The 71,012-nt window shown below is 46.4% G+C and overlaps 2 protein-coding genes across 2 annotated transcripts; both read right to left on the bottom strand.

Annotated features, from left to right (window-relative positions):
- Positions 1 to 19,007: 19,007 nt before the first annotated feature.
- On the bottom strand, positions 19,008 to 51,522 carry LOC139322429 (maestro heat-like repeat family member 5). The gene is made up of 28 exons (XM_070951528.1): positions 51,389 to 51,522; positions 50,638 to 51,256; positions 44,163 to 44,604; positions 43,306 to 43,442; positions 41,811 to 41,906; positions 40,650 to 40,766; positions 39,694 to 39,816; positions 38,991 to 39,140; positions 38,241 to 38,360; positions 37,601 to 37,680; positions 36,961 to 37,096; positions 36,507 to 36,602; positions 34,923 to 35,027; positions 34,249 to 34,384; positions 29,672 to 29,790; positions 29,187 to 29,336; positions 28,833 to 28,987; positions 27,105 to 27,243; positions 25,566 to 25,717; positions 25,068 to 25,205; positions 24,491 to 24,605; positions 23,420 to 23,563; positions 22,328 to 22,504; positions 21,940 to 22,089; positions 21,563 to 21,688; positions 20,300 to 20,402; positions 19,291 to 19,356; positions 19,008 to 19,171 (listed from the first exon to the last, which is right to left on the bottom strand). The coding sequence occupies exons 1-28, from the start codon at positions 51,520 to 51,522 to the stop codon at positions 19,008 to 19,010; spliced, it is 4,389 nt and encodes a 1,462-aa protein (XP_070807629.1).
- Positions 51,523 to 57,988: 6,466 nt separating this feature from the next.
- LOC139322427 (SLAM family member 5-like) lies at positions 57,989 to 63,152 on the bottom strand. Its single transcript, XM_070951527.1, has 4 exons — positions 62,702 to 63,152; positions 61,512 to 61,775; positions 58,298 to 58,414; positions 57,989 to 58,101 (listed from the first exon to the last, which is right to left on the bottom strand). Exons 1-4 carry the CDS (start codon positions 63,150 to 63,152, stop codon positions 57,989 to 57,991), a joined length of 945 nt encoding a protein of 314 aa, XP_070807628.1.
- Positions 63,153 to 71,012: the final 7,860 nt, after the last annotated feature.

Here is a 71,012-nt window from a genome sequence, read left to right as displayed (position 1 = left end):
GTAACCCCGTGAGAAAGAAGGAATGGTTAGGTGCAAAACTGACGGTAGGGAGATCTGATGCTATGAAGGTTGTTCAAAGCTGAAGAGGCCAAGAAACTCGAAATTTAAAGAGCTGCCGGTGTTTAAAGCAACTGAAGCAAACTCAGCTCTGAAACCAGAAGCTGCATTGAATCACCAAAATCGCCCCCTTCAAAACAAACTTTCTTTCTTTCTTCATCTAAGTGAAAGGATTGTCCATCTCACAAAGGAAGAGATTCTGGATGGTCTGCAAGGAAACTGAAACGCAGGCAACCCTTGACTTGCCATCACAATCTAGGCCAAAATTGAGGTTGCTAAGCGAGACGGTCCTTAAGTGAGTTTTGCCCCATTTTACAACCTTTCTTGCCACCGTTGTTAAGTGAATCCCTAGAGTGGAAACTAGACAGCCACTTATCTGAAATCTATAGGTTCTCCTGCTTGAACAGGGGGCTGGAATAGAAGACCTCCAAGATCCCTTCCAGCTCATTCTATTCTATTCTATTCTATTCTATTCTATTCTATTCTATTCTATTCTATTCTATTCTATTCTATTCTACTCTACTCTACTCTACTCCAGTTCCAACACTCACTCTTCACAACAGGATGGATCATAGGCTGAAAAAGCTTCCCTTCCTGAAGAAGGACAGCAAGGAGTCAGAGTCACAAATCAGCAACAATGACCTGCGTCAGTGGGACAATCAGGAAGTCCTCTTCTCTGGCTCCCACCCATCCGGTTCTTTAGCCAGTCAAAGAACCATGGAGGCCTTGCCTCTGATTGTGACGTCTTCCCCAGTTCAATTGGACATCCGGAAGAAGGTGCAGCCTCCAGTGCTGGTGCTCCCTGATTTGGTGCGCAGGACATCTGCCAGGACCCCTCTGAAGGCTTCTCAGGGGGAGATGAAGCCTGGCCTGAAAGAATCCCCTCCCTTTCCAAGGAGGCCCAAGAGGGAAAGGCCTCGGGGGAGTAAACCCACTCCAGACGCCGTCCTGCCTTCATATCCAGGTATAGACGCTACAGGGCTGGGCTACCTATGGAACCACCTTGTCCCATCACATCAGCCCACCCCACACTACCAATCAATCTATCTATCAGAACACAGCCAGAAGGGACCTTGAAGGTCTTCTAGTCCAACCTCCTGCTCAAGAAGGAGATGCTATACAATCCCAGACAAATGCCTATCCAGTCTCTTCTTAAAAGCCTCCAGTGATGAAGCACTCACAACTTCTGGTGGCAAGAAGTTCCACTGGTTGATTGTCCTCACTGTTAGGAAGTTTCTCCTTAATTCCAGGCTGCTTCTCTCCATGAGTAGCTTCCATCCGTTGCTTCTCTTCCTGCCTTCTGCTGCTTTGGAAAATAAGTTGACCCCCTCCTCCATATATGGAATTGGAAAAAATTCCAATTCCATATATGGAGTTCAAAGTTCCTCCTCAAGACGGTTGTCTAAGAACATGAAGATCAGGGACTCGAGAGTTATGACACGTTTGACCCTTCCCTCAGGATCAGTCTAGTCTAAGCAAATTTTTTCTCTCTTCGCTTTGAGAAGACTTGTCCCATCAAATTGCCCATCAATCTCTGTCTGTCTCTTCTTAGAACTCTCTGACGAATGCTTCCAAAATTTGTGGGAGAGCAAGAAGCCGCTAAAAGGCAGACCCGTCAAGGAAGTCCTCATGAACCTCATGTTCATGAGGACATGAAAACCTCAGGTTTTCCCCAAGTTGATGTAAGACTACAACGGAGCACCAAATTTCTGCTGCTGAGGGAAACAGTCGTAAAGTGAACTTTGTCCCATTCTTGGTGATGCAGGCCAAGGAAACGTGGAATTGACCAAACCAGCGTGAGCTCTAATAATCCACTCTATTATTTGAGGGGGAAGAGAAAATGGGAGGCCGATTTGTTGCTGTTGCTTGTTTGTTTTGCATTGTGTTTTGTGGTTGCTGCACAAGCCGCCGAGTGCTCTCCTGAACAGCAGCGGGAGGCCGATCGGTGTCAGCGCAAGCCTGGGCTTTGCAGGGGGCCTCGGCTGAATGATTGGCCCCAACTCTTCCTCCTTTCTTGGATTTAGCAATGCAGTGCAAGCCATCAAAACTTTAATATTATGTGCCGGCTATCAGGAGGAGTTCAGTCAGTTGGAGAAGGTTAGATGCTGGGACATGACGGTGACTCCTGATGGATTGTTCGAAGCCATTTTCTTCCTGGTCCTGTAAGAAATTAAAAGACAAAAGAGGTTGGCTACAAGTGGCAGCGGGTGGGAGAGGGAGGGGAGGGGAGAGGGAGAGGGAGAAGAAAAGGCAGAGAGAGAGAGAAAGCTAGAGAGAGTGGGGAGAGGGAGGGGAGGGGAGAGGGAGAGGAAGAAGAAAAGGCAGAGAGAGAGAGAAAGCTAGAGAGAGTGGGGAGAGGGAGCGGAGGGGAGAGGGAGAGGAAGAAGAAAAGGCAGAGAGAGAGAGAAAGCTAGAGAGAGTGGGGAGAGGGAGGGGAGGGGAGAGGGAGAGGAAGAAGAAAAGGCAGAGAGAGAGAGAAAGCTAGAGAGAGTGGGGAGAGGGAGGGGAGGGGAGAGGGAGAGGAAGAAGAAAAGGCAGAGAGAGAGAGAAAGCTAGAGAGAGTGGGGAGAGGGAGGGGAGGGGAGAGGGAGAGAGAAAGAGAGGAACTGGGAGGGGGAGAGAGAGGAAGAGGAGAGAGGGAGGGAGAAAGAGAAAGAGGGAAAGAGAGAGGGAGGGGGAGAGAGAGGGAAAGGGAGGGGGAGAGAGAGAGGGAGGGAGAGAAAGAGAGAGAAAGAAAGGGGGGGTGAGAAATTCTCTAAATGGAGTAATTCATTGAGTAATTGAATTCAGATCATGATTTCTCTAGCTTGGTGATTTTCTTCTCCCTAACCAGCAGATCTCGTCTGAGCTCTCCATATTTGCTCTTTTGGGAATTTAGTCAGCTTCTCTAAACTGGAGCTGAAGGTGATGTTCAGAGAGGCCAACACCTACCTGCCCCGTCCCGATCTAAGAGAGAAGACCATCGGGAAGGTTTTCTTCTCGGGGGTGAGGAGACCTTGGGATGCACCCCAATATTCTGGACAGCCATTTGTCTGAGGTTGTAGAGCAGGGGTCCTCCAACGTTTTAAAGAGGGGGCCGATTCATTTTTTTTGCCTTTCTCCTTCCTAAGCCCCCGTTTAAATTGTTTTTAAAGACTTTTAATTTGAAGGAGTTCTTTACAAGCCCAGAGCTGCTTTTCCAGGCTGCACCGGGGAGATCACCCCTCAGCTGGCCCTCAGCTGGCCTTACAGCTGGCTCGCTGGGAGATAAGGCAGTTAGGGGCGGGGCAAGGGGCGGGGCTTAATCACACCACCCCGCGGGCCGTATTCTTTGCCCGTGGGCCGTAGTTTGAGGGTGCCTGTTGTAGAGGGTCTGCTGCTTGAGCAGGGGGTCTCCAAGGTCTTCTGCTAGTCTGTTAATCGGTGGAAGGGCTTCCCTCCAGAAGTTGTTGGGGGAAGGTGGGATGGAGGGAAAAGAAGGGAGGGAGGGAGGGAGGGAGGGAAAAGAAGGGAGGGAGGGAGGAAGGAAGGAAGGAAGGAAGACTCAATGACCACAATTTCCTTTTACTCTTTGCATTATAGGCAGTTTTGTGTTCTTACAACTATCATTTACATTACCTTTTGCCATACTGTAGTCCTCGACATATGACTGTCCTAGAACCTCCACTGGTCACTAAGTGATTTCAGCAGTCCTTAAGCCAATGCCGTGGTCGAATACTTAGGATAAACCAGATCTTTCAGTGATTTCCGTCTAAAAGTTGTCCTCGATATACGACCACAACTGAGCCCCAAATTTCTGTTGCTAAGCGAAAGTTCTTAAGCAAGTTTTGCCTCATTGTTTGACCTTCCTTGCCACAGTTGTTAAGTGAATCGCTGCAGTGCAGTTCTTACGGTGGTCAATCGGATGAATTAGTGAATCTGGTTTCCCCATTGACTTGGCCTATCAGACGGTCACAAAAGGGATCACGTAACCTCGAAACACTGCGACCGTCATAAATATGGACCGGCAAGTACCCAAATTTTGATCATGTAACCATGAGGATGCTACAATGGTCTGAAAGTCTGAAAAATGGGCATGTCCCTTTTGTCAGTGCCGTTGTGACTTTCAGTGGTCACTAACCGAGGACTGTATTTTCTTTTTCTCTCCCCGTAATGGCTGAAAGTGGCATCTTTAGTCGAGGCTCTCAGGGCAGTTCCCTTCCTTGGCTTGGCTAATGCTCCGTATCTCCACTCTTCTTCCTCAGCTGCTGTATCACCCGGAGGTTGGAGACTTCTTTATGATGCAAGACATTCTCGATGATTCAGCCGTATCCTCTTATCCAGATCTTTAGCGTGAGAGGACTGGGATATGTTCTTCAGCACCCCTTCGAGGTAAGAGATGGGGGGCAGGAAGGGAGTGGCTTCCAAGGTAGTAGCAGGTGTGGCCTCACTCTCTGGGAAGTCTTCAAGGCTGGGAAGGACAGAAGAAGGAGAAGAAGACAATCATCAGGAACAGGATGGACTCAGCTAGAGTGGTGTCTCCTCTACAAAGATGGGTGCACCCCTGGAAGATCTGAAGGATCAAGTAGATCCTCTTGGAGAAGATCTCAAAGCAGAACAAGAGGAAACAGATGGGAACTGATGAAGGAGAGAAACAACCTGGAACTAAGGAGAAATTTCCTGACTGTGAGAACAATTCATCCTTGGAACGACTTGCCTCCAGAAGTTGTGGCTGCTCCATCACTGGAGCTTTTCAAGAAGTGACCAGGCAGCCATTTGTGCAGCATAGTCTAGGGTCGCCGAGACTCAGAGAACTCCAGTGACCGTGTTTAATTGCTCGTTCCTTTCCCTGCTTCCTCCAGAAGAACATCTCAGGGCCAGTTTTCATGCCGGTCATCAACTGCGCTTGTCACCCAGAGAAGAGTGTAGCGAAGGAAACTCTCCGGACCCTCCATTTCCTCCTTAGGCGCCTTGTTGCGGACATCCATGCATTGAGGCGGTCCATCTAATTCCTCTCCTGTTGAAATATTTTCCTGACGAAAGTCAACCAAATCACGACAAACTGGTTTCCCCTCCTCTTTTTTAATTATTTCTGTAAGAAATAAGAAATGAATGAAGGAATCAATAAATACATGAGTGAATGGATGAATAAAGGAACGAATAAACAAAGGAATAGATGGATAAATGAATAAATAAATGAATGGATTAATGAATAGATGAACCAATGGATGGATGAATGACTGGATGGATAGATGGAAGGATGGAAGGATGGATGGATGAATATCAAAGCTGTTCTGGCGAGGAAGCCCACAGATGCCTCTACTTTCAGTGGTGCATTTTGGGGGGTGGTGGCTTATGCCAAATTTTGCTCCAATTTTTTTTTTTTTTTTTTATTAAATTTCCATACCGCCCTTCTCCCGAAGGACTCAGGGCAGTGAACAGCCACAAGATAAAACACATAAATACAAAAAATTTAAAATGAATTAAAAACGAATTAAATAATTTCAGCCCCCACCAGTTTGCCCACTGCCTCCCACCAACCAGGGCATGCCTGCTCTTGATGAGGAGACCCCCCGAGGCTGACTCTTCCGCTCAGCCCCTTCCCCCTTCCCTCAGGCTTGGCCCACCTCTAGATTTAAGGAAAGCAGAGCCGCGGGCTGAGGGCTTACTGCAATGGGCATGGTAGACTTGCTGTTTCTTCTCCCGATGGCTTTGGTGCTGGGGTCTTGATCCTGAAGCCTTTTGAGGAGGGGCTTCATGATCTTCAGGTTAGCATAGGGGTCTGCGGCCAGTGCCTTCCATAACTCTCTAGTGCTTCTGTGCAGGTGGAAAAATGGATTGGGGGAAAAATCAGATTCTTTCCCCATTTTCGAAGAGACGGCCAATCCAGATAGATTAAATCCCCCCCACCAACGGAAGAAAGGATTAGAAAACAGATGGCCAAATGAACCGTTTTAATACAAACAGGGTGTGTCTAACTGATGAGGACTTATAAGTCCAAAATAGATCTATCTTAGTCTCCTTAGTCTCCCAATGGGCAGCAGAGTGTTTGCTGGCTGCCAGGAAAAAAAAAGCCTAGAAACTAGTGGATTGTGATTTCACTGAATTAGGGTTCCATAAAAATCTTGGTTTATGTAGGAAGAACCTGGCTAAAGAGAAATACACGTAAAGCCTATGAAAAGGAAAGGAAAAAACAAACAAATACTGTACCTTTACAGGGAGGATACATGGGATGAGGGTGTGGCTAACTGATGAGGACTTATAAGTCCGAGATAGATCTATCATAGTCTCCTTAGTCTCCCAATGGGCAGCAGAGTGTTTGCTGGCTGCCAGAAAAAAAAAAGCCCAGCATCAGACGCTTGGCCACTGGTTCAGATTTATGACCGTTGCTGTGTCCCAAAGTCAAGCGATCACAGTTTGCGACCTTCTGACAAGGAAAGTCAGTGGGGAAACCAGATTCACTTAACAACCATGTTTCTAACTTGAGAGCTGCAGTGATTCACTTAACAGATGTGACAAGAAAAGTCCTAAAATATCTTTAAAAGGTCATTCCCATATCCTCTTCCCTCTCCCTCTCCCCTCCTTCCCTCCTTCCCTTCTTCCCTCCATCCCAACCTCCCTTCCTTCCCTCCTTCCCTCTTTCCCTCCCTCCCTCCCTTAATTCCTTCCTTCCTTCTTTCCTTCCTTCCTTCCTTCCTTCCTTCCTTCCTTCCTTCTTTCCTCAACAACTGTTTCTAACCCAACAACTGCAGTGGTTCACTTAACAACCATGGCAAGAAAGTTCGTAAAATGGGGGGAAATCCACTTAACAACTGTCTTGCTTCAGAACAGCAATGTTGGGCTCACTTGTGTCGTAAGTCGAGGACCGCCCATATATTCCTCTGGGTTGGTATCTCCCTGTGAAGGAGCAAGGGTTGCCAACTGATCTGATTGCAGGAAGCTTACGTTGCTCCTGGGCCTTTGCTGCTTTTTCTCTGCAGCAATGAAAGCCTTCCGAAGCACGGAAACCCTGGTCCACTCCCGAAGTTTGCTTTTCAAGGAAGCCCAGGCAGGTAAAACGTTGGCCATTTCCCTGCCACATCTGCTGAGGAGTTGGCAAGCCACACCACACCCTCCGTGGCTGAGAGTTCAGTGGGCCGTCCCTCACGGAGGGCCTCTGCGCCACCGGAAGTGCCAGGGACCCCAAAACTGATCAAGGGGGGGGAGGTTTCCAGGAGCAGCGTGTCTCCAAAATTAACCCAAAGGTGCTTTTCCCAGAATGACCCAGTTGGAAGTTGGAGCAGTGGTGAAATTCAAAAATTTTCCCTACCGGTTCTGTGGGCGTGGCTTGGTGGGCAGTTGACCGGGTGGGCGTGGCTTGGTGGTTATGTGACTGGGTGGGCGTGGCTGTACAATTGACTCACACACAATGCAAAAGCTGCTTGACTTCACACAAAATGGCCCCTGAAACAAATAGGAACCTCACAGAATCACAGAGAGCTCAAAAAGAAATTATTACACTTTGCACAAAAATAACACAAAAGCTGCACAACTGACTCACACGCAATGCAAAAGCGGCTGAACTTCACACAAAATGGCCCCTGCAACAAGCAGGAACCTCATAGACAATCAGGCACAGCTGATTTCTCACAGCTGATTGGTAGTAAAAAAATGCTTAAAAAAAAGTTTTAAAAAAGCTCCGATATGTTCAGCTGATTGTCGTACTTTTTAAAGCATTTTTAAACTATCGGTTTGGGCAAAAGGTAGCAATTATTACTATCGGTTCAGGCTCACCTGCCCAAACTGGTAGCATTTCACCCCTGCCTTGGAGGCCTTCTACTCCAAACCACTTCTTTTTTTTTTTATTAAAAAGTTTTTTTTTAAATTTTACACATATTTTCCCTTCCCTCCTCTCCCCTCCTGCCCAACCCTCCCCCCTCCCCCCAGACTTCCCAGAGCAAATACAGGCTATAGCATTTAACAAACATATAAAAAAAACATGCTAACTATCTATAGATTTATCTCCCTTTTACACTTTAACTCCCCTTGTTCATATCTGAATATAACTATTTAAACCAATTATTATTTGAAAATAATGAATCCAACTTCATTCTTGTCCGTTCTTCAATAATATGCAAGTCTTCTTTCTTCCAGCATTGCACAATCAGCACCCAATTACAATTAACCATCACATCTCCAACCCTTACATATATGAACCCATTGACAAAATATTTTAACCAATCTTAAATAAACTATATTGTAAAAACCTTATTTGTACTTTTTACCCCATAAACTCATATTAATTCTTCCTGGGAACATGCCTTACTTAATAACTTTGCATAAACTTATTCATCTTATTCTCTACAAATACACTGCTTATAATCAAATAACATCTTCACTATTTGATATCTATAAAAAATATTGTAAAAGACCTTCCCTCAACCCTTGCACCACTTATATTTTCCTTATACCCCACAAGTTGATATTTATTCTTCAACAAAACATTCTTTATAAGCTTATATAAATTTTCAGCAAAGCATTCCTTAAAATTAACTTTAGTGTTAATATTTCATTTCATTTCATTTCATTTATTCGAATTTCTATACCGCCCTTCTCCTTTCGGACTCAGGGCGGTGAACAGCCAGATAAAAAACATCTATACAAACATCACAGTTAAAATAAAGTTAAAATAATTTATAAATTTGGCTCATAATTTAAAACTTGTCAATTAAAATAAATATTAAAATTTTAAAAACTAACCCTAAAATCAGGACAGACCGGCTAGCTGAAAAAAATGAGTTTTTAGGGCCCGACGAAAAATCCGGAGGTCGGAGATCACTCGTATCTCTGGGGGTAGATTGTTCCAAAGGGTAGGTGCCACCACAGAGAAGGCTCTCCTCCTGGGGGTCGTCAGCCGGCATTGTCTGGCCGACGGCACCCTGAGGAGGCCCTCTCTGTGGGAGCGAACCGGCCGGTGGGAGGCTATTGGTGGCAGAAGGCGGTCCCGTAAGTACCCTGGCCCTAAGCCATGGAGCGCTTTAAAGGTGATCACCAACACCTTGAAGCGCACCCGGAAGTCCACCGGAAGCCAATGCAGCTCGCGCAGGAGAGGAGTCACATGGGAGCGCCCCGTCGCTCCCATAATCCCCCGCGCAGCCGCATTCTGCACCAGTTGGAGCCTCCGGGTGCACCCCAAGGGGAGCCCCATGTAGAGAGCATTACAATAGTCCAGACGAGAAGTGACGAGTGCTTGAGTGACCGTGCGTAGGGAGTCCCGGTCCAGAAAGGGGCGCAACTGGCGTATCAGGCGAACCTGACAAAAAGCCCCCCTGGCCACGGCTGTCATATGCCCTTCTAAGGACAGCTGCGCATCCAGGAGGACACCCAAGTTGCGGGCCCTCTCTGTGGGGGCCAATGATTCGCCCCCAATAACCAGCGATGGCGTCAGCTGGCTATACCGGGACGCCGGCAGCCACAGCCACTCGGTCTTGGAAGGGTTGAGTCGAAGCCTGTTTCTCCCCATCCAGACCCGCACGGCCTCCAGGCACTGGGACATCACTTCCAAGGCATCATTGGGATGGTCTGGGGTGGAAATGTACAGCTGAGTGTCATCAGCGTACTGATGGAACTCCACCCCAAAACCACGGATGATCTCACCCAGCGGCTTCACATAAATGTTGAACAGGAGGGGCGAGAGGACCGACCCTTGCGGCACCCCACAAACAAGGCGCCTTGGGGTCGACCGCTGCCCCCCTGTCAACACAGATTGCGACCGGTCGGAGAGATAGGAGGAGAACCACCACAAAACAGTGGCCCCCACTCCCAGTCCCTCCAGCTGGCGCAACATGATACCATGGTCGATGGTATCAAAAGCCGCTGAGAGGTCTAATAGGACCAGGATAGAGGAATAACCCCTATCCCGGGCCCTCCAGAGATCATCCACCAACGCGACCAATGCCGTTTCCGTGCTGTACCTAGGTCTGAAGCCGGACTGGAGCGGATCCAGATAGACAGCTTCATCCAGGTACTGGGGAAGCTGTCGCGCCACCACACTCTCAACAACCTTCGCAATAAAGCGAAGGTTGGAGACTGGACGATAGTTAGCCAAAATAGCCGGATCCAAAATAGCCGGATAATATACTTCAGGACAAAAGTGAAAGTTTGGTCAGTAGCCCATAACAATTCAAACGTAAGATTACTTAATATAACTTTTCAAAACAAATCATGTCCCTAAATAAAAGTCTAGTCATTCATTTTCACTACTACTATCCTCCCCAGGCAAAAAGATTGTAATTTTTCCATCTCGATTTTTTCCTGACTTTTTTGCGAACCTTCTTCTTCAGTCTTATTCCTCCATCTCATCATGTTGAGAAACTGACCGGGACATGTTCAGAAAGTTCAAACAAGGTATGCCGTATATATCGGGAAACTCCAACATTCCAAAATCAAATTCTGATTATTATTTTTTTACAGAACTTGGCTGAGAAAAGACTCGTAAGATTATGCCACCATCTGCTGGAAGAATTTGGAAAGACTTGGCAGAAAGTGGAGAACGAAAAGAAAGGAAACAGAAAGTGGAGAACGAAACGAAAGGAAACGGAAAGTGGAGAACGAAAAGAAAGGAAAGCCTTGGGGTAAGGTAGTCCTTGACTTACAACAGTTCATTTAGTGACCATTCAAAGTTACAACGGCACGGAAAAAGTGACTTAGGGCTGTTTTCCACAGCATTTCCCGGGGTCACACAATCCAGATCCAGACACTAGGCCACTGATTCACATTTACGACTGTTGCAGCGTCCCAGGGTGACGTGATCCCCTTTTGCGACCGTCTGACCAGCAAAGCCAATTCACTTAACAACCTTGTTGCTGATTTAACAACTGCAGAGATTCACCTAACAATGGTGCAAGAATGGTTCGTAAAATGGGACAAAACTCACTTAAAAATGTCTCACTTAGCAACAGAAACTTTGGGCTCAATTGTGGTCGTAAGTTGAGGACCAACCATGTTTCAACGGTCATCAGTGTGAAAAAGGGACGTAAAACACTTTCTTCAGTGCTATTGTAGCTTCGAACGGACACTAAATGACCGGTTATAAGTTGAGAACTACCTGTCCTGATATTTCTATGCCTTTTTGGTCTGCCTTTCTCCACTTTGGGGCATCTACCATAATTAGACGCTATTCTTTTCTAAAGAAAAGAAGAATTAGGGGCGACATGATCGCAGTTTCCCAGTATTTGAGGGGCTACCCCAAAGAAGACGGGGTCCAATTATTCTCCAAAGCACCAGAAGGCAGGAGAAGAAACCACGGAAACTCATCAAGGAGAGAAGCAACCTGGAATTAAGGAGAAACTTCTTAACAAAGAAGACAATTAACCAGGGGAACAGCCTGCCACCAGAAGTTGTGGGTGCTTTATCAGTGGAGGCTTTTAAGAAGACAAAGTTATCTTAGATTGTGTAAATTCTCCTGCTTGAGCAGGGGTTCGGTTAGAAGACCTCCAAGGTCAGGGGTGAATCTCCTGGTTCGGACCAGATTGCCCGATCCGGTAGCGATGGCGGCGGGTGGTTCGGAGAACCGGTAGCAAAAATCCCTGCATCCCCCCCCCACACACACACACCATGCCCAGCTGACCCGCACGATCATCAGAGGCTTTTTTTTTACTTTTAAAAGCATTTTTTCTACAACCTCTTCCGCCGAAAAAATGTTTCCGCCGATCCCAGCTGAGTTGCCTGATTGGCAGAGAGGCTTTTTTAAAAAATGCTTTAAAAGCCTCTGACAATCCCAGCTGTGTTGCCTGATCGGCAGAGGCTTTTCAAAGCATTTTTTTGCATTTGCAGAAAAAATACTTTGAAAAGTTAAAAAAATAAAGTTGGCCATGCCCACCCAGTCACATTACCCCCCCCAAGCCACGCCCAAAGAACCGGTAGTAACAAATTTTACATTTCACCCCTGTCCAAGGTCCCTTCCAGCTCTATTCTATTCTTCTTCTTCTATTCTAAAAACAATTTCCCCTAGGAGACGCACATGAATATGTGATTATTGACAATGTCTGTACTGAACAACTCCCTTAATCCATTTAAAAGTCATTAAATCGATCACGGACGCAGGATGACCTGGTTTATGACCGGTCCAACTTACAACCTATGAGGCTGGGCTCATTCAGGGCTGAAAGTTGAAAGGACTGCCAGGAAGAGATATGAGGAGGGGACCAGTGCTCGGCCACCTTCTGGCTTAACAAACTAAGTTGAGAAACGTCGCATGCTTTCCAAAGGAGATCAGGGCCCATGGGAAGACGCCTTTGGGATCCAGAGGTTTTCCTGAAGGCTTTTATTCAATGCTCCATCTATGTGGATAATAATGAGCATCTTTTTGGAGGACATTAGATCTCCCCCCACGGAGTGTTCAGCTCTCTGCATCTGCCCTACTCTAGGCGTTCCTATTTCTGTTGGAAGACGAGCAAGAGTGGAGATGTTCCAGATATCATCGATGGTCGATGGTTGCTACCGCCCTTCTCCAATAGCACCTGTGGCTCTGTGACCTTCTCGTGGAACCTTCTCCTCTCTCTGACATTAAATTGTTCTGTCTATCTCCAGGGCCAGTTTCCACAATCTCCCTGCCAGGTCTTGTTTCTGCGACGTTCCTTCGTGGTCCTTCGCGATGTAAGAATTATCTTCACGCTTCCTCGCTTTCCCCAAAGACCAGCTGGAAGGCAGGTGCCCAGAGGGTCATGGGTTGCCCCTTCCCCACTTTGGAAGAGCTTTATAGCTCCCGCTGGCTTTAGTGTTACGAGGAATGGTGGATCAGGCCCAATAAAGAGACTTGAGTCATCAAGTAAAATATCTCTCTTTTATTTGCAGGTTCATCACATCATCACTTGGATACATCAGGAACTCGGACATGGAGGAGTGTGCCCACCTTTTATACCTGTGGGCGGGGATTCAGGTAAGGAGGGGTCTATGGGAGGAGCTGACCAGGTGGGAGTCTGGGTTAACCCCTGCACTACTGCGCTATAGCTGATCCCTGGCACGGGCAGAGCATTTATACCTGAAAAATCCCCCTCTAAATGTCTGACCCGTGTCTGTAGGCCTGACTGACTAGTTGGTACCCTGGGGTGAATGTTGAGCTTGGAAACTAAGTGTGAGTGTTGCTTGCCCTGTAGGGGTTTCGTGAGTATGTCTGCGGTCTGTTCTTCTGTATCGCAGTGTATGGCCTTTATGAAACCAATTCTGGAGAGCTGTCTAACGTGCTTATACTTTATGTCTATGTGCCTTGACCTTTGCCCTACAGCGTCGGACATGGATATCTCTATGGCGGCTTTGTTATCTTCGTAGATATTGATTGGGTAAGCTGGTTCTCTCCACACGCTGGCAAGTAGGTCGTCGAACCAGATGAGGTTGTTGGCGGCTTTGGAGAGGCATATGTATTCAGCTTCAGTAGTCAAAGTTGCCACCAGGATTTGTTTGCCTGAGTACCAATGCACCGGGCAGTTATTTAAGTAGAATATGTACCCAGATGTGCTTTTGCGGCCTTTGGCGTCTCCGGCCCAGTCAGCATCAGCGTAGCATGAGAGGATGGGTTCTTCGGATTTTTCGGGCTCTAGGGTTAAGCATGCGTTGACACTCTGTTTCAGGTATCTTAGCACCCTTTTCACTGCGTCCCAGTGGTATGTGGTGGGTTTGCTCACGTGCCTGGATAGTAAATTAACGGATAGAGCAATGTCTGGTCTTGTCCAGTTAGCGATATACAGGAGGGAGCCTATGATTGACCTGTACAGCGTGTTGTCTCCAAATTCGGGTGATTCATCATGCATGTTTTTTAGGAAGTCCACCTGCATGGGTGAATCACATCCCTTGGCGTCTGCCATGTTGCACTTATGGAGTAACTCTTCTATCTTCTCTTTCTGTGACAGTTGGAAACCTTTTGGCGTCTGGTTGACTTGTACCCCCAGGTATCGGTTTATCCTCCCAAGGTACTTTAGGGTGAAATGCTCGCTCAGCCTGCTGGCGAAGGTGTTGCGGTTGGCTTCGTGTTTGCTGATGTATAGAATGTCATCCACGTAAACTAGGATGTATTCTGGTGAGTCCCCCTCTTTCCTGGTGAAGAAACAGTTGTCAGCTATGGTCGCCGTGAATCCCATAGACTTCAGGGCCTCTACCAGGCATTCGTACCATCGTTTGCCTGATTGTTTTAGTCCATACAGGCTCTTATGAAGTAACCAGGTGTCCCCTCTGTTGGTTTCTTTGCTGTGGGGGGCTCTGATGTATATCTCTTTGTCTAGTTTGGCATGCAGGTAGGCGGTCTGCACGTCGAACTGGTGCACTTCCAGCCCTAGCAGGGATGCGATGACCAAGGCGCTTTTGACACTCTCTGTTCTTACGGTGGGCGAATAGGTGTCTGTGTAGTCCTCTGGAAACCTTTGAGCAAACCCCTGGGCAACTAATCTTGCCTTGTATAGGCTTTGGCCGCCCTCTAAGTTCTTGACTTTGAATATCCACCGGGTGCCTATTGTGTTCTTGCCCTCTGGGACTTTGGTGGGGGTGTATACCTCCAGCTTCCTCAGGCTGTCCAGTTCTTTGGCCATGGCTAACTCCCACTTTGCCCTCTCCCCCTGGGGTAGTCTCAGTACCTCTTCGTAGGAGTTTGGCGTAACGTGGTTTGTGTGCATGTGCATCACGTAATCATTCAACCTTTTTGGCAGCTGGTTTCTGGTTGACCTGACCGGTCTGGTTGCTGCCTGCTCAGTGTCATGCAGATATCTGGCCTCTCTTTGTGTCAGTGATTCGACACTTATCTTGGGATGATTCTCTTTCCATCCCTCAACCTTGATGCCTTGGAGGTCGGGCTTGGGCCTGCTCCCTTCCTGTCTACTCACTGTCTCGTTTTTGTTTTGAGTTTGCTCGATTGGACTATCCTCCCGCTCGGTGGGTACCTCATTTAGGTGTAATCTGGACCAGTTGGCTTGCTCATGGAATGCCGCTGTTCTAGAGATCACAAACCTATTATTGCTGTCCACAAACCTGAAGCCCTTGGTTCCTGGCTCGTATCCCATAAACCTGAGCCTTCTGGACACCTTATCCCCTTTCTTACGCAACTGCTTGGGTATGTGTACATCAGCCGTTACACCGAACACATGTAGGTGTGCTATCTGTGGCTTCTTGTTATACATGACCTCGTAGGGTGTTTTATCTATCACACTGGACCATGTTCTATTTAATGTATAGTTGGAGTAGACCAGGGCTTCAGACCAGAAGTGTTGGCCAATGCCCGCGTCCTCTAAGGCGCACCTGACCATCGTTTGCAGCGTGGAGTTCTGTCGTTCTGCGACCCCGTTCTGAAAGGCGGAGAACGGGGACGACGTAAAGTGAATCACGCCTTTGGACCTGAGCCAATGTGAGAAGTCCTTAGATAGAAACTCAGACCCTCTGTCGGTCATGATCTGTTTGATCTGTTTGTTGTTTTGGGTTTCTACTCTTTTATAAAACTCTTTGAATTTTTGGAAGGCCTCATCCTTTTTTCTTAAGGTGTAGACGAAGCCATATCGACTATGGTCATCCACTATGGTGAGGAAGTACCTTTTCTTATAATTTATGGATGGCCTTAGGGGCCCTACCAGGTCCATGTGTACTAAGTCGAATATTTGGTTGGCGGCATGTAAAGACTTCTTGGGTCTGGGTTTTACCTTCAGTTTTGAACACTTGCACACCGAGCACTCGAGGTAGTTTTCACAGTTTTTTATTATGGCACCCTCGGTACAATTGGCCATTTTCTGTATCACGGGAAAACTGGCGTGTCCAAGCTTGCGGTGCAGCAGATGGGCACAGTTGTCATGCATTGGTTTGCCTATTGAGGGTCTCTTTTGGGTGTGTTTGTTGTGTTGTGTTTCTGGTGTCGTGTTACCATCGTTATCTACCTCTCTCCCACCTACCTGTTCACCTTCAGTCCTGCCTTGGTCAGTGTCTTCTGCGTTCTCTGAACTGGTGTTTATGCTGTGGGCGTAATCCTCATAGAAAGTTATGTAGGGTAACCCTTGGTTAATGGTTACTCTTCCTATATCTTTCCCGTCCTTGCTAACCTTGACGTTGCCTTTTGTGAATATCATCTCAACCCCTGATTCCTTGCTAAGCTTTACTGCGGCCAGGATGTTGTGGGGTATCTCCGGGACTAGTAGTACCCCCTCTATTTTCCCCACGCCTGGTAATGTAATTGTCCCTTTGCCTGTTACTCTAACCTGGTTTTGGTCTGCAACTTTGATCGAAAAATCCTCTCTCTTGAATCATGAGAGTAGTTTCTGATTGTATGTGGTGTGGTTGGAGGCCCCCGAGTCCAGGAGCCAAGAGCTGGTGTCTTTGTCTTGGTGTGTGGTGTGTGTGTGCTCCCCTATCCCATATAGGGACCCTGTCCTGCTGTCGCGTGAACTGTCTCTGTTCCCCCTCTTATCCCTGGGGATGGGTGAGTCTCTACGCCTATACCTTTCTTTGGATGTGTGCCTTTCTGTTTGTCTGTACCTATGCTCTGGCCTGCCTCTCTCCCTATAGTTCTTGGGGCAGTCCCTTTTGATGTGTCCCCTCGACCCGCAGATGTAGCACTCGGGCGTGTTGTGTTGTTTCTCTTGGAAGACTACTCTCTTCTCACTTTTGTGTTCTCTGGGAGGGCTGGGGCGGCTCCTCCTCAGATTATCTTCTGCGATAAGCCTGTTGGATAGCCTCTCCACGGACAGCATCCCTAGGCTAACGGTGTCTAAGTGTGTCAGGAAGTTATTCCATGAGTGATCTAAAGAGTTGATTATCACACTCTTCATGATTTGGTCGGAAATAACTTCTCCCCTAAGGTGTAGCTCTGCTCTGGTACCGCTTAAGGACACTAGGTGCTCACTCATGGGGGTCCCTGGCTTAAGTCTGGCGGAAAAGAAGTCTTTGGAAATTTGTGTGGTGGTGGACACACTCTCACTATAAAACAATCCAAATATTTTCCCTATAATTTCTGATACTGTGAGGTTATGGCCAATACAGTGGTAAATTGTGGGGGAAATACTGGCAATTAAAAGGTAGAATGCCTTATGGTGCATGCAATACAGCTCTAAAGTCCATGGCCTCTCTGGGGGGTCATTAATAAAATGAGACATGTTTTCTTTCAGAAACACCACCTGGAGCTGCTGTGACCACTCTAGGATATTGCCCCCATCCATCCTCAACTTGGGAAAGTCTACTGGTAAGTTTCCAGCACTATTAGTAAAGTTACTTACTGCTGGCTGCTGTCCATGGTTCCTTATGTGCCTATAGCAGCAGTAAGGCATGGGAACGCTTGCCGGTAGTTTAAAAGTCCCGCTTTGTAATTTTTTTCTTTTTTCTTCTTCTAGGCGGAAGAGCGCATGCGCGAAGTCCATTTCAGCTCCGCCGTCGCCGAGGAAGGACCTGTTCATCGCGGCTCCGCTGTAGAGGCCTCTGCCGGTCGGGTAGGCCTCGGCTTCGGACTTGGGGGTCCAGATGTGCTCCGGAGGGCGTCGTCCAGCGGCTGGTTCTCTGGAGTGAAGATCCTGGCGGCGTTGAGGCTCCGGTGATGGCTGTAAGTAGCTGCCCCAGTCTGCGCGGTCCGGGGTGTGCGGCCTGGGCGATCGGAGGCGCGGTGTCCCTGGGGTGCGTAGGTGGGCTGGCGGGCTGGCACGGGCATCGGTGGCTCTCGGGTGGGTGCTTCGTTGCCCCTCTCCTCGCCTTCCTTTCTGTTTTGGCCTCTCCGGCTTCTCTTTTGTAATTTTGAGGCCTGGGCCGAAGGCGGCGGCAAGGGTCTTCATGGCCCTATCTACTTGCCGCTCGCTGGGGGTGTACCAGGGGTCAGAGTCGGATTCGGTCCCCTCTCCCCGGTCACTTTCCTCGTGGTTCTTGGTCCGGCATTTTTCGCGCGCCGGCCATTTTGAACTCTGGCTTTCGATTGGTTGGAGGTCGGCCATCTTGTCCGAGCACGTGGACAAAGATGGCCGCCGTTTCAAATTTAGAGCGGGGCTTTGGGGCTCGGTGGCCGTTGGAAGTGCCCTTTTGGGCGATCCACTCACCGAGTCCAGCTCCTCGAGTTCTGAGTCCGAGCCTTCTTCGCTCCTTGCCGCCTCGCGATCGAGTATGAAGCTCCGCAGGTCGGCAAGGAGGTTTTTGTCGCTGGCTCTCTCCTTCAACAGCTGCAGGACGTCGAGTCGCAGCTCCTCTCCTTCTTGGTCGTCGTGGTGGCCCCTTTTCCCTTTCTCGATCTCCCCCTTTTCTTCCGTTGCGGTGGTTTTGGGGGTGGTTGAGGATCCTGCCTTCCCTGGCATGTCCGGTGGGTTGCCTTCCCGTTGCTTTGGGGGTGTCGCCATTCTGCAGGTAGGTATGGGTCCTTGTCTTGTGGCTTGGGATCTTTGGGCCTTACCAACCATCCTCTGCTACCATTTTGTTACGAGGAATGGTGGATCAGGCCCAATAAAGAGACTTGAGTCATCAAGTAAAATATCTCTCTTTTATTTGCAGGTTCATCAAATCATCACTTGGATACATCAGGAACTGGGACATGGAGGAGTGTGCCCACCTTTTATACCTGTGGGCGGGGATTCAGGTAAGGAGGGGTCTATGGGAGGAGCTGACCAGGTGGGAGTCTGGGTTAACCCCTGCACTACTGCGCTATAGCTGATCCCTGGCACGGGCAGAGCATTTATACCTGACATTTAGAAAGTTCAAAGCATCCTTAAGGATCCATTTCATCCTGGGCCCCCCTCTTTTTGAACTATTACCATCTGGCAGACGGTACAGGACAATAAAAACAAGGACAAATAGGCTGAAAAACAGCTTCTATCCCAGAGCAGTAACTATACAATTCTACGTACAGTGCAATATTAATACAATACCAGGGTTTTTTAATTCAATTGCATACAATGTGAAGGAAGTGTGTTTTTGTTTTATTTTTATAGGGTTTTTAAAAAGTATAATATACAGTGAGGATGGCACTTAATTTCATTCTATGAGGTGCCATGACAATAATGAAAACTATGAAACTATTATTGCTTGGTCTCGGAGATCCTCCTGATGACTTTGGAGGGGAGTTGACTACTAACAAGACCCGGCTTGATCAGATGGCCACACTGCCGAAAGATTTCTTGCATTGAGTCAGCTGCAGCCTGAGCCACTGAGGCTTCGGAATCGCCTTGCAGATCCTGGAGACCTGAAACGAATCCAAAAAACAAAGGATTTCTGGGATCAACCGTGAGAACCAGCCCTGATCAGCGAAAGAGCTTCTGGAGAAAAACTCCTTGTTTCAAGCGAGGGAACTTTGAAACTCACCCAGGAAAACTTCTTTCATTTGTTTTGAAGTCATCACTTCCGGTTGCATGTATTGCGCGCAGCAGCCTGGGCACGTAAAAAGAAAACGTTGGTGGGGTTAACAGAGACGGCTAAATCGACTGATTCAGGAAAAAAACGCGCAATTCACTGGTTTCCACTTGGAAGAGTCGCTTTGGGACTTTACGGGATGGTTCCAGGGATTGGGTCTGTCTAATAATAAGAAGGACTAGGGGTAGCCGATCTTCCTATGTTTTTGTCTCCAGGTCTCACTGGAGGCTTTCAAGAAGAGATTAACGAAGAGATTGGACAGCCACTGGTCTGAAATGGGATCGGGTCTCCTGCTTTAGCAGGGGGTTGGACTAGAAGACCTCTAAGGTCCCTTCCAACTCTATTATTTTATGTTCTAGGGCTGTGCAAACAACCATCATCTTGGAAAAAAATCTAAGCAGCCTTGAATCCAGTTAATACTAGAATGGGAGGCCAGCTGGAAATATTTCCAGAGGAAAAACCACGGCTGTGGGTTTGCCTATACAAGAGAGAGGGATACAGGTCAGGTAGTCCTCAACTTCTAACAGTTCATTTAGTGACCATTCAAAGTTACAACGGCACTGAAAAAAGTAACTTACGACTGCTTTTCACACTTAGAAGCGTTGCCACATCAAGATCAAAATCCGGATGCTTGGCAAACCGACTCGTATTTATGACGCTTACAGTGTCTTGGGGGTCAAAGATCACTTCGGCTGAGCCAAATCCGGGAGGAAGCCAGATTCACTTAACAACCATGTGACTAACTTAACAACGGCAGCGATACCCTTAAGAAAGAGGGCAGGAACTGCCTGAGAAACTGTTGCGCGATCGTAGCAGTTCCGGAGAAGCCACCCGGTATAAGAGCAGCTTCCAGTCTGATTAAGCGACATGGCTTAATTCGGCATAGATTCTTTTGGTGATAAGGCCGCCCGCCTGTCTTGGGTTTTCCTGCCCTCCTTCCAGAGTTGGCATTGGTGATTACCAATTAAGAGGGCAGCTGCCTCGCGATGGGAAGAGTTCCGGCTCCTCAGGAATCCCAGCATCTGATCCAACATCACAGGAAGGTTTTGCTTGCATTTATTCATCTGGGGAAAACAAGGCAACAAAGAAGCCAATGAACTATAGAGCTTCCTTTTTTAAACTTTTTTTTTTTTTAACCAAGGGGCTGCTTTCTTGGTCAAAGCCAGCTGGGTGACTTTGGGAGTTCTAGTCCCTCCTTAGTCACGATGGCCAGCTGGGTGACTTTGGTGCAGTCCCTCTCTCTCAGGGCAACCCACCTCACAGGGCTGAAGTATAGAGCTTCCTTTTTTAATTTTTTTTTTTTTTTTACCAAGGGGCTGCTTTCTTGGTTAGGTTTCTAGTCCTCGTGTCCTCAACAACTTACTGTACTGTACTAAACTGTGACATTATTATACTATGCTATACTTTACTATACTAATTGATATTTATGTTATTAGAGACAGTTTTATCCAAATTAAAAGCATAAAGGAAAATAAAGAAAAATAGCAGATAGTGAAAAAAGAAAATAGAAAAAGAAAAGGGAAAGAAAAATGATAAGGAAATGGCTTCTGAACTTATAAATGCATTTATATTTTGCCCCCCTCTACGTCCTAATTTCCTTTTCCCACAAACTGCCATTTCCAAGCCTCAAACCCACAAACCAGCAAGGTTTCTAGTCCTCATGGTTGCATGGAACCTCTGCTGTTCCTGAGAGAGCAAAAACCCAAGAAGAATCCCTCTAGTCAGTTGAGTCTAGTGCTTAACGCCTCAGGCAAGAAACCAGGAACCGGTGAGTTCTAGTCCCGCCTTCATCATGATAGTGAGCTGGGGGACTTTGAGAGTTCTAGTCCCGCCTTTGGATGAAAGCTGGATGGGTGATTTTGGCTAACTACCAGGAGACGGTGAGTTCTAGTCCCCCCTTGGGCAAGCAAGCGGACTGGGTGACTTTGGGCCAATGAGCAGGGAATGGTGAGTTTTGGTCCTGCCTTAGGCATGAAAGCCAGCTGGGTGACTTTGGGAGTTCTAGTCCCTCCTTAGTCATGATGGCCACTGGGTGACTTTGGTGCAGTCCCTCTCTCTCAGGGCAACCCACCTCACAGGGTTGTTGTGAAGAAAAGAAGAAGTATTAGGGATGCCCACCGTCTTGAACTATTTATAAAAATAAGAAAGGCAGGGCAAAATAAAGAAATAAACGGTTAGTATACTCTAATCTGGAAGAAAACAGGCCAGCTTGGCTCCTACTTACAACCACGTAGCAGATGTTGGAGTACATGCTATGGAGACTGGTGTACATTTCATAGTCAAACAAGTTGCTGGGAAAGCCCCCCCAGTTCATAAAGGACACGCAGGAGTCGAGGGTCTTCCTGGAGACCTGGCCGAGGGAGGAAAGAGGGAGATCCTGTCACCTAGTTGGGTCATGAAACAAGTCTTCAAGGAAACAACCAATTTCAGGGAGCACCAAGGACCCCACAACTTCAGGATTGTCCAGAATCTCTTTGCATTCTCCAGAGTGTCCACGTGGTACAACCACGTTGCTCTGAGTGAAGATGGGGGTACAGAGTGGTCTCTGTGAAGGTAGCATGATCAGAGCAGGAGCTCAGGTTAGCCAGCCCTTCAACTCACCTCTTTCGTCCGATCATTTGACAGTTGTATGAATAGGGGAATAAGGCTGTTCAGGATGTTTTCAGCCATATTACTGTTCCGTATCTCCTTCAGTCCTTTCAGGAGCATGCCAAAAATGGTGATGGAGGTATTCCTCAGTTCGATGTCGTCCTACGAAGGAAGAGAGACAGGTTAGTTCCTCCAATAGCAGAATAGCCATGCAGAAGTTTCTTGAAGGAGAACACACAAGTTCAGAGCACACCTATTCCCAGTTCAATGTCCATGGAGAGGGAGGGAGGAGGGGGAGAAAGAGAGGGAGGGAGGGAGGGAGGGAGGGAAGAGGGAGAGAGAGGGAGGGAGGGAGGGAGGGAGAGGGGGAAACCATTTTGTCATGATTTGGTTGACTTACATCATGAAAATATTTTAGAAGGAGCGGAATGAGGTTGACTGCCTTCCATGCATGGGTTTCTATCTTGAGGTGTCTGAGGAGGAAACGCAGGGTCCTTATAGCTTCTTTTGCCACGTTCTTCTGTTCGTGACAGGCGCAGTTTAGCACTGGCATCAACAGTGGCTCCAAGATGTTCTTCTGGAGGAAGCAGGGAAAGAAACGAGCAATTAAACATGGTCACTGGAGTTCGCTGAGTCTCACAGCGATCATGACAAACGCAAGAGAAGGCCACAGAGCATAGAAGAAGAGGGTTGAAAAGGAACTTGGAGGTCTTCTAGTCCAACCCCCTGCTCAAGCAGGAGACCCTAGACTCTGCTGGACAAATGGTTATCTAAACTCTTCTTGAAAAGCTCCAGTGATGGAGCACCCATAACTTCTGGAGGGAAGTCGTTCCAAGGATGAATTGTTCTCAGGGTCAGGAAATTTCTCCTTAGTTCCAGGTTGTTTCTCTCCTTCATTAGTTCCCATCTGCTGCTTCTCGTTCTCCTTTCAGGGGTTTGGATAATAGGTTGACCCCCTCTTCTTTGGGGCAGCCCTTCAAATATTGGAAGACTGCTCTCAGGTCTCCCCTGGTCCTTAACAGAATCACAAAGATGGAAGGGATCTTGGAGATCTTCTAGTCCAACTCCCGGCTCAAGCCGGAACCCCTAGATCATTTCAGACAAATGGTTATCCAAACTCTTCTTGAAAAGCTCCAGTGTTGGAGCATCCAAAACTTCTGGAGACAAGTTGTTTCACTAATTAATTGTTTTGGGTGTCAGGAAATTTATCCTAAGTTCTAGGTTGCTTCTCTCCTTGATTAGTTTCCATCCGTTGCTTCTTGTTCTGCTTTCAGATGTCCTCCAAGAGGATCTGGCCTCTACTTGCACCTTCAGATCTTCCAGGGTTGCAGCCATCTTTGGAGAAGAGACACCACTCTAGCTGTCCTCTTTCTGCTGGTTGCCTTCTTCTTCTCCTTCTTCTATCCTTCCCAGCCTTGTAGACTTCCCAGAGAGCGAGGTCACACCTGCTACTACCTTGGAAGCCACTCCCTTCCTGCCCCCCATCTCTTACCTCAAACGGGTGTTGGATGAGGTTCCCCAGTCCTCTAACGCTGAAAGTCTGTATCAGCGGATATGGCTGTGTCATCCATTCCTTCAGCAGCTTGAGGATGTCTTGGATGACAAAGAATTGGCAAATTTCCGGATGGTACAGCAACTGAGGAAGAAGAGTGGAGATACGGAGCATTAGCCAAGCAAAGGAAGGGAACTTCCCTGAGAGCCTCGACTAAAGATGCCACTTTCAGCCATTACGGGGAGAGAAAAAGAAAATAAACACAGTCCTCGGTTAGTGACCGCTGAAAGTCACAACGGCAATGACAAAAGAGATACGTCCATTTTTCAGAATTATGACCATGGTAGCATCCTCATGGTCATGTGATCAAAATTTGGGTACTTGCCAGTCCATATTTGAGTTGAAGATGTGGCTCTTTCGTCAACTTAACTGATCCGTTATGGGTGTACATTGTTATAATTTTAAATTGTTTTAATTGGGTTGTTGATTTTAATTTATTGTGATTTGTATTGGATATTGTTTTTGTAAGCTGCCCTGAGTCCCTCGGGAGAATGGCGGCATATAAATATATATATATATATGTGACGGTCGCAGTGTTTCGAGGTTACGTCATCCCTTTTGTGACTGTCTGATAGGTAGTGTAAATGATAGTTGCAAGAATACAAAAAATAATGCAAAAAGTAAAAGGTATTTGGGGTCACTGAGTCTTCCTTCCTCCCTTTCTCCCATCCTCCCTCCCTCAATCTCCTTCCTTCCTTCCTTCCTTCCTTCCTTCCTTCCTTCCTTCCTCCCTCCCTCCCTCCCTCCCTCCCTCCCTCCCACAACTTCTGGAGGGAAGCCATTCCACTGATTAACAGAATACCAGGAGACCTTGGAGGTCTTCTAGCCCAACCCCCTGGTGAAGCAGGAGACCCTCTACCATGTCAGACAAATGGCTGTCTAGTTTCTTCTTCAAGACCTCCAGTGATGGAGAACCCACAACTTCTAGTTTCTAACCATAAAGTTCTGTTGAACCCTGGGCAACTTTCCTTGAGCTCCAGAAGGTTGGGGTGCATCTCAAGGTCTCCTCACCTCCGAAAAGAAAACCATCCCAATGGTTTTGTGTCTTAAATCGGGGTGGCGCACGTAGGTCTCGGCCTGTCGGAACATGACCTTCAGCTCATGTTTCGAGTAGTTGAACAAGATCCTAAGAGAATAAAGATGGAGAGATCAGACAAGATCTGCTGGTTAGGGAGAAGAAAATCACCAAGCTAGAGAAATCATGAGCTGAATGATCGATAAATGAATTACTCAATGAATTACTCCATTTAGAGAATTTCTCACCCTCCCTCTCTCCCTCTCCCCTTCCTCTCTCTCTCACCCTCCCTCTCTCTCTCTCACCCTCCCTCTCTCTTTCACCCTCCCTCCCTCTTTCTCCCTCTCCCTCTCCCCTCCCTCTCCTCCCCTCTAATCTTTCCTCTCTCACACTTTTGCCTTCTGTGTGTCTCTCTCCCTCTTTCTCTCCCTCTTTCTCTCCCTCTCCCCTTCCCTCTCTCTCCCCTTCCCCCTATCTCTCTGCCTCCTCTTCTTCCTCCTCTCCCTCTGCCTCCCCTCCCTCTCTCACCCACTGCCCCTCGTAGCCAAGCTCTTTTGACTTTTAATTTCTTACCGGACCAGGTGGAAAATGCCTTCAAACACACTTTCAGGACTCATCAGCATCACCCAACATTGAGCCATATCTAAGTCCTTGAACTCCTCCTGATAGCCGGTGCGCAAGATGAGGTGTTTGACGGCTTTGACTGCGTTGCTAAATGAAACAAAGGCAGAAGAGTTGGTGCCAATCATTCAGCTGATCCCCCTGCACTTCCGACCGTTACAGTAGCCCTATGGTCATGTGGTCAGAATTCAGACTCTCGGCAACTGACCCATATTTATGACGGTCACAGTGTCTCAGAGTCACGCGATCCCCTTTTGGGACCTTCTGACAAGCAAAGTCAACGGGGAAGCCAGATTCACTTAACGACCATGGGACTTAACCAGTGCAATGATTCACTTAACCACTCTGGCAAGAAAGGTTGCAAAATGGGACAAACTTCACTTAACGACTGTTTCCTGAGCTTTGCAGAAATGGAGAAAGGATTCAGATTGGGCCCAGGAGATTCCTTACCCCAGATGGTAGGTCAGTTCTGACCCGCTCTTGCCTGCTCCCAGCAGAAAATAGATGTGCGTCACGAGCGCCAGGAGCAGGCTGGAGAACTTATGCTGGACAATGGTTGCTGCCTCAGGAAGCGAGAGGAGGAAGGAGAGCGCATTGGTGGCCTAGAAACAGGAGGAGAGGAGAGTCAGCTCGGGCCCATCAGGTTATTTAGATTCATCCTCATCTATTTCTTCTTTTAACGACCCCCTAATCCCTTGCGGGGTGGAGTCTGGGCAACTGAATGGAGCTGAGGCTTTCCTGGCTGGATGCCCTTCTTGTCGCCAATGCAGAGTTTTGTTCGGCAGATACATTCTCATTGTGCCCAGAGAAAGAAAAAAATCCTCATGTCCATGAAACCTGAGCCAGGAATGTCCATGTCTGAGACACGGAGCCAAAGGTTGCTAGAAGTGGGACTTCTGAAACTCCCATTCTACACCCCCTCCAGACTTTGAGAGGCCAGTGGGGTGTAGATACAGGACAAAAGGGAGACAACGAGTAGCGCAAGTGAGACAGAACTGGGGACAAAGAGATCGGTAACCTCACGTTTCTGTTTGTCTTCATTCCTAAGTGGGCTCTTGACTCTCCACCTCTTAGGGGTCCTTGGAGGGGCCCTGGGTGCCGTCTGAGCGTGTGTTTTTTGGTTGCAGATGTTTCATGACCCAGCTAGGTAACATCATCAGTGCTGGAAGAGTTAGGCTTAGAGGTAGGGTTAGACTGGTTGGGTCGGGAAACATCTGCAAGAAAACCACCAAGCTCAGTAAGCACCAAGGACCCCACAGTTCAAACCTGGACTACAAATCTATTGGTCTTAATTAATTAAATTTCTCCACCGGCCATCTGAGCAATCTGACACTGGGAAGTTTACAACAATGTAATAAAACAATATAACACATAATAAAAATACAGATTAAGAATATTTAAAATAAGATATGACACAAAGTACTCCGTTGGGTGTTTGCCTTTGTTGGTTCCTATCATGTATTTTCTTAAATCAAACTCTTTTTTAGTTATTTCTGTAAGAAATAACGTAAGAAATGAATAAAGGAATCAATTGAATTATGAATGATTGGATGAGTAAAGGAATGAATAAATGAAGGAATGTATGAATAAACGAATAAATCAATGAACGGATACATGAATGAATGGATTAATGAAAAGATGAACCGATGGATGGATGGGTGGATAGATGATAGAGCTGGCTGGCTGGCTGGGTGGATGAATGGGTGGATGAATGGATGGATGGATGAATATCAAAGCTGTTCTGGTGAGGAAGCCCACAGATGCCTCTACTTTCAATGGGGCATTTTGGGGGGAAGGGGGGCTTACGTCAAATTTTGCTCCGATTTCAGCCCCCACCAGTTTGCCCTCTGCCTCCCTCCAGCCAGGGCGTGCCTGCTCCTGATGAGGAGACCCCCGAGGGTGACTCTTCTGCTCAGCCCCTTCCCCCTTTCCTCAGGCCTGGCCCACCTGCAGATCTAAGGAAAGGAGAGCCACCGGTTGAGGGCTTACCGCAATGGGCATGATGCATGTCCTCCCAATAGCTTCGGTGCTGGGGCTTTGGTCATCAAGCCTTTTGAGGAGGGGCTTCATGATCTTCAGGTTAGCATAGGGGTCTGCAGCCAGCGCCCTCCACAGCTCCCTAGCACTTCTGTGCAGGTGGAAAAATGGATTGGGGAAAAAAATCAGATTCTTTCCCCATTTTCAAAGAGACGGCCATTCCAGATAGATTAACCCCCACAACGGAAGAAAGGGTTAGAGAACCGATGGCCAAATCAACTGCTTTAAGGCGTGGAAAAAAATATAGCTACAGGTAGTTCTCGACTTGCAACCGTTTGTCTAGTAGCCATTCAAAGGAGGGCCTCTGCGCCACCGGAAGTGCCAGAGAACCCAGAACTGGTCAAGGGAGGGGATGTTTCTAGGAGCAGTGTGTCTACAGAATTAACCCAAAGGTGCTTTTCACAGAATGACCGAGTTGGAAGGGACCTTGGAGCAGTGGTGAAATTCAAAAATGTTCCCAACCGGTTCTGTGGGCATGTGACCGGGTGGCCGTTTCTTGGTGGTCATATGACCAGGCGGCCGTGGCTTGGTGGTTATGTGTCCGGGTGGGCGTGGCTGCACAACTGATTCACACACAATGCAGAACCTCACTGAATCACAGAGAGCTCAAAAGCAAACTATCACACTTTACACAAAAGTAACACAAAAGCTACACAACTGACTCACATACAATGCAGAAGCAGCTGGACTTTACACAAAATGGCCCCTGCAACAAACAGGAACCTCACAGACAATCAGGCACAGCTGATTTTCTCACAGCTGACTGGTAGTAAAAAAAATGCTGAAATTAGAAATTACAAAAAGGTTCCGACATTGCCCGGCACAGCTGATTGTCATACTTTTTAAAGCGTTTTTTTTACTACCGGTTCGGGCAAACAGTAGCAATTATTCCTATCGGTTCGGGCGAACCAGACCAAACCAGAGGATTTCAGCCCTGCCTTGGAGGTCTTGTACTCCAAACCGCTTCTCAGGCAGGAAATCTTATCCCATTTCAGACAAATGGCTGTCCAATCTCTTCTTGAAAACCTCCAGTGATGGTGCACCCACAACTTCTGGAGGCAAGTTGTTCCACTGGTTAATTGTTTGCGCTGCTAGGAAAGTTCTGCACATTGTAGGTTGCTTCTCTCTTTGATTCGTCTCCATCCTTTGCTTCTTGCCTGCCCTCAGGTGGTTTGGAAAATAGGTTGACCCCCTCCTCTTTGTGGCAGCCCCTCAGATATCAGAACATTGCTATCCTGTCCCCCCTCAATCCTTCCTTTCATTGAACTAGAGAGACCCAATTCCTGCAACTCTTCTTCATATGTTTTAGGCTCCGGTTCACTAATCATCTTCGTTGCTCTTCTCTGCACTCTTTCAGAGTCTCTGCATTGTTTCTACAGTGTGGCGACCAAGAAAGTTAAAAAACCAAGGAGGTCCAGCTGCCTTTTGGAAAAGCACCTTTGGGACAATCATGACCTGGATGGTGGAGACAACCAGCCTAGGAAGCTCTCAGAATTCAGATCGACTGCACAGTCAACCAGCGACTGCACTGGCCCTCAACCAACCCAATGCAACCTCCCCCCCAATCAGCACATGACCTGCCCACCCCAAGCTACAGATATTCACCCCTATCGCAAATGGTTGAGAATCTCTGTAGAGCACAAGAAAACAGGAGGCACATCTCCTTGAGGTTCTTCTTACCCATCGCACGCCACCGAGCACTCGAGGAGAATATCCACGACTTTGTTCACCCGTTTGGACGCCAGATGACACACTGCCTTTAGCATTTGTTGTTTGGTGGCAGGGTCCAAGATCTTCGGGAGACGTCGGTAGATCTCCTTGAAGATCATGGGCAGCTATGGCAAAAGAGAAATCCAAGGGATGACCGACTTTCTCAACAGCCCTAAGATTACCTGGTGGTCTCCATCCAACCCTAGCCTTCTTAAATCCAGCCGAAGTGTTGTCACCAAGTCAACAAGGTCTCACCCATTCTCATCTTTCTTTTCTACAAAATCTCCTCTATCCCTTTTGCTCCAAACCCTGCCATTTTCTTACCTCCTCCATATCCATCCCACATTCCTCCAAGAACGAATTGAGCAGGAGTCCCGCAGTGTGTGAAATGTTTTTGTCCAGGTGTGTCAGAGCTGCCAGGGCTTTTAAGATCAGGTCATTTATTTGTGATGGGCTCAGATGCTCGCCAAAGGCCTATCGGAAAGAAGAAAAGGAGACCATGAAGAGATGCATCAGGGTTTTGACAAGCCAGAGACTTTGACCCGTATCTGGGGACAGCACCCCATGTAGAGAGGCAGGCCATATTCCATGACATCCACCACATGATATTAGGATGTGGGTGAAAGAAGCCAACATGGCAGCCAAGATCGCCTGCTCCTAGACATTGTGGGGGATGGATATCCACCCTCCGGCCTTTGGAGCCTGCCGTCCCCACTGTGCTATTGACTTTTTTGAGTATCTCCAGGTCAAGAGGAGGAGAGAAAGGAAAGTCAATAAGAAGCCAGGCAAAATGCTGAACGAAAACGTACCGTAGCCATTTTGGAGACATTATTATAAAATATTGTTGGGCCCGAAAAGGAGAAGTCTTCCCTCAGCCAACTGACGACCTTCCCCTTCTTGTTTTTAGGTTTCTCATCCATTTCTTTGGCTTTGGAGGGAGGAAAACAAGAGAAGGTCATATTTTGGCATTCGGAACTTCTGAAGATCCTTCGTCTGACGGCCGGTTTAGTCGTTCCAACAGAAGAGAAGCTCTGTAGCTCAGGGCTGACCTGAGGGGTCCCTGGTGCTCTCTGGGCTCGGTGGTTTTCTCGTTACCTAGTTGGGTCACGAAACCTTCACAAGAAAACAACAAAGCTCAGAGACACCAGTCCTCCTCCTCCCCCCTCGCTCCCTCTTTCTCTGCCCCCCCTTTCTCTTATCTCACTGATCAGGAACGAAACAGGTACAATGACCTCTTTAGTGGTCCAATTACAGGCAGTCCTCGACTTACGGCCACCATTGAGTCCTAAGCAAGACAGTTATGAAGCGAGTTTTGCCTCATGTTGCGATTTTTTTTCTTGCCAACGTGGTTAAGTGAATTGCCGCAGCAGTTAAGTTAGCAACCCGGTTGTTAAGTGAATCCATCTTCCCCATTGACTTTGTTTGGCAGAAGGTCACAAAAGGGATCACATGACCCTGGGACACTGCGACTGTCATAAATCGGAGTCAGTGGCCAAGTGTCCAGATTTTGATCCCGTGAGCATGGGGATGCTGCAACGGTCGTAAGTGTGAAAGACAATCACAAGTCACTTTTTTTCAGTGCCGGTTAAACTTTGAATGGTCACTAAATGAATTGTTGTAAGTCAAGGACTACCTGTAACCCCTTTTCTAGGTTAACACAATAGATGGGACTGTAAATGGAGGGGAAATATAGGGCTACATAAGAGACAAATTACATAAATGAAGGAATGAAGGAATGAACCAACAAACGAATGAACAAAGGAATGAATGAATCTAACCGGATTTAACCCAGACTACCTTGGTCTGATGTGCAAATGAAGCATTAGGTTGTGAATTGATTGTGTGCTGCCTGGGGAATTCTGGGCATTGAAATCCACATGGCTTAAAGTTGCCACTGGGTTAAGCTTTTAACTAGCCAAATTTAACCGATCCTTTTCTTTAGGTAAACCATTGATATAAGTGCCTGTCTTTCAACCGATTGTGGACGGCTCCCAATTAAAAATTAGAAGACACGTAAAATGGGGTTGAAACTATAAAATTAACAAATAATGTATTGCAATTATAAACCCTCTTTAGCTCTTTCCTTAACAATGCCCACTCAACCCGTAACTTGGTTAACCCGTTTTCTGGCTTCCTGCAATACATGCAGCCATCCAATGACTAAAAGGTGGCTTTGCAAAACACGCTAAGACCCAATCCATGTGCCAAGACTCACAAGCCCAGGCTGGCTGATGGCAGATGCCTAGCCTAACTCTGTGGTCGGCAAACTGCAGCTCGCGAGCCACATGCGGCTCTTTGGCCCCTTGAGTGTGGCTCTTCCACAAAATACCACCTGCGGGCGCACACGCACAGTGTGATTGAAACTTCGTGGCCCATGCGCAGAAGTCGGTTTTCGGCCTGGGCGAGTCTATTCTGAAGAAGTGGCGTTAGAAGAAGTGGGGGTGTCTTGCGGGCGAGAGACGGGAGACGGGAGACGCGGCGCAGGTGGGCCATGGGATACGCAGCGTGGGAGAGGCGCACGCGATTCATGCACGAGTTGAGTGAGCCAGTCAGTCAGCAATCTCCTTGTGCAGTGGTTAGTGCTAGTCGCATCCGCAAATCACGTGACAAAAGTAACTACTCGGAGCATAAAGTTACCTGTATTTTTCCAACCAGCTGCAAATCCTACAGGTATTTTTGTCATCAATTTAAGAATTGTAATTATTTTGTGTTGGTGGCTTTATTATTATAAAATGAAACATTTTTTTAGGTGCCCTGTTTGACATGGCTACAAAGAAGAAGCAAAGAAAAACGGAAGACGAAAACCATGAATTTAAAGTTGAACGGACCGAGACTTTCGCGTTTGTTCAAAACTTAAATGGCCTTCCGACCTGTCTTATTTGTCAGGAAAAATTGGTGCATAACAAGAAATCAAATTTGGAGAGACACTTTAAAACTAAACACGTGTCATTTAGTAGTAAATATCCTGTCGGTGATGCAAGGAAGAAAGCAGTTGAGGAACTTCAGAAGAGTCAAGAAAAATCAAGTTCTGTATTTAATTACTGGATTCAATCTTCCAACAATGTTAATATTGCAAGTTTTGTGGTTAGTCAAAAGATTGCTAAGAGAGGAAAACCATATACAGACGGCGAATACATAAAAAGTTGTTTTATAAATGCATCCGAAGAGCTATTTCGGGATTTTAAGAACAAAGCCGATATTCTAAAAAAAATTAAAGAGTTACCATTGTCTGCTAAAACAGTGAAAGACAGAACAGTCAAAATGTCTTCGAATATAACCAACCAGCAAGTCGAAGATCTTAAATTGGTTTCAGCTTTATCAAGAGCAGTTGACGAGTCTTGTGACATAAATGATACAGCGCAAGTTTCACTTTTTGTATGATTTATTTCATCTACAGGTCCTAAAGAAGAAATTTTAGGATTATTGCCACTCAAAGGTCAAACACGTGGAGAGGACATGGCAATGCTGTAATTGAGTACATTGAAAAACATCATATTCCACTCAATAAAATTGTCTTAATTTCAACAGACGGGGCGAAAAGTATGACCGGCGTAAGAAACGGGTTTGTTGCTATTTTGAAAGAAAAAATTAATCACGAGGTACTTACTTACCATTGCATCATTCATCAAGAAGCGCTTTGTGCTCAGACATTTCCAGAAGAAATTTGCAAAGTTATGGAATTGGTGATTAAGATTATCAACTCCATTATAACTAAACCTCTTAATCATCGCCAATTTAAAGGATTTTTAGTTGAAATGGAGAGCGAGTACGCTGATCTTCTGCTGCATAACAAGGTACGTTGGTTATCAAGAGGAAACGTTTTGAAACGTTTCGCTTCCTTATTAACAGAAATTAAAGCATTTCTCCATGAGAAGGGGATTCGCTATCCAGAACGATCAGTGGATCCAAAAATTTTATTTCATGGTAGACATTACATCTCATCTAAATCAGCTTAATCGTAAACTACAGGGGAAAGGAAACACCATTTTTTCGATGTTAGAAGAAGTTATTTCATTCGAAAACCAATGATCTCTTTTTGCTCAAGATTTTGAAAGAGAAACTTTGATTCACTTTCCAAGCCTGTTGAAACATCGCCAAGAAAATAATTCTGATATTGACATTTGCTATTTCAAAACAACACTTTTAAATATGAGGGAAGCTTTTCTCAACAGGTTTCAGGAATTCAGAAACAGCAAAGCGACGTTAGCCTTTGTTAAAAAGCCTCTTAATGCTACTGTAACAGAATTAAATTTTTCTCCCTTTAATATTGACATTGGCAACTTTGAAATGCAATTGCTGGATTTCAAAAACAAAGAATTGTGGAGCTCGAAATTTGAAGGTCTTTGTGCTGATACAGAAATATTGGAGAAAAATAAATGTGAACTTAGTTCACAGCACAAGTGGTCTGCTTTGAAAGACCCGGAGAAGGAAGATATGATGATTTTTAACACCTGGAATAGTATTCCTGACTCATATCATCAACTGAAAAAAATAGCGTTTGCTGTTTTTTCCTTATTCGGGTCTACATAGTTATGCGAACAATCATTTTCAAGCATGAACCTTATCAAGAGTAAATTGAGAAGTTGTCTTATTGATGAGAACCTGGAATCGTGCCTAAAATTAAAAACAAACCTGACTTACTCAAACTTTCCAAGGAGATGCAAGGCCATTGTTCACATTAGTGTTTGTCAGTCATTGTCATGATTTAATTTTATGGATATTGTAAGGTCAATTGTAAGAAATTTAATTTTATCAATAAATAATATCGTTATTAAGTATGAGATCAAGTTTGATTCAACGTACCTATAGTTTAACTAAGACTTAAAACTTTAAGTAAAGTTTATTAAGTTAATTTTAGGGAACGTTGTGGAGTGAAAGAAGATGTAGTGTCGAGGAGATGGTTTGGACATATAAAGAGGATGAACGAAAGGAGATAGACGAAAGAAGTATACAGGACGAGTGTGGATGGGAGAGATGGAAGGGGTCGACCTCAGCGAACGTACCTCCATCAGATTGAGGACGTTCTTAGCAAAGGCCGGTTTAGGAGCACCCTAATTAAGTTAATAACAATGTACCTACCTATCTAGTTTAAGTTTAACCAATTTGGCTCTCCAAAGAAATTTCAATCGTTGTACTGTTGATATTTGGCTCTGTTGACTAATGAGTTTGCCGACCACTGGCCTAACGGATCCACTTAACGTGAGAAACTCAGTCTTCAAATGACCCCTGGCCCTGAGAGGTGCCAATACCAACGGCCAATTCCAGGCATCTCTGCCCAGGCAAATGACCGGGGTCTTGGTCACGCCACAAGCTGTGCCACCCAGTGCTCTCCTGGGCAGTGCGCATCCCTGGGCTCCTGGCAGCCCTTGGAGTCCAACTTTCTCACCCATTTTGCTCATGATGAGGTGGTGGAGGTGGTAGGCGGCCTCTGCGGACGTCTGGCCAACTTCTTTGCTGGTGTCGCCAACGTGCAGGCCCAGCAAAGCCACCAGCTGTCCCAGCAAAGAAAAGTCACCTGTGGTCTAATGAAAGGAAGCAAAAAGGAGGGGAAAGATGAGAAGGGGGGCTCATGAAGGTTTCAGCCAGCTGAAATCAGAGCATAGGAAGCATAGCACCATAGAATCCTAGAATCCTACCTTTTAGAATTCTAGAATCACAGAATCTTAGAAACATAAAATCTTAGAATTTTAGAATTATCCAATATTTGAATCTTAGAAGACTAGAATCATAGTCATAGATTCATAAAATCAGGGAATCCTAGAATCTTTGAATAATAGAATCTTAGAATCATAGAATCATAGAATCTTTGAATTTCTAAATCATACAATCTTTGAATCTCTGAATCTTTGAATCACAGAATCATAGAACCTTAGAATCCCAGAACCTCAATTGCTGGAAGGGACTGTGGAGGTTTTCTCCTCCAGCCCCTTCATCAAGCGGGACTCCTTCTATCCTCCTGGTCACATCCCAAAGATGCTTTTTCCAAAAGGCAGCAGGACTTTCTTCTTTTTCTTCCTTTCTTTGAAAACATCTCACTTCGCATCCCAAACGGTGACTTACGTCGAAATTGACGTTTTCAGAAACGAACTTCAGGAGGTGTCTGATGCTCTTGATGGCCCTCTCTCTCTCGTGTCCCTTGGGAGATTCAATCCAGGGATTAATGTGCTGCCCGGAAAAACAAAGGAGGAGGAGGAAAGGAAGAATTTGTGATTCACAGTTGGAAGAGCCACAGAAGTTGCCAGGACTGGGGAGAAAATCTAAGGAACTCAACAAATTTGAGACATTGGTCAATTGAGGTCTATTTTAGACTGAAAACTAGAGTAGCAATTGAAGATTTCTGGAATACAACTAGTCTTACAACAGTTCATTTAGAGCCGTGGTGGCACAGTGGTTAGAACGCAGTATTGCAGGCTAATTCTGCCAACTGCCAGAAGTTCAGCAGTTCCATCCTGATCGGCTCCAGGTTGACTCAGCTTTCCGTCCTTACCAGGTCGGTAAAATGAGGACCCAGATAGGAGAAGAACCTGGGTCCTCATTTAGAGAGGGCTGTAAACCACGGTGAAGCGGTATGTAAGTCTAAGTGCTATTAGTATTTAGTCACTGTTCAAAGTTACAATGGCACTGAAAAAGGGACTTACGACCATTCTTCACACTTATGACCATTGCAGCATCCCTATGGTCACGTGATCAAAATTTGAACACTTGGCCAATGACTCATCTTTATGACGGTTGCAGCATCCCAGCTCGGTCACTAAATGAATGGCTGTATGTCGAGGACTTCCTGTATAAGTAGTCCTTGACTTACGACCAGAATTTGGGGTGCTTACCAAGGTGGATGTTAGGCGACTTGTGACTGGCTTTATGACCTTTTTTTGCCAGGGTTGAATGAATCCCTGTGGTCCTTAAGTGAATAATGCAGTCATTAGCCGAATCTCGCTTTCCCCATAGACTTTGGCTTGTCGGAAGCCAGTTGGGCAGTTCGCCAATGGTGGTCAGGTGACACCCCCCCCCCAGGATGCTGCAACCATCACAAATACAGGTAGTCCTCGACTTATGACCACAATGAGTCCAAAATTTCTGTTGCTAAAATGAATCCCATCGGCATCGACATAATCTGCATCGGTCAATTGCAGAAGGCAGCTTTACTCGGAACAGCTGTGAGGCTCTATGACAGGGGTGTCAAACTCGATTTCATGGAGGGCCGAATCAAGGTTGTGTTTGACCTCGAGGGGGGCGTGGCCGAGGTGGGAGTGGCCAGCTCAACGTCTCTCGTGTCAGGGGCACCTGTGGACTTCCCTGAGACCCTCCCTCACTCTTATTATAATCTCCTCCCTCCCTCCCTCCCTTCCTCCTTGCCGTGGGACAAGAGAGACACGAATATCAGAGAAATAGTGGAATAGAATCATTAGTGAAAAGATGCCAGAGGAGGGACAAAACAAATGTAAATGACAAAAATGACCATCATTTTTTAACTATTGAAATGAGTTAAATTGAATGGTTGAATTGTCCCATGGGACGAGTTGTCCATCCAACAGCCACATTTGCCTATCCCGGGTCCTTGGGAGGGACTCGACAGCTGGACAGAATCGCCAAATCCAGCCTAAACATCTGGCTGACCAACCCCGAGAAAGAATCACTCTTTACCGTCAAGACATCCTGCAGGGAATCCAAATTGGGAGCCTCGGACAGCAAGGCGGTGAGCATGGTGTTGCAGGTGGTCACCATCTGGTCATAAAAATCCTAGAAGGAGAAAAAGAATATCTAAAGGAAGAAGTGGTGTAAAGGAAGAAAGAGGAAGAAATCCAGGGCTGGGGAACTTATGGCCCTTTTAGGACGACTGGTGGACTGCAACTCCCAACAATCCTGAGCCAGCCACGGACTTCTGGGAGTTGAAGTCCACCCTTCTGCAATCAACGGAGCGGCCCGTCTTGCAGGGCTGGTTTTTCTTCCAGAGTTGGAGGAAATGCTTTCTCGGCTGAACACGAGGAACAAAAGGACATTGGGCTCGATGGATGGATCCAGAGTTTTGGAGGAGATTTTGAATCATGCTTATTTCCAGGTGGATCTCAGATGGCTTGGCTCCATCTGGACTGCTCACCTGAGTTTGAGCTGGTTGTCCTGGGCTGTTCACGTTCAGTTTTGTCACCAGGTAAGCCGGCAAGGAAAACACCTTCTGGATGCTTTTTCTCACCACTTTAGACCTCATCTCGGAGTTCAAGGGGGGCTTCATACGGCTGATGAAAGACGAGAAAAGAGGAGGAGGGTGAGAAGATCATAGACTCATTAGGCTAAAAGGGACCTCGGAGGTCTTCTACTCCAACCCTTGCTTGATGGTCCTTAAACCATCCCAGTCATATGGTTGTCCACTCTTTTCTTGAAAACCTCGAGGGATGGAGCACCCCCAACTTCTGGAGGCAAACTGTTCCACTGATGGATTGTTCTCGGTGTCAGGAAATTTCTCCTGGATCTCTCTTTGATAAGCTTCCATACATCGCTTCTCATCATGCTCTCAGCTACTTTGGAGAGGAAGGTGACCTCCTCCTCTCTGTGAGAGCCCCTCAAATATCAGAAGTCCCCTCATCATCCTGGTTGCTCTTCCCTGCACTCTTTCTAGAGTCTCAACATCTTTTTTATATTGTGGTGACCAAAACAGGATGCAGGATTTCTCTCTCTCTCCCTCCCTCCTTCCTCTGTCTCTCTCTCTGTCTCTGTCTCTCTCTCTCTCGGCAGGTACATACCTCATGCAGGTGATGGTGATGATCGCTTGATGGAGATTTTCGATGGACAAGGGTTTCGCGGGCTCATCTTCAATGACTTCCTGAAAAGAGAAGGAAACCCATCTAAGAAAGAACCTGAGATATGGCCACCATCCAGCTGGCCCTCTTCCCAGCCCTACGCTTTTTCTGGTTGACACAGGAAGTCCCCAGCTTACAACTGGTCACTTAGCCACCATTTAAAGTTTTGAGGGATCTCTCCAGGACTACTTATGACCCAGATGCCAAGTTCCGAGAGGCGCCCCTTCCTCAGCGATCCTGTGACCCCATTTCGGTCACTTGGCCACCAGCTTGCATTGATGGCAGTTTGCAGCGTCCCGTGACCATGATTTAAGTCAGGGGTGGGTAACTGTGGCCTCTTGATGACCTATATAAAATTGGGAAGCCAGATTCCCTTAACAGCCGTGCGATTAACTGAACGAAAATGATTCGGCTTACAACGGTGGCAAGACAGGTCGTACAATGGGCAGAATTCCCTTAACAAATGTCCCACTTAGCAACAAAACCTTTCAGGCTCCATTGATTGGCATTCAATTCGGTTCAAATTCACTTCCAAAAAGAAAGACGCCCAGGAGCACCTGCCTCCCTCCCTCTCCCCACTTACAACGATGTTTGTGACCAGTTCCTGTTTCTGGGGCAAATCGAGGTCTTGCCTCCTGCTGTTGGCAACAGCTTTGGTGATCATGATGATGGACCTCATGAAGGCTTTCTTCAGCCCTTCGTCCTGGAAAACCCCAGTGGGAATGAAAAGAAACCAGAAGGAAGAGGATGTATTTATTTATTGAAACCTTTACGTAGCCGATTGTCTTTGGTTGAACTCTGGGGGCCCCCAATCAAAGCATCCCTGGACACTCTGGGTTCTAGTCCCACTTTAGGATGAAAGGCAGCTGAGAGACTTTGGGCCAATCACCAGGAGATGGTGAGTTCTAGTCCTCCTTAGGGAAAAAGGCCAACTGTCTTTGGGCCAATCACCAGGAGACTGTGAGTTCAAGTCCCGCCCTAGGCACGAGAGCCAGCTAGGTGAGTTGGGGCCAGTCTCAATCCAAACACGTCACAGAGTTGTTGTGTGGAAAGGAAGAAAGAGTGTAATGCATGAGCGCTGCCTTGAGGATAATAAATGCAACAAGACCATAGATTCTCCTCCTCCTCCTCCTCCTCCTCCTCCTCCTCCTCCTCCTCCTCCTCCTCCTCCTCCTCCTCCTCCTCCTCCTCCTCCTCCTCCTCCTCTCCCACAACATGCTAGTTGGGTCATGAAATGTCTTTAAGAAATCAAACAAGCTAAGGACTCCGGATTATAATTGTTCTTGTGATTAAACTCAGCATTAAGAGAAGTAGAGGGTGGAAACCTGCCTACCTTTTTCATGCTGGAATACTGATAGAGTATTTCTGAGACAATGTTGTCCAGGAAAGGCATCATGTCCTCTACTTGCGCTCCCAGGACTGCCTGGCCATAGCAGAGTATTAATGTGGTCCGAATCCATCTCTCGGAGAGAGTCTGTGAGTCCTGTCAGTCCAAAGACGAGGGGGTCAAACTCTTTCCCAAAGCACCAGAAGACAAGACAAGAAGCAATGGATGGAAACTGATGGAGCTTCTTAGTCATCCAGGTCACGGTTGCCCCAAAGGGGCTTTTTCCAAAGGCAACTGGACTTTGTTTTTCCTTGAAGAGGTTTCGCTTCTCATCCCAGAAGCTTCTTCAGGTCTGACTTTGGTCAAAAGAGAAGAAGCTTTTTGGATGAGAAGCGAAATGTCTTCAGGAAAAAACCAAGCCCAAGCCTTTGGAAAAAGCACCTTTGGGTCTACTCGAGGTGTTTGTTGGGGCAGCTCCTAATCTTCTCTAGCCTTATAAAATAGTTCTCCAGGAGATGGAGATGGAGAATTTCAGCACCACCTACATCCTCAGCGCTGGTCTCTGGTCTACGAGATCTATGACTAATCTGAGGAGACCTGACAGCCTGGAGCCGAAGTCCTTCTAAGCACATTGGACTTTCCTTCCCAGAATCCCCCAGCCTCCTTTTGTACTGAGTTTCAGACCTTGCAACCCCATCCCTGGTCTTACCTCAATGGGGGCTTCTACTGCAAACGGTCCTCTTGTCTGCCTGAACTGGCCAGCCTCCTCCAGGGCCACCAAAATCTCAGGCAGGTGGCAAAAGGATGCCATTCGAATGGATTCCGAGATTCCCTAGGCAAAGCGATGTTTGTGAATTAGGACATTTATTGATTTATTGGTTTGATTTATATGCCACCCTTCTCCGGAGACTCAGGGTGGCTTACAATGCGTTAAGCAATAGCCTTCATACTTTTGTATAGACCTGCTTAGTAGGGCTTTCGCCCCCCCCCCAAGCGGTGTTCTTTTTTGTACAAAGTCAGCTTATTGCCCCCACAATCCGGGTCCCCATTTTACCTACCTCGGAAGGATGGAAGGTTGAGTCAACCTTGAGCCTGGTGAGATTTGAACTCACAGTAATTGCCGGCAGCTGGCAGCTAAGTGCTACTTAACAGCACTTTAGTCCGCTGCACCACCAAGGCTCTTATTTGCACCTAACCCTTTGTCTTTACCTTCCGCTTTCTCCTCCCCTTCTCCACCTCCTGCTCCTCCTCCTCTCTGCAAACCCCAGGCCCTTCTAGCACTGATGAAATTACCTAGCTGGCTAATGAAATGTCTGCAACAAAACAACCAAGCACAGAGAGCACCAAGGACCCCACAGTCCTCCTCCTCCTCCTCCTCTCTGTAACCCCCATTCTCTTCTAGCACTGATGATGTTACCTAGCTGGGTAATAAAACATCTACAGGAAAACAACCAAGTTAAGAGAGCACCAAGGACCCCACAATTCTCCTCCTCCTCCTCCTCCTCCCTTCACCTCTATTCTGCAAAACCTGTTCTCTTCTGGCACTGATGAGGTGACCTAGTTGGGTCACTAAACGTCTGCAAGAAAACATCCAAGCTCAGAGAGCCCCAAGGACCCCACAAAGATGGAGGTCTCAGCCCCCGCAGGCATCCCACTGCCACTCACTTCTCGGTCTGTTTCTTCCTGGAGTGAAAAACTTAGAAGGCTTTGGAGCTGTTCCATCACCAGGTCCTTCTGTGTTGAGTTTCGCAGTTTAACGCCATAATATTTGTAGAGGCTAATCTGAAGGTGGGAAAAAGAGTCCGTGAGTCCTAGGGAGCTCCACCAAACGGCCAGGAAAAGGAAATATAGGAGAAATTATGATCAAAAAAGGACTCCGTGTGGTCAAGCACACGGAAACTGGTCCTGGGTGACCTGATCAGGGAGATGGGCAGCATACGAATCTAATAAGTCAATAATTGCCATTTTGACTTTCTTCTTCTTCTTGAAAAGCTACTTTAACCCCCCTTCCCCCATCCCCATAGGTGCCCTTTGCTGATTCTCTGTTTGGCCGTCCTGAGATCCTTTATGGTTTCTGTGGAGATCTGGCAGCTTCATCTTTTTACATGCATTAGCTCTCCGTGGTGGATTGGGACAACTTGCCATGGCCCTCTTGGCTTGGCCAACTAACCATGGCCAACTAGCCATGGCCTACTTGCCGTGGCCAACTCACCAGGGAACAAGAGTTACACTAATAGCAGGGTTCCAATACCTCCAGGGTTGCCAAAAAGAGGAGGGGGTCAGCCTATTCTCCAAAGCACCCGAAGGCAAGACAAGAAACAATGGATGGAAACTTATCGAGGAGAGAACCAATCTAGAACCAAGGAGAAACTTCCAAACAGTGAGAACAATTAACCAGTGGAACAATTTGCCTCCAGAAGTTGTGGGTGTTGCATCACTGGAAGCTTTTAAGAAGAGATTGGACAACCATTTGCCTGAAATGGGAAAGGGTTTCCTCCTTCAGTAGGGGGTTGGACTAGAAGACCTCCAAGGCCCCCTTCCAAGTCTGTAGTTCTATTAATCATTGTCTGTCTAATATTGAGGAAATGGTGGAACAGAAGCATCAAAGAAAGGAGGCCTCAAAGGAGGGACAAATGAAACATAAATGACAAATGTTAAAATGATTTTTAACATTATTGGAGAGAACGGAATGGTTGAATTAACCCGCGGTGAGTCTGCTGTGGCTCGTGGGCAGCCACGGTGAGTTGGCCATGGCAAGCTGTCCTCTTCTGATGTTGCATCTAAGATAACTGCGGCCCTAAAAGTGTAAAACCTCCGCATATTTACCTTGTCTTTAGACAAGACCTGGGACGTGCTTTGCTTCTGGTCGATGGGCGGCAATGCGCTTGTTTTCCTCCTGGGCAGTTTGTGGTCTGAAGGAATCTGCTTTGCCAACAACAACAAGAACAACAAAAAAGAAGTTGTGAGAAAGTGAAGGAGCAGAGGAAGGAACAGCTTTCTGTGTGTTTCCAAGGGGAGGATTGGTTTCCCTTCTGCGTCCGGATGCATATTATAAGTAATTTGACTTTTCTAGCTGGGACAGACACGAAGCACGTAACAAGGACCATCCGGATTGTATCAGCTGGAGCTGAGGCAGCTTTTGAGATGAACGGTTGGAAAATCTCTGCCACAAATTGTGAGAACTTGATTTATCACCATTTATTGTTGTGGCCCTCCAGCAGCCGAATCAGAGGAGGAGGAGGAGGCGTGGGAGTCAGGGCCAGCATCAAGGCAACCTGAGAGCTCCGAGGGGGAAGAGGGAATGGGGCTGGCAGAGAGAGAGACAGAGGAGGAGCCTGGGCCATCCGTCAGCCCTCAGATGGTGAGTCAACAGACTGCAGGTCTGGAGGTGGATGAGGAAGAGGAGGAACATCTGGGTCCAGTGCCTGACGCGCGGATACACAGAAGGCAGAGGAGAGGAGAGCAGTGAAAATCTATGGGCCGGTCCTTGGGACAGACGAGCCACCACGGCTAGCGAAGCCCCTCCCTAGCTCTGGGGATAAAAGGCAGGGGGCGGAGATGAATAGATGTGGCAGACAACGATTCTTCTCCCTGCCGGATGGACTTGTTAGCCTGCGGTGAGAGAGAAACTTTTTGTCGGGGCTGCTGGCTCTCCTCATAAAGGAATCTTTGAGTTCACTTCAGAGGGTTTGTCGTCTTTGGGTCAGAACATTTATTTACTGACTGTTCGAAGTTATAACGGGTAGTTTACAACTGAAAAAAATGGACTGTTTCTCACACTCAGGACCATTTCGCATTTCCGTGGCATGCAGAGAGCTTCCGGTCCCTGTTGTTGCTGCCCAGCATTCAGTGCCAGACAGTGCAACAGGGCGGATGGTTGTCTTGTAGGTCTTAGATTTAAGATGGGTGGCCATTCGTCTGTCCAGTAACACACTGGTGAGTTCTCGCCAACGTATCCAGGCTGCATTCTCCTTTGCTCTCACCTCGCCATTGATGTCACCATTGACATTGGAGGTGGGATCCCAGATACCAAAAAATGTCCACCTTCTTTAGGTTTTCTCCATTGATTTGAAGCATTCCGGGGTGGTGACAGTCCCTAAGTACCCAGTCTTGATGTTGAGGTGGAGTCCAAAATGGTTGAGGCGATCATTCCATGGTCGTTCCATGATCCTTCCAGCAAGGACCCCATAGTTCAGCAAATTCTCCATAACTACATTTGTCTACTTTTGGGATAAATGATCTCCACCGAGGCAGCCCTGGCTTCTGGACCCTCTCCACGATGGACCTCAGGGCCCACCGCGACACAAACCCAGCTGCTTACCTGGAAAGGACGAAGATGGTCCAAGATGGTCTCTAATATTTCTCTCTCGTCCATCAGATCCAAGATTTCTTTGACGGGTCTGCCTTTCAATGGCTTCCTGCTCTCCCATAAGTTTCTGAAGCACTCGTCCGAGAGTTCTGAGAAGAAGAGACAGACAGAGATTGATGGGCAATTCGACAGGACAAGCCTTCTCAAAGCAGAGAGAGACAAGGAGTGCGTAGTGGATCACCAGGCTGAGCCTGAGGGAGGGGTCAAATATGTCAAAAGTCTCGAGGCCCTGATCTTCCTGTCCTTAGACAACCATCTTATATATGGAATTGGAATTTTTTATTGCTTTGAAATTTCATGATGTTGTAATCTTATAATTTAAATCTAGCCTTTGAAAAAGGCTAAGAGGGAGGGGTCTTTCCTCACCTCTGAGGGTAAGATGTTCCCTAATACAGTGGCAACGGTAGAGAAGACCCTCTTCCTAGACCCCACAGTCGAAACTCTTTGACTGATGGAGTCTGCACCATAACGTCCCTACCTGATGAAGGATGATTGCAGGATTTGGATTTGGGTAGTCGAGGAAAAGGAAGGAAGGGTGTACTAGTGACATGAGAGCAGTCTTCCAGTATTTGAGGGGCTGGCACACAGAGGAGGGGGTTCAACTTATTTTCCAAAGCACTAGAAGGTAGGAAGAGAAACTTATTGCTTAATGCAATTGGTCTCTGGAGAAGGAAGACCTCTAAGGTCCCTTCTGGCTCTGTCCTGATGGATTGATTGATGGATGGATGGATGGATGGATTGTGTGGGGTGGGCTGATGTGATAGGACAAGGCTGGTTCCATAGGTAGCCCAGCCCTGTAGCGTCTATACCTGGATACGAAGGCAGGAGGGCGACTGGAGAGCGTTTTCTCCCCGGAGCCCTTTCCCTCTCGGGCCTCCTTGGCAAGGGAGGGGGCTCCTTCAGGCCAGCCTTGATCTCCCCCTGAGGAGCCCTCGGAGGGGTCCTGGCAGTTGTCCTGCACAGTAAATCGGGCAGCACCAGTGCTGGAGGCTGCACCTTGTTCCTCATGTCTACTGGAGCTGGTGAACCCTTTACAAGAAGGGGCAAGACCTGCGTGGTTCTTTGAGTGGCCGAAGAAGTGGATGGGTGTGAGCCAGAGAAGTCAGCTTCTTGACTCTTCCACTGCCGTGGGTCATTATTCGTAATTTGTGGATGGGACTGCTTGCTGTCCTCCTTCTTCAAGAAGGGCAACTTTTTTAGCATGTGGTCCATCCTCTCGTGAAGAGGGAGTTCTTGAACTGGATGGAGATCCTGTCAATAAAGGAGAAGTTTTGTAACTCCAGATTGAAAGGAGGGGTCCTTGGTGCTCCTATCTATTTATCTATCTATCTATCTATCTATCTATCTATCTATCTATCTATCTATCTATTTATCTATCTATCTATCATCTATCTATCTATCTATCTATCTATCTATCTATCATCTATCATCTATCTATCTATCTATCTATCTATCTATCATCTATCATCTATCATCTATCATCTATCTATCTATCTATCATCTATCTATCTATCTATCTATCTATCTATCTATCATCTATCTATCTATCTATCTATCTATCTATCTATCTATCATCTATCTATCTATCTATCTATCTATCTATCATCTATCTATCTATCTATCTATCATCTATCTATCTATCTATCATCTATCTATCTATCTATCTATCATCTATCTATCTATTTATCTATCATCTATCTATCTATCTATCTATCTATCATCTATCTTTCTATCTATCTATCATCTATCTATCTATCTATCTATCTATCATCTATCTATCTATCTTCTATCATCTATGTATCTATCATCTATCATCTATCTATCTATCATCTATCTATCTATCATCTATCATCTATCATCTATCATCTATCATCTATCATCTATCATCTATCATCTATCTATCTATCTATCTATCTATCTATCTATCTATCTATCTATCTATCATCTATCTATCTATCTATCTATCTATCTATCTATCTATCTATCTAGTTGTCTATCTATCTATCTCTATTTATCACATGTTCTTCCTGGGTCAAGAAGCTCAGGCTGCCCAAGGAGCTGCTGATGTACAGAGGAATTTGGGAGTCTCTCCTTTGTACCTCTACAACTGTCTGGTTTGGCACAGCAATCAAACTAAAAGTCCCCTAACGAGAGAAGACGGCAAGGAAATTACAGGCAGCAGAGAGAAAGCAGAGTTGCTTAACTCGTTCTTTGCATCGGTCTTCATGCAAAAAGAAACTATAGCCGTTAACCTACCAACAACGTAACTGTGAAAGACAGACTAGAAATAAAAGTTGAAAGGCTTCAGCGAGGTATTTGACAAAGTAGAACACTCCCCTCCGCTCTGCTCTGTTCTACTCTGCTCAACACAACTCAACTGAACTCAACTATCCTCTCCTCTCCTCAACTCTCCACAGCTCCCCTCTCATCCCTTCTGCCTTTATATCTCTGCCCCAGGGGCTGTGACATCACCGCATTATGTTCTCATGGGGGACAGCTGGTGTCATGACCCAAGGGGCCTCTTACTCCCCAAGATAATAGGGATGGGATATGGAGGGTCCCCTGGATAACCCCCTTGATAACATTAGCGACATTATGGGGAGCAAAGCTAGGGGTCACTATGGAATGACCCACTGTGATGGTGTCCCTCAACGTGCTAGATCTCAAAAGAACCTAACCAAGATTAAGGCTGATCAACTTTGTTCTTTGATTGGCTAAGTCTGCCACTGAGCATAGGACTAAAACATTCCAAATTAGTAAGGGAGTAAGGCAAGGTTGCCCCCTATCCCCTTTATTGTTTATTTTGGCCTTAGAAGTTCTTTTACGGAAAATTAGAATTAATGAGGAAATAAAAGGACGGAAGATCAGGAAGGAAATTTACAAGACGCAAGCATTTGCAGACGATGTAGCCTTAATCCTTGAAGACCCCATAGAATCAGGACCAAAAGTGCTAGAGGAATTAAGTAAATATGGAGAGGTGGCAGGCTTCACATTGAACAAAACCAAAACCAAAGTATTGATTAAGAATACAACTGAGAGACAGAAAAACAAGTATTAGGACTACAGGTTGCCAAAAAAATTAAATACCTAGGAATTTGGATTATATCAAGATGTTCGACCTTAAAAGACGACAATTATACTCCCCTAATTAGGAAGATGAAACAAGACCTTGACAGATGGAAGAAATAAGATGATCACTTTTGGGCAAGATAGCCACAATTAAGATGAATATTCTCCCCAGAATACTATTTTTATTCCAAAACATACCGGTAAATTTAGAGAAAAAGTTTTTTTTAGAATTAGACAAAATCATCAGAGAATTTATATGGGAGGGGAAAAAACCGAGGTTTTCTATTAAAATTTTAAGGGGCAAAAGAGATATAGGTGGATTTGGACTCCCCGATTGGGAAATATATTACAGGGCAGCTAAGCTAGTCTGGATAAGAGATTGGATCACCCTGGAAAATGAGAGGATTCTTACCCTAGAAGGCCACGATTTGCAGAAAGGGTGGCATGCCCACATTTGGGATGTAGAGAAGAAAAGGAAGACATATTTCCATAGACATAAAATTAGAGACTCATTGATACAAACATGGACCCCGATTAGGCAAAGATATTACAAAAAAATTCCAAGTTGGCTCTCAACGATGGAGGCCCTGATCCACCCCAATAGATGGAGGATGGAGAAAATGGGCAGATACAAAGATATCTTAGACAAAGGAGGGAATCTTAAATCAAATGATACTTTACGAGAGCAAGGAATAACTTTAGATTGGTGGACCTATTCACCAATAAAATCTAGATATCAGAAAGACAAAGAACAATACGGTTTAGAACTTGGATCAAATGGATTGGATAAAGTCCTGATGGGAACAAATAAAAAGATTCTGGCCAAACTATACAACTATTTATTAGGTGATGACAAGTCCGAAGATATCACAAAGAATCAAATAAATGCATGGGAGAAAAATATAGGGCGTGATATAAATTTTGGGGAATGGGAGGAGGCATGGAATAGGAATCTTAAATTGACTACAGCTGCGACATACAAGGAAAACCATTATAAAATGCTACATAGATGGTATTTAGCCCCGGCCAGACTAGCAAAGATATACCCTAATATACATCCTAATTGTTGGCAATGTGGCCACGGTCAAGGCACCTTCTTTCACATGTGGTGGACATGCCCGGAAGCGAAAGGATATTGGAACAAGATCAGGAGATGGTTATATGAAATAATTGGCGAAGATATTGAATTAACACCAGAGATATTTCTCCTGGGAATAGTAAAGAAGCCATATGGAAAGGAAAAGATACATTTAATGATCCACATAATTAGAGCCGCCAGATTGGCATACGCACAGTACTGGAAAGAGAAAACCCAACCACCAGAAGAGCTCACAATTAGGAAAATATTGGAGTGAGCAGAGATGACTAAATTAACTCATGAATTAAACGATGATGAGAAGTCAGTTTATTATATTGTGTGGGAAAGGTGGTACAAGTGGATGCATGATAAAATGAAAGAAAGACCTAAAGGTGTGTTAAATAACGGTAAAAAGTGATTTGAAATATCACCAAGTATTATTGATGTATATAGTTAAAACACTGCACATCTGATACTAACTGAAAATGTCAGTACACTTATGTTTTTTTTTTCTTTTTTGTAAAAAATCTCAATAAAGTTTCTCAAAAAAAAACACAAAAAACATTAGCAACATTATGGGGAGCAAAACTAGGGGTCACTATGGAATGACTCAGTGTGATGGTGTCCCTCAACGTGCTAGATCTCAAAAGAACCTAACCAAGATTAAGGCTGATCAACTTTGTTCTTTGATTGGCTAAGTCTGCTACCGAGCTTGGTTTTTTAATTTTTCTTATTATGAGATATGAGATATATGAGATATGATATACTGGTGTAGGGTTTCCTGCATGGGCAGGGGGTTGGATTAGGAGACCTCCAAGGTTCCTTCCAACTCTCTAATTCAATTCTATTCTATTCTATTCTATTCTATTCTATTCTATTCTATTCTATTCTATTCTATTCTATTCTATTCTATTCTATTCTATTCTATTCTATTCTACTCTTATGGAGTCCTTGGCTTACAACCGTTCTTTTAGTGCTGGTTCAAATTACAACAGCACTGAACAAATTATTTTTCACACTTATGACCATTCTGGCATCTCCACGGTCATATGATCAGAATTTGGACCTTTGGCAAGTGACTCACATTTATGACAGTCGCCGTGTCCCAGGAGTCATGTGATCCCCTTTTGCGGCCTTCTGACAAGCAAAGCCAAGGGGGAAACCTGATTCACTTAACAACCATGTTACTAATTTAGGAATTGCAGTGATTCACTTAACAACTGGCAACAAAAATGTTGGGCTCAGTTGTGGTCGTAAATCGAGGACTACTTGTATATATGATTTTTTGGGGGGGTCCAGTTTCTGCACTGCCCATCATCACTGAAGTGTTGTAGTAGTTTTGGTAAAACTCTCCAACGATACAAAAGCTGCAGTTGAAAACAAAGTTTTTTTTAAAAAAAGCCAAACAGGTTTGTTTTTTTAAAAAAGGTAAAAGGGACAATTGCAGAGTTGAAAGGAGAGGAAGCTCCTTCTTCCCCAACCCCCCCCCCCATGGCTTGCAGGGCCCCCTTGGGCCCCCAGACAGCTGGCAGAGTTGAGTCTTCATGCTCTTGGGGAAGGTCAGGAGGTTGGGGGCTGCCTCGTCTCTGGGGCTGGGCTACCTAGACGTACAGCCACAATTCAGCTCAAGAGGCTTGGCAACTGGCATGTACTTATGACGGTTGCAGTGTCCCGAGGTCCCATGACCCCTTTTCTGACTTTCTGACCAGCAAAGATGATGGGGATGTGAGGGATCTCACAAAGATCGATGGTTCGTTGAGGCCACTTCCAAGAAAAGGCAGCACGCAAGGATGCAATCACGTTGAATCTTTATTTAGAAGTAAAGTAGAGTAAAATGAGTTCCCTGGCATGGAGGCATCCATGCCTGGATTGAGCCCATGGTTCAGTCCTGTAGGAAGTTAGAACAAGAGCCAAAGAGCAGCCCCTGTGCAGGGATTCTTATAGGGGCCCCTGGCCTCTCCCTTACCAAAGTGTGAGGGGGCCGGAGGGCCATTAACTCTCCCCAATGGGGCTGCAGGGGCCGGAGCCCTTTGGCCCACCAGTGGGATCAAAGGTGCCTCTTTGCTCCCATCTGGTGGCCTTTTAAGAAACTGCCATGGCTGGCACAAAACACCTAACAATTCCCCTTCTTGCCAGCCAATGACAGGTGCCAGTGAGTATGAGTGAGGGGGTGAGCAGGTGTCATAGACATGCAGATGCATCGTTTACAGGAGCAAACACAAACGCTTACACAGAAGGTTGTGTCGGTCAATGGGCACAGGTTTTGTGAACAGATCAGCTAACTGGTCGGTTGTATTACAATGTTTGATGTGTACAAACCCCATTCTGGCAAGCTACCTGACATTCTTGTAGCGGATGTCTATGTGGCGTGACCTAGAGCCCACCGTGTACGCCCCCGAGATTCCAATTGCGGCCGTGTTATCTTCTTGAATTTGGATGGGCAGAGTAGGAGGTGCCCAGATGCTCGTTACCAGAGCATTGAACCAAATCAAGTCATTTGTTGTGTCCGATAGGCTGGCATATTCTGCCTCGGCCGTGGAGCAAGAATCAATTTTTTGCTGCCTAACATGCCAATGGATAGGACAGCCATTTAGCAGTATGAGGAAACCAGAGGTGCTCCGTCTACTCTTGGTGTCACCAGCCCAGTCTGCGTCCGAGTAAGCGGAGAGCTGGGCCGGCTTCCCCTTCTCTGGTTCCAGCATAAAGAGGGCATTGGCCGTGCCCCTGAGGTACCTAAGTACCCTCTTGACAGCATTCCAGTGGAATTCCTTTGGGTTTTCCACATGCCTGGACAATAGATTTACAGCTAAAGCTATGTCAGGCCTGCTCCAATTGCTAATGTATAGCAAGGAGCCAATCACAGATCTATATAATTTATTATCTGTGAACTCAGGGCTGTCCTTGTCATTATGGCCATAGTAGTCACTTTGCATGGGGCTATGCGTTGAGTTAGACTCCACCATTTTGCATTTGGCCAACAACTCCTCAATTTTTTTGGGGGGGGATAATGCAAATCCCTTTTTAGTGGCCAAGATATGTACGCCCAGGTACCTGTCAACCCGCCCCAAGGACTTCAGAGTAAACTTTTCCCCCAGGGCCTTGGCAAATTCATCACACCTTTCCTTGCCAGGCCCTACATATAGGAGGTCGTCCATGTAGACCAAAACCCATTCTGTATCACCTTTGGTGTCACGTGTGAAAACACACTCATCTGCATGAGATGCCCTGAAGCCAATTTGCTCTAAACCCTTTTTAAGGCAATCGTACCAGAGTTTCCCCGACTGCTTGAGGCCATATAGTCCCTTTTGGAGCAACCATGTCTTTCCCCCCTCCTGCTGGTAACCAGGAGGGGCCCTCACGTAGATCTGCCGGTCCAAGTTGGCGTGGAGGTAGGACGTCTGGATGTCAAATTGGTAGACTTTCTTCCCCACAGCAGCTGCAGTTACGAGGGCGGCCTTGACACTTTCTGCCCGGACAGTCAGAGAATAGGTTTCTATGTAGTCCTCCATGTAGCGTTGGGCGAACCCCTGTGCTACCAAGCAGGCCTTGTACAGGTAGTGGCCACTGGCAAGTGGTTTGGCCTTGAAAACCCACCTTCTGCCAATGACCTTCTTCTCTTTTGGTGGTTGCCTGGGGGTGAAGATCTTGAGCTTTCTCAGGCTCTCCATCTCCTGTTCCATCGCGAGCTGCCACTTCTCCTGTTCTTCGATGGGCAGCTCCGGGATGTCAGAGAAAGTCTTTGGGATGACCACGACGCTGTTGACAGACACAACGTGACTAATGTCAATTCTCTTCGGTGGGACCCCCTTGTTGGACCTCTTTGACCTTCTGACCTCCTGCCAGTCACCACCCTTTTCTTCTGCAGGTTTCTCGCCGACTGCTGTTCACGACCAGGATGTGGAGGCCCTCGGTCCCAGGTGTTGGGCATCATGGGCCTCTAAAGCATCGCTGGACCTGACCTCTTCATCCTGTTCCTTGATCTCGTCGGTGGCAGGGTCTGTGGTTATCTCGGGCAGTGTCATGGTTGGTGCAGCCTTACTGTGCCGGTTGATGTATGGGCCCAGATCATTTGAGTGGATCTGGGTCCAATTGGAGTCTTCTTCGAAGGAGGCAGATTGGGAGGTCACAGTCCTGCCCCCTTCTCCCAGGAATTGGTAGGCCTTGGAGCCAAGGGCATAGCCCAAGAACCTCAGTCTCTGGGAGACGGATCTCCCCTTCTTCCACAGCTGCTTGGGGATGTGCACCCAAGCGTAGGAGCCAAATACACGCAAATGCCCCAAACATGGCTTCCTACTGTGGACCAGAAAGTATGGGGTCTGGTTCACAACGCTGCTCCAGGTGTGGTTCAGGGTGTAATTGGCCTAGTGTAGTGTACTGCTTCCGCCCAGTATGATTCTGCAACCCCAGCATCTGCAATCAGACTACGCACCATAGTCTGCAGGACACCATTTCATTTTTCAACCACACCGTTCTGCGCAGGAGTAAAAGGCACTGTACGAAAATGGTGTATGCCCTTATGCTTTACCCAGTCCTGGAACTTTCAGGACATAAACTCGGCCCCATGGTCGCTCTGCAGCTGTGCGATCTTGGTCTTGTACTGAGTTTCCACGTAGTTGTACAGTGATTTTATGGCATCAAAGACTTCAGACTTTTCTGTGAGGGTATACACATGGCCGTACCTCGAGAAGTCGTCGACAGCAGTGAGGAAATACTGCCTTTTCCCTAGGGATGATGTAAATGGCCCAACCAAATCAACATGTACTAATTGATATGGGTATTGGATTTTACGTAGTCACACCTTAGGTATTGGGGCTGCCTTCCTCTTTGCCCTCTTACAGATGGTGCAGTCCAGAAATACCTCACAATTCTGGAGGTGAATCCCCTCAGCAAATTCCCCCATCTTTTTGATCACTGGGAAGCTGGCATGGCCTAACCTCCGATGTAAGAGGTGGGCACATTTGGTATGAAGTGGCTTCCCCACTGACACCCCCTTGGCTCCGGTTGTCTTGGGAGGTGCTGACACCTTAGGCCCTTCTTTGGGCTTACCTGCCTTAGGTGCCTGCTGAGGCTCGGATTTCTTGCCCGCATTGGCCTTGGAAGGCCGTGGGGCTGGCTGAGGCGGTATGGGCACAACTGCTTCAGCCTTGCGCCCCTTTGACAGCCTGGGGGCTGGCTGTGGGGCCTCTCTCTCTCTCTGCGCACAGGACCCTTCTGGAGTGGCACCCCGTGAGCTGTCTCCTGTAGCTGGGTACTTGGGGGAGAAATATGGCAAACCATTTATAATGGTAACACTCCCTATGACCTTTTTGTCTCCAGTGACATGACCTCCCCCTTTGCAAAACAATACCTCCACCCTGCCATCATCACATAACCTGGCCTAAATCTTCCCCCTTTTAAATGTGGAAATTTTAAATTTGTTTAATTATAGGGTTATGGGTAAGGCGTTTTAAATTGGGGAGCCATTTTGGATTTAATTTTTCTTTTAAATGTATTTTAATGTTTATATTATATGTTTTTTAATTTTGGCTGTTCACCGCCCCGAGTCCTTCGGGAGAGGGGGCGGTATAAAAATTTAATAAATAAATAAATAAATAAACAAAACTTGATTATACTCAGTAGGTTATTGGCAATAGAGGGAGCATGCAACACACCTTCAACATTGCCCAGCCCTGGTACAGAGACAGTGCCCTCCCCAACAAACAAAGCATTGTTACCATTAGCAACCTTGATGGAGGAGTTAATTCTCCTTAACCTCTTAAAGCCTTGCTTCATGTTAGCAATGTGAGATGAAGCCCCAGAGTCCAGTAACCAGAGGCCAGTAGGGCCATCAGCCCTTGTGGTGGGGGTTAGGTAAGTAGTACACACAAAATTGCCCTTAGCACCACCTTTGCCCCCGCCAGGCCCCCTTCTCTGCCCCCTTCCCCTTCCTTGATTGAAACCATGCTTAGGTCCTTGCTGGTAATGGGGGCAGTCCTTCTTCAGATGCTCCTCAGAGCCACAGATGAAACACTTGGGTAGAGCGTTAACCTGCTCTGAACTCTGGTGCCTCCTATTGATGCGCTGAGTTGCGGCCCTGGTGTATTCTCCTGCATCTTTACACCTCCTGTCTTCCTCATTGAACCTCCCTGTGAGGTAGGACAGAGTCATGGCTTCCTTCCTGGTTCCCTCTAGTGAGACAATAAAATTGCCCCAACTTTTGTCCAGGGATGCCAGAATAACAGCAATCATGTTGGCCTCAGTCACGGGGTAGTCCCTGAGCACCAGTTCTGCCCTGAGTGCCTTCAACTTTCCCAGATTTCAGCTTGGTGTTATAGAACTCCGATGTAAGCCTTGTGGTGGAGCCCAAGCTATCACTATTAAATAGGCTATATAACAACCCCCAAATCTCACCAGCCGTGAGCCCATCTGGAATGCTGGGGTAAAATTTAGCATCCAGTGAGCTCAGTAGAGCGGTATAGGCTTTCCTGTGGTACCACTCTTCTTGAGGCCCCAAGGGAAAGGTGGGGGGTCTAAAACCATTTCTAGGGTTCCTTCTTTTAAGAGACATATCTCTTTATTCCATATGTTGAAGTTCTCACCCTCCAGATGTAATTTCTCAAAATTATTCGGGAGTGCAGAGGTAGACGAGTAAATAGGAGTAGAAAATACAGTAGTATTTTGCTGTCCGTGGTACCTTTGCTTGGGTTCCACTGAAGTAAATGGGAGAGGGATCCCTCTGCTGGTGAATGTAGGTATTTTTCTCTGATTATTTTTCTCTTTTTCAGCTGGAGTGAACTGAGCATGCTCAGAGCTCATTCCAGCCCAAGAGCCGACGGGAGTGAACCTCTCTCTCGGTGCTTCAGGGCCAGGCCTGAGCCCAGGCCTGTGGAGCTCTGAAGATTCTTCTGGAAGCCCTCCCAGTACTGGAACACTTATCAGGGGGTGAAGGCTGCAGGATGGGGCCAGAAAAGCCCCTGGAGGGGCCCACCGCTGGTCCTGAAGACTCCGGAGGAGGCAGCCATCGTCGGAGGTGGGAGGCTCGGCTGGAGGCCCCCTGAAGTCATCGAGGTGAGTCCTCCATTGCCTCGGTGGGGGTGTTGGGAAGGCTGGAGCCCCCAGGGGTTCTTCTGAGACTCTCTGGAGGTGCGGGTCACACTGGACTGGATGCCCCCCCTCGTTGGTCTCCTGGGGGTAGTGAGGGGGGCTGGCTACCCCCGACATCAAGGTTGTGTTGGTCGTGGTTTCCAGGGCCATGACCAGGGCTTGGATTGTGGCTCTGATGCCCGCTGCAGCAGGTGCAGCTGGGCAGACTTCGAGGCTTGCCTGTGGGGGGGCTGACAGTTTACATGCTGCTTCAGCTGGCTGCCATTGGTTGCTGGCCCCGGAAGCTACAGAATTTTCCCGCCAAAAGCTCCGGGGCCCCGGGGGCCCCCAGGGTAGCCGGCGCCATGTTAGGGAGCCTCCTGGGCACTGGGGAAGGACTTACCCGGTGTCCAGAGGCCCCCAGCACTGGTGTCCCACATGGCTGGGTTCCTGGTGTCCCTCGGGTTGCTAGGAGTGTTCATAGCCTCTCTCTGCATTCCTCGCCAGTGAGCCGATCTAAGCTGGGGGTGGCCACCTCCCCGGCCACCTCCCCAGTGTCCTGGCAGTCCAGGGTGGACTGCTGGCCTTCCATGCTTTCCTCTGTGGCTTGCAATCGCAGGGAAGCATGCGAAGGGGTCTCTGGCACTCTGCTCGGACCTCTGGGGGCATAGAGATCATCTGTACCCTCCTCTGGATCGAAGCTAGCGTCTGGGACTGGATGCAAGGCTGCCATTCTTGATTGAAGACTTCTAGTCACAATCGGGGATCTCCTGCCATCCATCTCTTGGGGGTTCTTGCTGGAACCTCCAGGCATCTTGCTTCTGCTGGCTTGGAAGCATTGCCTCAAACCATCCTCTGCTACCACTTTGTGAGGGATCTCATGAAGATCAATGGTTCGTTGAGGGCGCTTCCAAGAAAAGGCAGCATGCAAGGATGCAATCAAGTTGAATCTTTATGTAGAAGTAAAGTAGAGTAAAATGAGTTCCCTGGCATGGAGGCATCCATGCCTGGACTGAGTCCTGTAGGAAGTTAGAACAAGAGCCAAAGAACAGACCCTGTGCAGGGGTTCTTACCAAGATGTGTGAGGGGGCCAGGGGGGCATTAATTCTCCCCAATGGGTGCCTCTTTGCTCCCATCTGGTGGCCTTTTAAGAAATTACCATGGCTGGCACAAAACACCTAACACGAGACTTATTTGTCAGAAGTGTTTTGCCACCTCTTGGATCAATCCAGGGGCCCCCAGCCATTCTCCCTCAGGAAATTCAGCTGGATGGAGCCAGGGAAGAAAGGAGGTCCCTGAGGGGCTGAGGTCCCCTGTGGAAATGGGGAAGCCCCATGACTGAAACAAAGGGTGGGTTTGAAAATAGGGAGTTAAGATGAACATTTTGCCAAGATTTCTGTTTTTGTTTCAAATGATTCCGGTGCTTAAAAGTGATAAACAACTGAAAGTTTGGCAGTCTGGTGTGAATAAGTTTGTCTGGAACGAGAAGAAGCCGAGAGTGAAATTGAAAATTATGCAAGATGTTCCAGAGAGAGGAGGCCTTAAACTCCCAAACCTACAGTTATATTATGATGCAGCAGCTTTAACTTTAACAAGTGATTGGTTTGGAAGTAAAAATACTGGAATACTGAATGCAGAAAGTTTTGATCTTGAATTTGGACGGCATGCTTATTTATTTTATGACGACAAAGTAGATAAAGTATTTAAAAGTCATATACTTAGAGAATCTTTGATGAGAGTTTGGAAGAAGCACCGACTCAAATGGGATTACAAAATACCGTTATGGCTGGATCTTGGTCATACTATGTGGAATACAAATATAATGTCACTCGGGGGGTTTTTATATAAAGAGGTTCTTTTCACAGATGCGGGCAGATGGCAGTTGAAGACATTACAGACACTGTTGGATGAAGGAATTAATTTAACTTGGTTACAATATAATCAACTACAATTGAGATGGAAAGAGGACCAAAAAACTGGTATTATGTTGCATGAGGAAGAATTGGTTAGACATATAAGAGAGAAAGGTCCAATGCATATTAAAAGGCTTTATAATGTTTTGCTAGAAAGGGATTCAGAAACTGAATTAGTTAAAGATTGTATGATTAAGTGGGCACAAAATTTTGAAGAACCAGTGATGTTGGAAACATGGGAAAAAATTTGGGTTCAGAATGTTAAATTTACACAGTCGCAGAACCTGAGGGAAAATTTTTATAAAATGTTTTATAGATGGCATTTAGATCCTAAAAAGTTGTCATGTATGTACCCTAATGTTCAGCCAAAATGTTGGAGATGCGAATGTTTGGATGCTACGTATTATCATGTTTGGTGGACCTGTAGGAAAGTTAAGGCTTTTTGGATAAAAATATGGTGGGTCATGCAGAATGTTTTGAAGAAAAAAATTCAATTCTCTCCACAATTGTTTTTATTGGGTATAGTTAAGGGTTTTACACGGGGTGAAATAAAACTAATATTGTATATGATAACAGCAGCAAGATTGTTGATAGGTAAATATTGGAAGAATGAAGCTTTGCCTACTATCGAGGAATGGACTTTGAAGATGGCTAGTTTTGCAGAGATGGCGAAGATCTCAGCATATTTAAAGGATTGTTTACAAGAGACTTATGAATGGGAATGGAAAAGGTGGATAGAATATGTTCAGAACAAATACCAAACTAGAAAGTATCAAATAGCTTTTATTTGAAAATAATGTATTAGAAATATCTTAATGTAAAGAGACAAAGAGGAAAAATTATATAGGGGGAGGGATGGGTTCAGGTTTATATATCAGTGTTATTAGTTATGAGTACATAATAGGGAAGTCTGGGGGGGAGGATTAGGGAGGGTTAGGGAGGACGGGAAGTTTGGGGAGGGAGGTGGGGGGGTGAAAAAAAGGGGTGAAAATGTAATTGTAAAACTTTTGCAATAAAAAAAAAAGAAAAAAGAAAATAGGGAGTTGGGGCTGAGACGGAAAGATGGAGGGGAGGAAAACCAGGGTAGCAGCCCCCTCAAACACCCAGAGAGAATAGGGAAGGCTCTCTGAGGCCCCAGCATGATCTTTAGCTGTGGAAGCTCCCTCAGCTTCCCTCACAACAGTGTGGTGGAGAAAAGAACAGGGAATACTCCTGAATATTATACAAAGAATCAAGCAGCAAAAGTGGGTTTTATTTGTGATGGGGGGGGGGAGGGCAGATGAGGCAGTTTCTGGGGCAATTGGGATGTGGGAAAGGAAAGAAGGGAGTGGCCACACAGAGTGACATGGACTAGCCCTGTGGCCACCTTTTGAGCCCTCCCCCCAATAGCCAAACTGGTAATCATCTTCAGTGAGTTGCCCACGGAAGCAAGCACCCTTGTCCCAAAGAACCCTCTTGAAAGCCATCAAAGAAGACCACGGACATCTGAAGCGAAGGAACTGGGGAAGGTTCATCAGTCGCATCCATCAGTTGGGTTTGACATGGAGCTGGGATGTCTTGCAGGTGGTCGTGGTCTCCTCTGGGAGGCTGGCAGGAATCGGACCAGCATCCTCCTTCCTCCAGCTGCTAAGTAGAAAGCAAAGTAGAGGTTGAGCTTTAGTAGACAGGATGGATCAGAAGGTAGAGGTCTAGAAAGCAAAGGGAAGGGAAGGGAAGGGAAGGGAAGGGAAGGGAAGGGAAGGGAAGGGAAGAAGGAAGGGGAGAGAGGGAGGAGGGAAAAGGAAAAGTTGGTTTTCACAGGAGGGCTTCCTTAAAATGGTACCTTTTCTGGATTTCACCACCAGAAGAAGCCCCAAACAGCCAAGAAGGAGAAGATTTCCCACTTTGCTAAGGCACAGCAGGGCCCAGAGAGGCAGCCTTGAAGGGTTCTTGGTCTGTCCTGAAAAAGAGTAACAGCCCCTGTTAATCCTTTCAGGAGGCCCCAGAGAATGGAGGTGCTTGTCTGCATTTGCAGCAGAAGAAGCACTAGGCCCAGGCAGATAAGCAGCCCCTGGAATGGGACATATCATTCTGGCTGGCTGGGATGTAGATTTTACTCCCCTTCCACGCCAAACCCTCCTTTATCAACAGGTCATCTTAATGTCTCTGGAACCATTCATCATAACAAGAGCCTTGGTGGCACAGCAGACTAAAGTGCTGTTAAGTAACACCAGCTGCCTGCAATTACTGCGAGTTCAAATCTCACCAGGCTCAAGGTTGACTCAGCCTTCCATCCTTTCGAGGTAGGTAAAATGAGGACCCGGATTGTGGGGGCAATAAGCTGACTTTGTATAAAAAAGAACACTGCTTTGGGGGGGGGGGCAAAAGCCCTACTAAGCAGGTATATACAAAAGTATGAAGGCTATTGCTTAATGCATTGTAAGCCGCCCTGAGTCTCCAGAGAAGGGCGGCATCTAAATCGAACCAACAAATAAATAAATAAATAAATCTGTCTCCAAACTTCCATTTGGCTGCTCGCCCAGCCTTCCACTTGCTCCCCCAGATCACTGTGACTCCAGGGGGGACAGGTTGATCCTCTGCTTCTGCTGGGGCTCGCTGATTCTTCCGTCACTCTCTCCCTCTGGAGCACGGGCTCTTGCTCCAGCTTCTCAGCCCTCTGTTTGGGCCTTCGGCTTGGCTGCCACTGGGAACTCTTGAGAGGAGTCTTCCCTTGGCTTCTCCCGCCCTTCCATTTCTTTGTTGGTTGCCAACATCTTGAAACTGCCAACCTCCTGGTGGGGTCCAAGTGGGCTGCTATTTGGAGAGCTGGTTTGATGTCAACTGTCCAGTGGCAGCGTGGAAGCTTTCTGGAACACTGACATCCACTTGGCAAAGCCAAAAAAAGAAATTCCCGCAACATTATTTTACCAAGAATATAAAACTTTATGGAATAAACCACATTGGCACGGAAGAAGTGAAATCAGCTCTGGGCTTCCCATGCAAAAGCGAGCATAGGTCATCCCCCACTTTTCCCACCGGCCACCCACGGTCCATTACATCCACCAATAACTCCTGTGCATTTTGTTATGGGAACCAGGCAACCGCACTGGGACATCTGCTTGGGGTGGGAGCAGCGTCTCATGGGATGCCATTCCCCCTACCTTTGCATTCCATTCCACCCCCTCCCTTTTCTTTGTCAAGCTGCAAGCAAAGCAGACTATAGGTGGAAGTATAAGTCAGTCTTGACACGCACCCAGACTCCGTCAAGCAACCAGAGCAGGTGTTACCAGGGTGCACCAATCTGTACCCACGGTTACTTGTGCTGACCCCCAGTGGATCAGCTGAAGCTCTTGCACGCTCTTCAAAGGCTGGTCCCAACACAAGTTGGATCAGCATGTGTGACAGTGGCAGGAATTAGTGTGATTGTCACATGAGATGGATGCATGCTAAGCCCTCCTGGGCACAGCTGAACACAAGCCAAGAGTCCATAAGGACCCCTGAATGGCACAGAGGTTAGGGAAGTGTGACCCCATGGAAACAAGATCCCTGAATCTACTGTCACTCAGACTTGCTAGGACTGAGCCTGAGCCTGATCCTTCCCATCCAGACCTTGATAATCCTCTCCAGTTACATGTCACACAATGAGAGTTTGGAGTACTGCCTCAACCCCTTTGAGTCTCACATACATCCCTGAGATTTGGCACCCAGATGTGTGTGTGTGTGTGTGTGTGTGTGTGTGTGTGTGTAAAAGAGTCCTCTCTATTCTTTACTACAATACATTTGTCCATATACTGGAGGGACACTGCCATTCTGGAGGGAAGGGTGGGGCGCTTGGAGGGAAGTTCTGTGATGTGTCTTTTACCTTGCTCCTGGGAATGGGTGGGGGGAGGGATGAGCCTGGGACCATCTGTTTCATCTCAATTCCAGAGGAGCCAGACTGCTGTGCCTGAAACAACTTCTTACCACCTTCTCAGCTCGGAGTTCCCACAACATCTTCACATCTTGGGATTGGCTCCCACTGCACCAGACAATTGGGAGGGTTTTTGAAAAGTGACTTTTAACCTAATGTTTCTGCGTGGGGAGTTCAAATCCTGCAATTCTCCATGTTATCCCTCTCTACCTATATATATAAGGATGTATGTATGTATGTATGTATGTATGTATGTATGTATGTATGTTCAAGCATAACTCTGGAATGCCTTGAGCAATTCCAACCAAACTTAGTACATAGATGACTTGCCCTCTGGAGACAAACACTGTGGGGGTAAGACACCCCTAAAGCCCCTCGGTGTGTGTGTGTGTGTGTTCTAGCATAACCTTCTGGAGACAAACACTGTTTGTTGAATGTGTGCGGCCCCTTTTCATCCCAATTCTCAGCTGCCTCTGTCCTGCTGCAAGCTCAACTGGAGGTGTCCAGAAATCAAGGGGGGAATTTGGCTTTGGAGGCAAGGGTGACCTTCCTGTGTCAGGCAGAGACTGACCCAGAGGCTCTGTCCAAACCCCTTTTTCCCATTGTCTCATTGAGTGAGGTTTGCAAAGCTGATACTAGCCAGGAGAAACATGTAGAATGGAGATCAGGGCAGACTCTGAATGGGGAATGGCCCCCTTTGAGAGGGGGGAGTGTGTGAACATGAAAGAGATCATATAAAAGGCTGTTCCTTCCCGGTCAGAAGACCCATGTGTGAATCTAAGATAATCACAACAATCAACACAGGAAAGGAGAAGAGGGGAAGCTTGGCCAGAAGACCCTCCAATCCCAGACATGAACAGAGATCAATCAGTAATCTGAAGGGGAAATTTAAGAATTGCTGGAAGGAAGGGCAAAGGGGTAATTTGCAACTTCAAGATGCCCAGAGGGGACTTCTGCTGTGGTCAGGAAACACACATTTGGATCATGAGTGGTTAAATGTATAAAGCAATGGAAACAGTCCCACTCAGTGGTCAACCTGTGCCTAAGGAAGTGGACCAATCCACTAGGCTCCGGTCATAGGAGGAGAAGTGGTCGCAATGAGGCTCCTTTTGATTCAACAGTCTCTTTCATGGAGAGAAAAACTTACCAGCACAAACTTCCTTTAAGGTGACTGTCCTGGATGCTATGCTATCCTTGCTTTCTCCCTCGCAGGTGACTATTAGTTCAAGGTCTTGGGAGGTGAGCTCCATCACAGAACTCCCTAAGGTTTCATCCGTGGCATAGAAATCTGAGATCCATCTGAAGTTCACCTCACCTTTCCAGGTCTCTTGAGAGCAAATCAGCTGCCAGGTTCCATTTCCAGCCCCCTTGGAAATGCAGGTCAGTCGTAACTCAGAGTCTGGCAACTTTCCTGAGCAGGAGATGGAGAGACACATCACATTGTGAGAGACCACAAAATCACAGTGAGGCCAGAGAGGAAGGGGAAGCAGCAACGGCATGAGTCAATCCATAGATTTGCTTAGATTAGAGCAAGGAAAATACGTCTCATCCATTTCTGTCACAAGTAAAAACACCACAACAATCCCCCCTCTCACATCATAATGACACATTATGGCCACCATGATACAGGAGGGCAGGCACCCCACACCCCACCCTCTGCCTTCCAGCAAGCCCTCCTTACACCAAACCAGGGATTGAGGGCACGAGGATAACCTTCCAGGCTCAGGGACCCTCAGGGACCCCCTGACTCTTCCCCTAAAGTCTTTGAGGTTCCAACCAGTCCCACCAGATCCACAGACAGACTCCTAAACTGCCTCTCTGGTGATCCCAGTTTCAAAGCACACCAGCCACTCCCTGCTACCCCGTCTGGGAACCCACATGGTCTGGCCAATGCAGCCTATGCCCCTGTGGGAGGGAAGCCTGGAGGAAGCTGTGACGGATCCCCATGGTCCCACTTCCAGAGGGAAGAGCATGCAGGACACGGCTTTAACTCCATTTCTGACCCATCGTAGAAATGCAAGTCCTCAGCCGAACCAAATCTCCTGGTGTGGAAGATGGTGGACAGGGTGGGACAGGGAGCAAAATGGTAGATTTGTGGAGGGGCGGGGGAACATAAGCAAGGCTCGGCCTGATCAAAACATCTTGAACTAATTTGCATTGCAAAAAATGGACAAAGAGCTATCCAAAAATCAGCTCTGGGCTCCCTCCAAAAAGTTCATCTCTGCAGAAACTGGATACCTAAAGATCACCCCTCAAAAGAAAAGCCCCCCACCCTTCTACATCAGCCTGGGCAAAGGAGGGAGGCCAGGAATTTGCTGCCATGGCTGGGATACTTACTACGCACCTGCAGGTTAAAGGACTCCTTTGCAGTTGTGTTTTGTAAAACAATGTCTGCCGTGTATGTGCCAGCATCCTCTTTCTTTAGATTCATGAGAGCTAGTTTTTGGCAGTCCTTAGAGACCCACAATCGGTTTTGATAGGCTGCGTGGGAGCACTGGAGATGACATGGTTCCCGAAAGTTCACCACAGCAATATTTATGGAGTTGTTGCCGATACCTTTACTCCAGTAAATATTTTGATAGGGTGGAGGTTTCATCAATCGGAAAGTGACAGAGTACCCCAGATCACCATACAGTTCTTCTCTTCCACAAACTCCTGCAGGGCCACAGAAAACGTTCAAAGTTGGACCACATGACTTTCCAAGAATCTCATTTCTGACCCTCAGACTCCCAGAAAACCTTTGTGAAGAAAGACTAAATGGCTCCAGGATAGAGGACTGTTGATGCATTGCCCCCCATCTTCACTCATATCTTTAATAAATCGCTAGAGATGTGTTGTGCTCTTTCTTGCTTCAAATGCTCTACTATCATCCCAGTACCGAAGAAACCCTCCATCAAGGAACTGAATGACTTCAGACCAGTTGCTCTGACATCCATAATTATGAAAACGTTTGAAAGGCTTATGCTGGCCCACTTGAAGACCATCAGAGATTTTCTGTTAGACCGCTTGCAATTTGCCTATCGAGCAAATCCTACAACATCTTGAATCTCCAAAGACCTATGCAAGGGTCCTCTTTGTAGACTTCAGCTCAGCATTCAGCACCACCATTCCAGATATTCTTCTAATTAAACTGATTCAGCTAGGTGTGTCTGACCTTGTAAGTGGATCACAAGCTTTCTATCAGACAGGAAGCAGCAGGTGAAGCTAAATCACATCAACAATCACCTGTACAATTAGCACAGGAATTGAACTCCTGACAGTGTTAACAGAGTTAGCCTGCAATACTGGTTTGAAAGCAGTATTGCAGGCTAACTCTGTTAACCACCACCATGGCTCAACCAAGCTCAGAGAGCACCAAGGATCCCACACTTCAGTCCTGACTTATGAATATTCTCTATATCTCTGTACAATTATTGAAATACTCATTGCCTGTCTTTATAAATCAGCAGGATTTTGCTTTGAAAAACAGTGACAGAAGTATTGTTTCATTCACTGCAACAAAAAATTACATCAACAGAAAATTATAGCAGAGATTGATATTTTTATTTACATGCTCTGGATTTGCATTATTACTACAGCTTGGTCTGACATTGGGTTCTTAGTCCTATTAATTGCGGCTGTACTGTATCCCCACCCCCACCTCCAAATAAGAGACATTGTTTATAAAATGACAAAAAATGAACCCATGTTTTATAAAGGCAAAGAAATAATTACGCTAAAGCAAGTACCTAAGAGAATAAGAGAACTAAGAAAAGAATATTGGTTCCTAGCCACATTATTAAATAAACGGCATATACCATTTAGATGGATAATACCGGAAGGAATGGTGGTGTCGTGGCAAGGGAAAAAAATAAAAGTGGATTCACAGCACAGAGCACAGAACCTGCATGACCAAATGATGGGCATAGAAGGAGCAAATAGTAACAGGGAGGAACCGGAACGGAGGACTAAAAGGACACAAAAACAGGAAGAGCGAGAAAAACTACTAGAGGAAGGAGATAAAGAGGAAGAAGGGGAACCTCAAGAGGAAGAAGGAGTGAAAACAAGAGCTAAGAGAAAGGACAGGAAGTAATAGGAAATATCGCATAGTAGAATCACAAAGGAATGGAACAAAATTTAAAAATCTTATCATTAAATGTAAATGCTCTCAATTCTCTGGCTAAACGACATCAAATTTTTAGAAAAGTGATAAAACAAAAAATGGATATTGTGTGCCTTCAAGAGGTACACATAAGAAAACAAGATAAAAATACTTATTACGTAAAAAATTAGGGGAATCATTTGTAACACTAGCGGAAGAAAAGAAAAGAGGAATAGTGGTGTACATTAGAGAAGGAATAGAGTGTAAATTGAGATATGCAGATTCAGTAGGAAGAATATTGATGATAGAAGTAAAATTTAAATATAAAAGTATGTTATTGGTGGTTATCTATGCGCCGAACAGTGGACAATTAGAATTTTGCAAAAAAAAGTACATCAAAAGATAATAGAAGAAAAAATAGGGAATATATGTTTGATCGGCGATTTCAACGCAATTGTAGATGTAAAAAGGATTATAGCAGTGATCAGAGTAATAAAAAAAAGAAAAATGTACTGCCTAGAACTTTTATGGATTTAGTACAAGAAGTGAATTTAATAGATGGTTGCAGATTTTATAATTCCGAGGTAAAGAAATTCACATATTATTCTAACCCCCATAAGTCCTGGTCCAGAATAGACATGGTTTGGGTAACCAAGATACTTATGCAAGAAATAGAAACAAATGTAAAATTTATGCAAGCACAAAATTTAAGAGAAAATTTTTATATAATGTTTTACAGATGGCATTTAGATCCTAAAAAGTTGGCTTGTATGTATCCGAATTTGCAATCTAAGTGTTGAAGATGTGATTGTGATTATCATATATGGTGGACTTGTAAAAAAGTTAAAGCATTTTGGATTAAAATATGGTGGATTATCCAAAATATTCTTAAAAAGAAGATAAAGTTTACCCCACAATTGTTTTTCTTGGGTATAATTGTACGGTTATAGAGACTAAATTGATTTTAAATTTAATAACTGCAGCTACACTTTTGGTGGCGCAATACTGGAAGAAGGAAAAATTGCCTACTATTGAAGAGTGGACATTAAAAGTGGCAAATTTGGCAGAAATGGCGAAAATTTCAGCATATTTGAAAGATCACTCACAAGAAAAATATATATTGGAATGGAGAAGATGGATTGATTATATTCAAAACAAATATCGGACTAAAAAGTATCAAATAGCTTATGAATGAATAGAAAAGTTAAGAGTATGTATATTTAGTTAAGTAAAAGGTGAGTTAAAGTGTCGAGGGGGGGATAGGAATCTGTAGTTAGTTAGCTTAGCTTAGCATATGACTGTTAATTGTTTTACCCTGTATTTTGTTCTGGGAAGTCCAGGGGGGGGGGGTAGAGGGGGGAAGGAAAGGAGGGGGGGAGGGGAAATATTTGAAAAAAAAATTCTTGTTTGTAAAACTTTTCAATAAAAAAAACAATTAAAACCCATTCACACCATTCATGGTCAGATCTTGCCAAATCGCAACAAAAATGTGGTGGAAGAGTCCTTTGACGTGAGTGTTTCTAGTAGGTATCCCAATCATGTCAGGAAGTTCCTGGCCTCCTTCCTTTGCCCAGGATGATGTTGTTAGGCTTGCCAAAAGTAGGTCGTTAGGAAAGAAAGACCCTCCACTCCATTTTATTTATTTATTTTATTAAATTTCTATACCGCCCTTCTCCCGAAGGACTCAGGGCGGTGAACAGCCAGAAGATAAAACACAGAGATACAAAATTTAAAATAGATTAAAACGAATTAAATAATTTGGCTGAATTTTAAAATACCCCATAATTAAACAGATTAAAATTTGTATTTAAAATTTAAATTTAAAAGAGGAGAAGATTTAGGCCAGGCCAGCTTGATGAAATAAAAATGTTTTAAGCGCGCGACGGAAGGTGCGCAGATCCGGGATCCTCCCGGACACTTGGTTGAAGTGTCACTTGGTTGAAGTGATAGGTTTTTAAAAGAGGAATTAGTGGTTGCAGCAAAAGCAGGCTAGAACTAAAGCTCCTGGTCAAAAATTTGCAAATTTCTCCCCTTCTCACCATCCCATCCACCCACCCCGACCGGTTCGTCTTCAACCAATGGTGTGCCGAGGAGGTGTTTGGGGAACCGCTCAGATTTTTGGTGCCTCTTGGTGGAGTTTGCATTCTTTTCTCAGGCTTTGTGGACTTGAAGACTGGAACAGGCTGGTTCTCACACCTGTGGTTTCTTTGAAGCCTGTTACACGCCCTCCCTGTAGGCCAACTCTACCCTGTCCATGACAATTGCCTCCATCCTCTCCCCTAACAATTGGTGGCAGGACGCCAGTGAAGTGCCAAGTTGAAGATTGCAGTTCTGACATTCTGCCCCCTTTTTCAGAGATGTTAGTCCTGCAAAAACGCTTAAAACGTTTTTCTTTCATCAAGCTGGCCTCGCCTAAATCTTCTCCCCTTTTAAATATAAATTTTAAATACAAATTTTAATCTGTTTAAATTATGGGGTATTTTAAATTCAGCCAAATTATTTAATTCGTTTTTAATCTATTTTAAATTTTTGTATCTCTGTGTTTTATCTTCGGAGTCCTTCGGAAGAAGGGCGGTATAGAAATTTAATAAAATAAATAAATAAGGAAACACAAATGGGAGGGGAGATAAAGACAAATACGAATGCAGAGTTAACTGATGTTCAATGAGGTTTCAGGGCTTTGAAGACTGGCATAGGCTGGTTCTGTTATGTATAAATGCCCACCATTCACCATCCCAGGTATGATAAGGGTTAACTCTACATCCACCTAGATCCTCCCTTGACCCCTCCTTACCTTAGCTCCGCCTCCCAGGTACTTAAGTCATGGTCCAGGAGTCCAGGGGCCACTTCCAGTTAAATACCTGTAATAGAAACATTGATCAATAAAGAGCATTGGTTCACTGCATCCTGTGTTTGGAGTTATTGGGTAAGATCCTAGAAATCAGTCACAGGTTGGTAGCAGAGGACGGCTTACCCACAACTCACAGAGATGGCAGAATCAAGAACCCAGACAGAGGCAGAGAAAAGAATGGCCACCAGAGCCTACATCAAACAGATGAAAGAACTGCAGGCTCTCGAAGGTGCCACAGCAAGGACCACCACAACTGAAGGTGATGGAGACTACAACCCGAGTCCACAACTCAGGGACGAAGGGCCAAGAGAAGAAACCTACTACTGCGAAAGGGCAGAGCCACCAAGCAATGAAGAATTCCGATCCACCATCCTGGGGATAATGGAAGCGACTGCCAGCAAAGAGGAGCTCACCGCGAAACTCCAAAGCCTACTCGAAAGCAATGGAGCAGCGATGAGTACCCAGCAACAGAGAGAAGAAATCCTCAGCCGGCAAGAGGAAGGTATCCCCAAGCTGAAGCTCCGGACGTAGAGGATTTCATTTCCGCGCCATGCTCTCGGCGGCCATCTTGGAATGGCCAACAGCCAATGGGAAGCCAAGATTCAAATCGAATGGCGGGAAACAGCGAGAACCCCAACTTCGCTGGGGAAGACCCCCAAAACAGCACCCAAGCAAGATCACAAGCCTGCGGGGGCTCACCCATTGAGCCCGAAGCAGACGAAATGATCGAAAACCTGGCTGCAGCACTCGGCTCAGCACTCAAGCCCCCAGGAGCCAGGAAGAAACAAAGCGACGCTCAGCACCCCCAAAAGAGCAGCAGGGTAGCTACCGGAACCCTTGCAGCACGCCAGCAGACACCACGCAGGACAACGCACCCCAAAAACTACACCCAAGACCCGGCCGCTTGCAGGACTGAATACCTGCAGGATTCACACTCGCCACCCGCCGCACCAACTTCCCTAGGCCGCGGAATGAGGAGAAGAAACAACGACTCACCAACCATGCGGCCTCCACCAGGCTCCCCGACCCATCCGGAGGTCCTCCAGCGTCGCCCAGGATCCACCGCCGCTGCTGTGCCACCGAATCCGGGAGATCCTTGACTTACGACAGCCACCGCCGCCATTTCCAGGGATCCTCGACCTGCGACCGCCTCACCTCCTCGCCTTCTTCCAGCCTTCGCCCAAGATGCAGGGGCCCAGCCATGGCATCCGACGCCCAGGGAGGGCTACGGGCCCGCCAGGAGCGAGCCCAGCCCCCACCAGCAGGCCTAGGCCTAGGCCTGAGAGCAGCAATAAGGAGCTCCTCACCAGACGACCTCCGGCGCGAAATGAGCCTTGCGCATGCCCAGTCGCCACTTACAGGAAGTACAAGGAACATAGAGATAAGTACAAGGAACATAGAGATAAGTCAGTTCAGACTGGCAACAAGCATTCCCCCAGCATATTGTGAGTTCACTCACATAAAGAACCATGGACAGCACCAGACTGTAAGTAACATAACTTTTACTGCTGACAATTACAAATTGAAATTAGATGGGGCCAATCTTTTGGAGTGGTACCACCAACTACAGATTGCTTTTCTGAAAGAAAATATGTTGTACTTATTTGATGACCCACCCAAGAAGCCATGGACTTTTGAGATTGACTGTTTGCACCACAGGGCTTACTATCTGCTAATGTCTAGCTTGTCACCCAGCATTTACCCCAGTCTTGGCCGCCACTTAACCGTGGCAGAGATACTACAAAAAATACTTAATTTATTTTACAGTAAGCGTGCAGCCACTACAACCAAAATATCCAGGGAATTTTACTCAGCCAGGCATAAGGCAGGGACACCCATGGGGGAACACATACTCAAGCTAAACACCACCAGGGCAGAACTCATACAAAGGGGGGAAACCATTTCATGAAAAGCATCATCATAAACTCCCTAAACCCCAGTTGGGAGAACTTTATCATGCAACTGGAGAGTCTCAACATAGAGCACCTCTCTTTAGAGACATTATCCAACAGGCTGATTGCGGAGGACAGCCTGAGAAGGGAACGCTCATCAAACCTCAGGGAAAGCAGACCAACAAAAAGGGTAGACTTCCAGACCAGGGACCAAGATAAGCCAGAATGTTTTAACTGTGGGTCTAGGAATCACTATAGGAGAGATTGCCCCAGAAACCAGAGGGACAGGGACCACGGCTACCGTAGGGAAAGGCAAGGCCGCAAACCAGGATACTCAGACAGGCGCTCCCCAGAAAGCAGGTTCAGGCGCAGGGATTCACCCAACCCCAGGGACAGGAGAGGATATAGGGATAGCTCCAGGGATAGTCAGACTGGGTCACTATACGAACTTAGAGACCACCAACACCCAAACACCCAGGCAAAAGGAAGGAACACATGGCTCATTGACTCAGGAGCCACCAATCACACCACTAACAATAGGAACATACTGGAGGCATTCACGCCTAAGGAATACCACATCAATGTAGCCAACCAGAACAAGGTATTGGTGAAAGGAGAAGGGAGCGCACACATAGATGGAATAGGGAAGATAGAGGGGGTACTACCCCACAATATATTAGCAACACTCAAACTAAGTAAAGACTTGGGCATTGAGACAACCTTCAGGGAAGGGAAAGCATATATGACCAAAGGAAAGAGAAGCATAGGAAAGATCATCATAGAAGGGGGACTATCCTACTTAGTGCCCCAAGAGCACTCAAACACTAACTCAGAAAGTAACGAGAAAGGGACAAGCATGCCCACAGAAAATAGAGGGGGTGAAGGAGAACACACTGCAGGAGGCAAACCCACCACAAACACAACACACAAAGGGAAACCACATATTGGCAAACCCATTCATGATGGGTGCGCCCACTTACTACACAGAAAATTAGGCCATGCTAGTTTTCCAATGGTACAAAAGATGAATGAATGCTCAAATGGCTTGCCATTAAAGAACTGTAAAAATTATTTGGAGTGTTCTGCGTGTAAATGTTCGAAAATCAAAACCAAACCAAGGCCCAAGAAGGCCTCCCGCACCACCAACTCAATATTCCAATTAGTTCACATGGACGTGGTGGGACCCATGAGACCCTCTATTAAATACAAGAAGAGGTTCTTCCTTACCATAGTCGATGACTATAGCCGTTACGGATTTGTATACACCCTCAACCACAAAAGTGAGGTGTTCCAAAAATTTAAAGAGTTCTACAAAAGGGTAGAAACTCAACATAACGTAAAAATAAAACAAATCATGACAGATAGGGGCTCAGAGTTCCTATCTAGGGACTTCTCCAATTGGACAAAGAAGCACGGGATACTACACTTCTCCTCTTCTCCGTTTTCGCCATTCCAAAATGGAGTATCAAAACACAAAAACGGCGTATTACAAACAATGGTAAGGTGCGTCTTAGAAGACGCCGGACTAGGGCAACACTTCTGGGCAGAGGCACTCACATATTCAAACTACACACTGAACAGAATATGGTCAAGCGTAGTGAAAAAAACTCCCTACGAGGTCATGTACAATAGGAAGCCTCAGATAGCACACCTGCACATATTTGGGGTAACTGCAGATGTACACATACCCAAAAAGTTAAGGAGAAAAGGGGACAAAGTGTCAAGGAGACTAAGATTCATGGGGTATGAGTCCGGAACCAAAGGTTACAGGTTCATCGACAAAGACAACAGATTTGTCGTGTCCAGATCAGCTGTGTTCCACGA

This window comes from Pituophis catenifer, unplaced genomic scaffold (genome assembly GCF_029215685.1).
Source record: "Pituophis catenifer annectens isolate HBS135680 unplaced genomic scaffold, rPitCat1.0.hap2 SCAF_10, whole genome shotgun sequence".
Classification (NCBI taxonomy): Eukaryota; Metazoa; Chordata; class Lepidosauria; order Squamata; family Colubridae; genus Pituophis; species Pituophis catenifer.
Note: the sequence above shows the minus strand (reverse complement) of the source record. Positions and strands in the feature narration are given on the sequence as shown.

Coding starts and splice junctions, on each gene's coding strand:
- LOC139322429 (XM_070951528.1), bottom strand. CDS start 51,522: ATGACACTGCCCGAGATAACCACAGACCCTGCCACCGACGAGATCAAG. Junction 23,564..24,490: donor GGATGGTTTTCTTTTCGGAG/GTGAGGAGACCT, acceptor CTTCTTCCTCAG/TTGCTGTACCATCCGGAAAT. Junction 22,090..22,327: donor TTCTAAAATATTTTCATGAT/GTAAGTCAACCA, acceptor CTTCCTTCGTAG/GACGACATCGAACTGAGGAA.
- LOC139322427 (XM_070951527.1), bottom strand. CDS start 63,152: ATGCATCAACAGTCCTCTATCCTGGAGCCATTTAGTCTTTCTTCACAA. Junction 61,776..62,701: donor CTTTAACCTGCAGGTGCGTA/GTAAGTATCCCA, acceptor TCTCCTGCTCAG/GAAAGTTGCCAGACTCTGAG. Junction 58,415..61,511: donor CTTAAAGGAAGTTTGTGCTG/GTAAGTTTTTCT, acceptor ACTCTTTTTCAG/GACAGACCAAGAACCCTTCA.